The sequence below is a fragment of the Oncorhynchus gorbuscha genome, unplaced genomic scaffold (assembly GCF_021184085.1).
Source record: "Oncorhynchus gorbuscha isolate QuinsamMale2020 ecotype Even-year unplaced genomic scaffold, OgorEven_v1.0 Un_scaffold_2090, whole genome shotgun sequence".
NCBI lineage: Eukaryota > Metazoa > Chordata > Actinopteri > Salmoniformes > Salmonidae > Oncorhynchus > Oncorhynchus gorbuscha.
In genome coordinates, this window is record NW_025746683.1 from 4893 (window position 1) to 76981 (window position 72089).

The following is a 72089-nucleotide window of genomic DNA, read 5'->3' on the forward strand; positions in this document are numbered from 1 at the left end:
TTATCATAACTGGCACTGTCGTGTACACTAAGAGCTGAATATGCTTCCTGCGCTTTACCAGTCAGCACACACTGCAACATTAAAGTGCGGTCAGAATCAGGCCAACTCCTAGCGTTAGCAACCCGCTCAAACAACGAAAAGAATGTCTCGGGGTCCCTTTCATTAAACCGAGGCAATAACCGCAAGTTCCCAACAATATCAAATGTCTCTGGGGCACGACCAAAAGCGGAACTACCCCTAGGTAAATCTGGGTCACCTTCCCAAAACAAACTCTCCCTGAGATCTTTCCTTCCCTAACCAACTCTATACGTTCTTGTTGCAACTTGATTTTAGCACGCTCCATATATTGTTTAAATGCCAATTCCTTTTCATATTTCACACGATCATGCTCTAGCTTCTCACGATCATGCTGCCGATCATGCTCTAGCTTCTCACGATCATGCTCTAGCTGTAACAAAAGCAGTTCTTTCTGCTGTTCAAAAAGAAGGCTACTAGGACTAACCGATGGAATGGCCATTGTAACGTTATGGGGAGACAACAAATCCTCAGCAGAGGCTGGCCCGGTGGTAACTTCAAGAATACCACTCTCCATCAGATTGGCTTTCAATATCAACCTAATAGAATTCTTTAGACGTTTATCACTAATCTCAACCTTGTAGTGTTCCGCGACCTTCAACAGCTGTTCTTTAGTACCTAAATCTAACAATTCCTCTGATGGAGAGCGAATGAACTTATCTACATAAGACGCCATAATCACACAAAAAAAAAAATTCTCGCTCTTCCCTTCTGCTGAGCACACCAGAACACAACCCGAGAATTGACAATCACCCTGAGCACCACAGAAGAGAGATGAGATATGGAGCTTCCCCAAAACCTACAATAACTCAACCCTAGTCTTCGTGCAGATTTGCGGTGGGAATTTACGCACTGTAGCCCGCTGGCAAGGAAATAGAACTCCCCAGCATGCTGGCAAATTCCACCAAGCCACGGATGTGCCCCCGAGACAACTGCTCAGTCCACAGACACCACACAAAAATAACAAACATTAACCATGCCCAACATATTCCAAAAAATGAAACACGTCGCTAAACCTATCAGGGGAAAAAGGCTATAGCTCCGGGTAGCAAGTTCCACTACCCTACACAAATCTCCTACCGAGGTACACAGCCGATTTACTCACCTCCTCAGACTGACTTCCCAACAGAAAGTAGAACAAGAGTTTCCAGGCTAGGCAAGGCCTAGAAACTAACCATTATACTCTCTCCAACGCAGCACACAAACCAAACAACAAAGGCAACCAATACTGGGCCGATCACACTCAAACACCATATTCAAACCAAACACGTACCTCCACGGTCTCCCAAACCAATAGTTCAAAGATCCCGGACGAGCCCCCACTTGTCACGAACCGGCTCAAAGCCCGTAACAAAGGGAGACAACGTGGAGATAAGGAGTAACAAAAGATATATTTATTAACTAAAGCAACTAAGGAAAATATCCAATGGTGTGTGTAATCAGTAGTCCGTAGTGTAAGTGAGTGTTTTGCATGCATGAATGTGATAATGCAGGGTGTTGAAAGGTGCCAAAGCACACAAACAAAAGGCCACCAAGAACCACACCACAATCTACAACAGGTGTCTGCATGGAGAGAGTCTCCTCCATGAATGTTGAAGAGGTCTATTTATCCTGGGAGACACCTGGCCCAGGTGTTTCCCATGTAGCTGACGACCCTCTCAACTCCGCCCACCGGCATCCTAATAAGGAAACAAGAACAAAGACAGAATACGGCAGACAGAGTGGGAGGGTCGTCACATATGTATATACTGTATTTTATACTATCTATTCTATGACGCTCTGTCATAAGATGTGTGTATTTGGTAGTTGGTGGGGAATTGTTAGATTACTTGTTAGATTTGTGTGTATAAGGTAGTTGTTGTGGAATTGTAAGATTACTTGTTAGATTTGTGTGTATTGGGTAGTTGTTGTGGAATTGTAAGATTACTTGTTAGATATTACTGCACTGTCGGAACTAGAAGCACAAGCATTTCGCTGCACCCGCAATAACATCTGCTAACCCTGTGTAGTGGTTAGAGTGTGGGGACGGCAGGGTGGCCTAGTGGTTAGAGTGTGGGGACGGCAGGGTGGCCTAGTGGTTAGAGTGTGGGGACGGCAGGGTGGCCTAGTGGTTAGAGTGTGGGGACGGCAGGGTGGCCTAGTGGTTAGAGTGTAGGGACGGCAGGGTGGCCTACTGGTTAGAGTGTAGGGACGGCAGGGTGGCCTACTGGTTAGAGTGTAGGGACGGCAGGGTGGCCTACTGGTTAGAGTGTAGGGACGGCAGGGTGGCCTCGTGGTTAGAGTGTAGGGACGGCAGGGTGGCCTAGTGGTTAGAGTGTAGGGACGGCAGGGTGGCCTAGTGGTTAGAGTGTAGGGACGGCAGGTAGCCTAGTGGTTAGAGTGTAGGGACGGCAGGGTGGCCTAGTGGTTAGATTGTAGGGGCGGCAGGGTAGCCTAGTGGTTAGAGTGTAGGGACGGCAGGGTAGCCTAGTGGTTAGAGTGTAGGGGCGGCAGGGTGGCCTAGTGGTTAGAGTGTAGGGACGGCAGGGTGGCCTAGTGGTTAAGAGCGTTGGACTAGTAACCGGAAGGCTGCAAGTTCAAACCCCCGAGCTGACAAGGTACAAATCTGTCGTTCTGCCCCTGAACAGGCAGTTAACCCACTGTTCCTAGGCCGTCATTGAAAATAAGAATTTGTTCTTAACTGACTTGCCTAGTTAAATAAAAGGTAAAAAAATAAATACAGCATCAGTTTTTATCCAAAGCGACAACCGTAAATCACAGTCCACAGACGCTGAGAGGTGTTGGTCCCATTGGGACATGGCTACGCAGCTAGGAGACCATCATCCGCGGGACCACGCACCTCCCGAACGTGCACCTCCCCAAAAATCCCAACCAACAACTTTCCGGTACACGTCCTCTATTCAATGGAATGTTTGGAATGTGTTGACAGTTGGAGAAATTGCTTGAGCTGCGCTGAGAACTCAAAAAGTATGAAAGACAACAGTCCAATATTCTAGAACACTGCTGTGTCAATATGGCGTCCAAATGTGGTACTCTGATAGACCCTTTACAGTCCTGCACGCTTACATTTTACCTATGGGTGGCCACAGAGGGAATCGAACCCACAGCCAAGGTGTAAACTGGGTGGTACAGGACCTGCTGTGAGTGTAGGTGATGTCTCCTCGAGGGTTGATGTTGATCTTCCCTGGGATGCAGGAGATCTTCCGCTCTGTGTCCTTGGTCAGCAGTTTCAGGCACAGACCACACCTGGGAAAGACAAGTTGCAGTTCAGTGGTCAGGCGAGGTTAACATGAGGTCGCATTCATTGGGAACCAAACAGACTAAACAGGTAAGGATCTGGACCTACACTTGGCCAGTAAGAAACGCTCATATTTCGTTTTGTGATGCAAAAGGTTTTCTGTTGTGTGTCCAAATGAATAAGACCAATGACAGACAGCCGGACGCGCATCCCAGAGCTGCCACACACCTGTACAGAGTTGCTGCGTTGCCTGGGGAGTCCCGGTTCTTATAGTCAGGATCGAAGAGATTGACACTCCACCTCAATTTTCTTCTGGAATAACTTACTGAGGAAAGGGAGAAAAGAAAGGGTGTTGGCTGAAGCAGAATGATCCGTCTCCCAGGACAACATCACTAGGTCTACCTTTTGAACTTGTCTTTTCTGTCCGTGATGTCGTCTGCCTCGTTGTGGCTGAAGAGCTCAGACATGTCCGCTGCCAGGTTACTGTTGATGCAGTTCATGTTGCAGGGTGTGGCCACGATGGCACTCATGTGCTTGTGACAGTACTGGATGCACTCCTCCACCTATGAGAGGTCAACATGTGACTGAATACTCTCCTCCACCTATGAGAGGTCAACATGTGACTGAATGCACTCCTCCACCTATGAGAGGTCAACATGTGACTGAATACACTCCTCCACCTATGAGAGGTCAACATGTGACTGAATACTCTCCTCCACCTATGAGAGGTCAACATGTGACAGTACAGTATACAACTAAAAGACAGGTTGACATAATTAGGTCATTGAGTTTGTTCAATGCCACAGGAAGTCCTGTGTCACTTGCAATAAAAGTAACATGTTACACTTCTAAAAACAACTGTAACGGTAACCATGCAACAGGAAGTGAAGCGTTCCAAAGACCCTTCATTTTCTGTAACCATGCAACAGGATGTGAAGCGTTCCAAAGAATCTTCATTTTCTGTAACCATGCAACAGGAAGTGAAGCGTTCCAAAGTCCCTTCATTTTCTGTAACCATGCAACAGGAAGTGAAGCGTTCCAAAGGCCATTCATTTTCTGTAACCATGCAACAGGAAGTGGAGCGTTCCAAAGACCCAGTTTTCTGTAACCATGCAACAGGAAGTGAAGCGTTCCAAAGACCCTTCGTTTTCTGTAACCATGCAACAGGAAGTGGAGCGTTCCAAAGGCCCTTCGTTTTCTGTTTCAGACTAAAGTGAAGAGAGAAGCCTATTAGCTGATTGGTTTTCTGTTTTGTTCATGAGTGCTATTTTATTCAATGACCAACAAGAGCTTGCTGGTTCATTTACTGTAGCAGAGAGGAAGAGGCGAAGCGAGAGGTTTCACTCCTCGCCAAAAATCAGTCCAACATATTTTATTTTGTTGTAAAAGGTTCCCAATAGCCTTTTCCCCAACCTCAGTTCAACCACTTTGCGTTCGTTTTTCAACTACAACAGAAAACCAGGGCCCCCGAAACGTACGGTACATTGGAACCGCCATAGCAACCCCAGCTCCCGCCATTACAACACTTACTAACGTGTCCATCTTCAAGAACTCGGAGGAGATGAGGATTGAGATCACATTGCTGGGCTCTGTAACCACACAACCAACAAACACCACGTACACAACCAATGTTAACACACAACCAACAAACACCACGTAAACAACCGATGTTAACGCACAACCAACAAACACCACGTACACAACCAACAAACACCACGTACACAACAACAAACACCACGTACACAACCAACAAACACCACGTACACAACCAACAAACACCACATACACAACCAACAAACACCACGTACACAACCAACAAACACCACATACACAACCAACAAACACCACGTACACAACCAACAAAACCGATACACAACCAACAAACACCACGTTAATGTTCACACAACCAACAAACACCACGTACACAACCAACAAACACCACGTACACAACCAACAAACACCACACACACAACCAACAAACACCACGTACACAACCAACAAACACCACATACACAACCAACAAACACCACATACACACAACCAACAAACACCACGTACACAACCAACAAACACCACGTACACAACCGATGTTAACACACAACCAACAAACACCACGTACACAACCAACAAACACCACGTACACAACCAACAAACACCACGTACACAACCAACAAACATCACGTACACAACCAATGTTAACACACAACCAACAAACACCACATACTGGCCAAACACACTGACAGGCCAACCAACAAACACCACGTACACAACCAACAAACACCACGTACACAACCAACAAACACACAACCGATGTTAACACACAACCAACAAACACCACGTACACAACCGATGTTAACACACAACCAACAAACACCACGTACACAACCGATGTTAACACACAACCAACAAACACCACGTACACAACCAACAAACACCACGTACACAACCAACAAACACCACACACACAACCAACAAACACCACGTACACAACCAACAAACACCACATACACAACCAACAAACACCACATACACACAACCAACAAACACCACGTACACAACCAACAAACACCACGTACACAACCGATGTTAACACACAACCAACAAACACCACGTACACAACCAACAAACACCACGTACACAACCAACAAACACCACGTACACAACCAACAAACATCACGTACACAACCAATGTTAACACACAACCAACAAACACCACATACTGGCCAAACACACTGACAGGGTACACAACCAACAAACACCACGTACACAACCAACAAACACCACGTACACAACCGATGTTAACACACAACCAACAAACAAACACCCGATGTTAACACACAACCAACAAACACCACGTACACAACCAACAAACACCACGTACACAACCGATGTTAACACACAACCAACAAACACCACGTACACAACCGATGTTAACACACAACCAACAAACACCACGTACACACAACCAACAAACACCACGTAACCAACCAACAAACACCACGTACACAACCGATGTTAACACACAACCAACAAACACCACTACACAACCGATGTTAACACACAACCAACAAACACCACGTACACAACCAATGTTAACACACAACCAACAAACACCACATACTGGCCAAACACACTGACAGGCCAACCAACAAACACCACGTACACAACCAACAAACACCACGTACACAACCAACAAACACCACGTACACAACCAACAAACACCATGTACACAACCAACAAACACCACGTACACAACCAACAAACACCACGTACACAACCGATGTTAACACACAACCAACAAGCACACCGCTATTAGTGACCACATCCCTGTCGTCTCCATGGTGATCATTTGCCACGCCCAGGTAAGTGATGGTATGGTACTGTACAGGCATCGGTGTATGTAGCTACAGTACGTCTGATGCGAGAGCAGATATTCAACTCTTTACCGAGCTTGGGTTTGTCATGGTTGCCATCGACGGCCATTTTGTGCCTCTTGACGTAGTTCATGAGCCAGTCGAAGATCTGCACGTCACAGTGCACAGAGATGTCCACCTCCTCCCAGCGCTGGGTGTCAACAGAGAGGTACTCAGCAAAGTAACGCATCTCGTTGATCAGAAGGTCACGGGGACACATGAAGTCCTGCTTCAGGTTCTTAGCCTCGTCACACACGTGGATCACCATATTGGGCCTGCGTGGGGAGAGAGATACAGACAGGCAGACAGGCAGGCAGACAGACAGACAGGCAGACAGACAGGCAGGCAGACAGGCAGACAGGCAGACAGGCAGGCAGACAGGCAGGCAGACAGGCAGGCAGACACACACAGAGACAGAGAGGAATAACTCTTGATTTTTGTATTAGAGTACATTTGAGTATTTGTTAGCAGACTAAGTTCTTGATTTTGCTCTATGAAACTCTTTGATCACCTTGACATGAGCTGGACTGGTTAACAGTGTATTTCTGTTTGACGGTAGTTAGACCAGGCACTCACCCTTTCCCCTCCTGGGGCTTCTCGCCCTCCTCTGCAGACTCCCTGCTCTCCTTCTCCACCGAGCTTCCTCTGGAAGGGTTCACCGCCAGGCCTGGGGAGTGGAGACACCAAACAAGACTGTGGACTAACCCTGACCCTGAACTAAAGCCTCGATATTCAGACATGATGAGTCTTCAGGTCTTACTGCCTGCTACATTGGACGCAGAACTTTAGCATCTGACTGGCTGCATCACCTCTTGGTATGGAAACTGCACCGCCCTCGATCACAAGGACGCTACAGAGGGTGGTGCTGTCATCCAGGACCTATATACCCCAGCCCATAGACTGTTCTCTCTGCTACAGAGGGTGGTGCTGCCATCCAGGACCTATATACCCCAGCCCATAGACTGTTCTGCTCTGACCTATATACCCCAGCCCATAGACTGTTTCTCTGTACAGAGGGGTGCTGCCATCCAGCACCTATATACCCCAGCCCATAGACTGTTCTCTCTGCTACAGAGGGTGGTGCTGCCATCCAGCACCTATATACCCCAGCCCATAGACTGTTCTCTCTGCTACAGAGGGTGGTGCTGCCATCCAGCACCTATATACCCCAGCCCATAGACTGTTCTCTCTGCTACAGAGGGTGGTGCTGCCATCCAGGACCTATACCCCAGCCCATAGACTGTTCTCTCTGCTACAGAGGGTGGTGCTGCCATCCAGGACCTATATACCCCAGCCCATAGACTGTTCTCTCTGCTACAGAGGGTGGTGCTGCCATCCAGGACCTATATACCCCAGCCCATAGACTGTTCTCTCTGCTACAGAGGGTGGTGCTGCCATCCAGGACCTATATACCCCAGCCCATAGACTGCTCTCTGCTACAGAGGGTGGTGCTGCCATCCAGGACCTATATACCCCAGCCCATAGACTGCTCTCTCTGCTACAGAGGGTGGTGCTGCCATCCAGCACCATAGACTGTTCTCTCTGCTACAGATATCCAGCACCAGCCCATAGACTGTTCTCTCTGCTACAGAGGGTGGTGCTGCCATCCAGGACCTATATACCCCAGCCCATAGACTGTTCTCTCTGCTACAGAGGGTGGTGCTGCCATCCAGGACCTATATACCCCAGCCCATAGACTGTTCTCTCTGCTACAGAGGGTGGTGCTGCCATCCAGGACCTATATACCCCAGCCCATAGACTGTTCTCTCTGCTACAGAGGGTGGTGCTGCCATCCAGGACCTATATACCCCAGCCCATAGACTGTTCTCTCTGCTACAGAGGGTGGTGCTGCCATCCAGGACCTATATACCCCAGCCCATAGACTGCTCTCTCTGCTACAGAGGGTGGTGCGCACGGCCCAGTACATCACTGGGGCTGAGCTCCCTGCCATCCAGGACCTATATACCTATATAGTCTCATTATTATAATACTACAGGCAGGCTGACCCTCAGCAGCTCCTATGTTAGACAGGCTGACACCCAGCAGCTCCTACGTTAGGCAGGCTGACCCTCAGCAGCTCCTACGTTAGGCAGGCTGACCCTCAGCAGCTCCTACGTTAGGCAGGCTGACCCCCAGCAGCTCCTACGTTAGGCAGGCTGACCCCCAGCAGCTCCTACGTTAGGCAGGCTGACCCTCAGCAGCTCCTACGTTAGGCAGGCTGACCCTCAGCAGCTCCTACGTTAGGCAGGCTGACCCTCAGCAGCTCCTACGTTAGGCAGGCTGACCCCCAGCAGCTCCTACATTAGGCAGGCTGACCCCCAGCAGTTCCTACGTTAGACAGGCTGACCCCCAGCAGCTCCTACGTTAGACAGGCTGACCCTCAGCAGCTCCTACGTTAGACAGGCTGACCCCCAGCAGCTCCTACGTTAGACAGGCTGACCCCCAGCAGCTCCTACGTTAGACAGGCTGACCCTCAGCAGCTCCTACATTAGGCAGGCTGACCCCCAGCAGCTCCTACATTAGACAGGCTCATCATCACAGACATAGTTCCCCAGACCACTACAGAAGCACTAGCACATCAACACCAGTCAGCCTCACCCGTCCCTGAGATGGAGCTCTGATTGGTCCGCGTCTCCCCCACCTCTCCCGTGGTGTCCAATAGTGTGGATTTGATGTAGTCCACAGGGGAGGAGCCTCCTGCCGTCAGCGCGTTGCATTGGTCGTCCACGTGATGGAACCCTCCGGTGCTCTTTAGCTCCTCGAACCTCTGCGCACACTGAAGGTAGGCACGACAATCACCATGGCAACCATGTCACTGCTATTCCATAATAACAACAACAACCCTCAGACCACATCATCTGGGTTCCGGTAACCCCAGGACAACATTCAACAGCAGTCCAAACTCAACTAAGTTACAGTACAGCTGACAACAGAGATTGGTGGGCGTTTCTATGTATCATGTGACACACGAGTACAAGTGCAATGGAAATGTGTTTCTGGCCATATCCCAACTCCCCCTGGAACAGACGTGGACCGTGGGGTCATATCCCAACTCCCCCTGGAACAGACGTGGACCGTGGGGTCATATCCCAACTCCCCCTGGAACAGACGTGGACCGTGGGGTCATATCCCAACTCCCCTGGAACAGACGTGGACCGTGGGGTCATATCCCAACTCCCCCTGGAACAGACGTGGACCGTGGGGTCATATCCCAACTCCCCCTGGAACAGACGTGGACCGTGGGGTCATATCCCAACTCCCCCTGGAACAGACGTGGACCGTGGGGTCATATCCCAACTCCCCCTGGAACAGACGTGGACCGTGGGGTCATATCCCAACTCCCCTTGGAACAGACGTGGACCGTGGGGTCATATCCCAACTCCCCCTGGAACAGACGTGGACCGTGGGGTCATATCCCAACTCCCCCTGGAACAGACGTGGACCGTGGGGTCAAGTCTAGGGTCACCATTTTCCAGCGTCCCTGGAGCAATTGCGGTTAAAGTGCCTTGCTGAAGAGCACAGCGGCAGATTGTTCACCTTGTCGGCTCTAGGATTCCAAATTTAGATTACAGGCTCAAAACTCTTACCTCGAGGCTACCCGTCACGCCAAACAGAGACCATAGGGAGTTGGTAAGACCACTCAGACAGATCTCAGACCAGGCTAATAGCCTTTTACGATCTCTCCTTAGTGGGAGCAGTGGTTAGCAAGCTTGCCTACAGACTGGGAGACCCGGGTTCGCACTGTAGCCGTTAGCTACTATAGTTTCAATCAATCACTATGTTTATTGCAGTGCATGTAGAGCTTACCTCCTTGGGTGTGAAGCCAGGGACCAGCATGGCCACGTTGTCCCAGTTGATGGGCTGTGGAACGCTCCAGAGAGAGCTCAGCACCATGTCCAGGACCAGGAGGTTGTTTTCATTGGGAAAGTTGTTGTTCAGGGTGCAGTAACGACTCATGTCTGTCAGCAGGTAAGGGTGAGAGATCAAAGTTGACTCAGTGATATGACATTATCATACATTATTACGTCTGAAGGGTGAGAGATCAGAGCATTATTCTGTTAAAGGTAGACTCAGTGATATGACATTATCATACATTATTACGTCTGAAGGGTGAGAGATCAGAGCATTATTCTGTTAAAGGTAGACTCAGTGATATGACATTATCATACATTATTACGTCTGAAGGGTGAGAGATCAGAGCATTATTCTGTTAAAGGTACTCAGTGATATGACATTATCATACATTATTACGTCTGAAGGGTGAGAGATCAGAGCATTATTCTGTTAAAGGTACTCAGTGATATGACATTATCATACATTATTACGTCTGAAGGGTGAGAGATCAGAGCATTATTCTGTTAAAGGTACTCAGTGATATGACATTATCATACATTATTACGTCTGAAGGGTGAGAGATCAGAGCATTATTCTGTTAAAGGTACTCAGTGATATGACATTATCATACATTATTACGTCTGAAGGGTGAGAGATCAGAGCATTATTCTGTTAAAGGTACTCAGTGATATGACATTATCATACATTATTACGTCTGAAGGGTGAGAGATCAGAGCATTATTCTGTTAAAGGTACTCAGTGATATGACATTATCATACATTATTACGTCTGAAGGGTGAGAGATCAGAGCATTATTCTGTTAAAGGTACTCAGTGATATGACACCATCATACATTATTACGTCTGAAGGGTGAGAGATCAGAGCATTATTCTGTTAAAGGTACTCAGTGATATGACATTATCATACATTATTACGTCTGAAGGGTGAGAGATCAGAGCATTATTCTGTTAAAGGTACTCAGTGATATGACATTATCATACATTATTACGTCTGAAGGGTGAGAGATCAGAGCATTATTCTGTTAAAGGTACTCAGTGATATGACATTATCATACATTATTACGTCTGAAGGGTGAGAGATCAGAGCATTATTCTGTTAAAGGTACTCAGTGATATGACATTATCATACATTATTACGTCTGAAGGGTGAGAGATCAGAGCATTATTCTGTTAAAGGTACTCAGTGATATGACATTATCATACATTATTACGTCTGAAGGGTGAGAGATCAGAGCATTATTCTGTTAAAGGTACTCAGTGATATGACATTATCATACATTATTACGTCTGAAGGGTGAGAGATCAGAGCATTATTCTGTTAAAGGTACTCAGTGATATGACATTATCATACATTATTACGTCTGAAGGGTGAGAGATCAGAGCATTATTCTGTTAAAGGTACTCAGTGATATGACATTATCATACATTATTACGTCTGAAGGGTGAGAGATCAGAGCATTATTCTGTTAAAGGTACTCAGTGATATGACATTAGCATACATTATTACGTCTGAAGGGTGAGAGATCAGAGCATTATTCTGTTAAAGGTACTCAGTGATATGACATTATCATACATTATTACGTCTGAAGGGTGAGAGATCAGAGCATTATTCTGTTAAAGGTACTCAGTGATATGACATTATCATACATTATTACGTCTGAAGGGTGAGAGATCAGAGCATTATTCTGTTAAAGGTACTCAGTGATATGACATTATCATACATTATTACGTCTGAAGGGTGAGAGATCAGAGCATTATTCTGTTAAAGGTACTCAGTGATATGACATTATCATACATTATTACGTCTGAAGGGTGAGAGATCAGAGCATTATTCTGTTAAAGGTACTCAGTGATATGACATTATCATACATTATTACATCTGAAGGGTGAGAGATCAGAGCATTATTCTGTTAAAGGTACTCAGTGATATGACATTATCATACATTATTACGTCTGAAGGGTGAGAGATCAGAGCATTATTCTGTTAAAGGTAGACTCAGTGATATGACATTATCATACATTATTACGTCTGAAGGGTGAGAGATCAGAGCATTATTCTGTTAAAGGTACTCAGTGATATGACATTATCATACATTATTACGTCTGAAGGGTGAGAGATCAGAGCATTATTCTGTTAAAGGTACTCAGTGATATGACATTATCATACATTATTACGTCTGAAGGGTGAGAGATCAGAGCATTATTCTGTTAAAGGTACTCAGTGATATGACATTATCATACATTATTACGTCTGAAGGGTGAGAGATCAGAGCATTATTCTGTTAAAGGTAGACTCAGTGATATGACATTATCATACATTATTACGTCTGAAGGGTGAGAGATCAGAGCATTATTCTGTTAAAGGTACTCAGTGATATGACATTATCATACATTATTACGTCTGAAGGGTGAGAGATCAGAGCATTATTCTGTTAAAGGTACTCAGTGATATGACATTATCATACATTATTACGTCTGAAGGGTGAGAGATCAGAGCATTATTCTGTTAAAGGTACTCAGTGATATGACATTATCATACATTATTACGTCTGAAGGGTGAGAGATCAGAGCATTATTCTGTTAAAGGTACTCAGTGATATGACATTATCATACATTATTACGTCTGAAGGGTGAGAGATCAGAGCATTATTCTGTTAAAGGTACTCAGTGATATGACATTATCATACATTATTACGTCTGAAGGGTGAGAGATCAGAGCATTATTCTGTTAAAGGTAGACTCAGTGATATGACATTATCATACATTATTACGTCTGAAGGGTGAGAGATCAGAGCATTATTCTGTTAAAGGTAGACTCAGTGATATGACATTATCATACATTATTACGTCTGAAGGGTGAGAGATCAGAGCATTATTCTGTTAAAGGTACTCAGTGATATGACATTATCATACATTATTACGTCTGAAGGGTGAGAGATCAGAGCATTATTCTGTTAAAGGTACTCAGTGATATGACATTATCATACATTATTACGTCTGAAGGGTGAGAGATCAGAGCATTATTCTGTTAAAGGTACTCAGTGATATGACATTATCATACATTATTACGTCTGAAGGGTGAGAGATCAGAGCATTATTCTGTTAAAGGTACTCAGTGATATGACATTATCATACATTATTACGTCTGAAGGGTGAGAGATCAGAGCATTATTCTGTTAAAGGTAGACTCAGTGATATGACATTATCATACATTATTACGTCTGAGGGGTGAGAGATCAGAGCATTATTCTGTTAAAGGTAGACTCAGTGATATGACACCATCATACATTATTACGTCTGAAGGGTGAGAGATCAGAGCATTATTCTGTTAAAGGTAGACTCAGTGATATGACATTATCATACATTATTACGTCTGAAGGGTGAGAGATCAGAGCATTATTCTGTTAAAGGTTAGACTCAGTGATATGACACCATCATACAAGGGTGGAGGCGACTTTATGCGCACAGGAAGCTGCGGTTTCTTCAATCGACAATAGTAAATGGGACGGTCTATAGATACATAAGAATAGCAAGAGCATGTATAGAAAGCCTTGACAACCCAACAGCATCTCTAAACCAAATTCTGGAATAGGCTTCTCCTACTTTGTCCCACCGTTGTCATTGAACAGCTGACTGTCAATGGCATACGCGGTGAACAGCGCACACACATTATCTTCTTGTAACAAGGATGGATTGTCGTCCCTTGGAAGGCCCCTTTGACTTGGAGTCTAACTTTCCAACCCAAATGTAATGGCATTTGTTTTTTTTTGTCAACAGCTTATTCTAGCAAGCTAGCTACCTATAGTGCACATCACTGTACTAGAAGCTAAATACGATACGTTTGTATTATAGTATCTAGTTGGCTGTACGGTTATCTTGCATCTTACTGATTCAATGATGATAGGACGTTCCGGTGTACCGTAGCCGTCATCCACGGTTAACGCTTAATGCTGCTACCGAGCTAGCGGCACTCTCTCTGCAGTATCATCCCGGGGACGAGTTGACGGACAGACAAGACAGTCAATCAGCATTGCATACGGGATGGAAACACCCTAAAACGCTCGGTAATGACGTTTAGATAACGAACCGCCGGTCGTTGTAACGTCGTCGTCGTCCCCAAACAGAATATTCTGTTGCGTTGATTCCGCTTCTTTTTCCGGTGCCGCAGTGCAGCAGCTGCGCGTCCCGGGTTGCTTAGCGACAGAAGGGCCCTTTTGGGATGAATCAAATGAAGGGAAATGACTTTGTATCCGGCAGGGTGGGTCACCACGTGTTTTTTGTTCCCCCCCAACAACTTTCCACAAATGTATTCAAAGCAAACTGAATAGACATATTGTTAAATTGACATATTGTTAAATTGACATATTGACATATTGTTAAATTGACATATTACACAAGTTGAGATCTATCGAATAGCAGCACTGTAGAAACTATTACACTCAACTGAACGACTTGATTAGTGTAGTGTTAGCTAGCTACATAGTTGTCTTTGCTGTCTACGTATCCAAGATAATTGTGTAGTTTAGAGCGTGTAGTCTTAGAGTGATTATCTTAATTTACCGAGGTTAGCTAGCCAGCTATTTGTCGTCCTTAACGTAGGAGACTCTGCTAGCTAGCCAACAGCTAGCCAACGTCTACTGAATAGAACTTCCGCACTCAACAACCCGGTCGCATTCCGCTTCGCTCCACAGGTAGTATCACATTTTTCATTTCATTTCTTTACAGCACAACGGTTTGATTTGTTTGATCGTAGCTAGCTACATAGCTAGCTACATAGCCGTCTGTGTATCAAAGATAATTGTGTAGTCTAGAGCGATTTTCTAGGTTAGCTAGCCAGCTATTGTCGTTCTTTTAACGCAACGTAACGTAATCAACACTGCTAGCTAGCCAGCTAGCCCCGAATAGCAGCACTGTATAAACTATTACACTCAACGGAACGACTTGATTAGTGTAGTGTCAACAACGCAGCCACTGCCAGCTAGCCTACAAAGTCAACAACGCAGCCACTGCCAGCTAGCCTACTTCAGCAGTATTGTATCATTTTAATCATTTTAGTCAATAAGATTCTTGCTACGTAAGCTTAACTTTCTGAACATTCGAGACGTGTAGTCCACTTGTCATTCCAATCTCCTTGCATTAGCGTAGCCTCTTCTGTAGCCTGTCAACTATGTGTCTGTCTATCCCTGTTCTCTCCTCTCTGCACATACCATACAAACGCTCCACACCGCGTGGCCGCTGCCACCCTAATCTGGTGGTCCCAGCGCGCACGACCCACGTGGAGTTCCAGGTCTCCGGTAGCCTCTGGAACTGCCGATCTGCGGCCAACAAGGCAGAGTTCATCTCAGCCTATGCCTCCCTCCAGTCCCTCGACTTCTTGGCACTGACAGAAACATGGATCACCACAGATAACACTGCTACTCCTACTGCTCTCTCTTCGTCCGCCCACGTGTTCTCGCACACCCCGAGAGCTTCTGGTCAGCGGGGTGGTGGCATCGGGATCCTTATCTCTCCCAAGTGGTCATTCTCTCTTTCTCCCCTTACCCATCTGTCTATCGCCTCCTTTGAATTTCATGCTGTCACAGTTACCAGCCCTTTCAAGCTTAACATCCTTATCATTTATCGCCCTCCAGGTCCCCTCGGAGAGTTCATCAATGAGCTTGATGCATTGATAAGCTCCTTTCCTGAGGACGGCTCACCTCTCACAGTTCTGGGCGACTTTAACCTCCCCACGTCTACCTTTGACTCATTCCTCTCTGCCTCCTTCTTTCCACTCCTCTCCTCTTTTGACCTCACCCTCTCACCTTCCCCCTACTCACAAGGCAGGCAATACGCTCGACCTCATCTTTACTAGATGCTGTTCTTCCACTAACCTCATTGCAACTCCCCTCCAAGTCTCCGACCACTACCTTGTATCCTTTTCCCTCTCGCTCTCATCCAACACTTCCCACACTGCCCCTACTCGGATGGTATCGCGCCGTCCCAACCTTCGCTCTCTCTCCCCCGCTACTCTCTCCTCTTCCATCCTATCATCTCTTCCCTCTGCTCAAACCTTCTCCAACCTATCTCCTGATTCTGCCTCCTCAACGCTCCTCTCCTCCCTTTCTGCATCCTTTGACTCTCTATGTCCCCTATCTTCCAGGCCGGCTCGGTCCTCCCCTCCCGCTCCATGGCTTGACGACTCATTGCGAGCTCACAGAACAGGGCTCCGGGCAGCCGAGCGGAAATGGAGGAAAACTCGCCTCCCTGCGGACCTGGCATCCTTTCGCTCCCTCCTCTCTACATTTTCCTCCTCTGTCTCTGCTGCTAAAACCACTTTCTACCACTCTAAATTTCAAGCATCTGCCTCTAACCCTAGGAAGCTCTTTGCCACCTTCTCCTCCCTCCTGAATCCTCCTCCCCCTCCCCCTCCTCCTCCCTCTCTGCAGATGACTTCGTCAACCATTTTGAAAAGAAGGTCGACGACATCCGATCCTCGTTTGCTAAGTCAAACGACACTGCTGGTTCTGCTCACACTGCCCTACCCTGTGCTCTGACCTCTTTCTCCCCTCTCTCTCCAGATGAAATCTCGCGTCTTGTGACGGCCGGCCGCCCAACAACCTGCCCGCTCGACCCTATCCCCTCCTCTCTTCTCCAGACCATTTCCGGAGACCTTCTCCCTTACCTCACCTCGCTCATCAACTTATCCCTGACCGCTGGCTACGTCCCTTCCGTCTTCAAGAGAGCGAGAGTTGCACCCCTTCTGAAAAAACCTACACTCGATCCCTCCGATGTTAACAACTACAGACCAGTATCCCTTCTTTCTTTTCTCTCCAAAACTCTTGAACGTGCCGTCCTTGGTCAGCTCTCCCGCTATCTCTCTCAGAATGACCTGCTTGATCCAAATCAGTCAGGTTTCAAGACTAGTCATTCAACTGAGACTGCTCTTCTCTGTATCACGGAGGCGCTCCGCACCGCTAAAGCTAACTCTCTCTCCTCTGCTCTCATCCTTCTAGACCTATCGGCTGCCTTCGATACTGTGAACCATCAGATCCTCCTCTCCACCCTCTCCGAGTTGGGCATCTCTGGCGCGGCCCACGCTTGGATTGCGTCCTACCTGACAGGTCGCTCCTACCAGGTGGCGTGGCGAGAATCTGTCTCCTCACCACGCGCTCTCACCACTGGTGTCCCCCAGGGCTCTGTTCTAGGCCCTCTCCTATTCTCGCTATACACCAAGTCACTTGGCTCTGTCATAACCTCACATGGTCTCTCCTATCATTGCTATGCAGACGACACACAATTAATCTTCTCCTTTCCCCCTTCTGATGACCAGGTGGCGAATCGCATCTCTGCATGTCTGGCAGACATATCAGTGTGGATGACGGATCACCACCTCAAGCTGAACTTCGGCAAGACGGAGCTGCTCTTCCTCCCGGGAAGGACTGCCCGTTCCATGATCTCGCCATCACGGTTGACAACTCCATTGTGTCCTCCTCCCAGAGCGCTAAGAACCTTGGTGTGATCCTGGACAACACCCTGTCGTTCTCAACTAACATCAAGACGGTGGCACGTTCCTGTAGGTTCATGCTCTACAACATCCGCAGAGTACGACCCTGCCTCACACAGGAAGCGGCGCAGGTCCTAATCCAGGCACTTGTCATCTCCCGTCTGGATTACTGCAACTCGCTGTTGGCTGGGCTCCCTGCCTGTGCCATTAAACCCCTACAACTCATCCAGAACGCCGCAGCCCGTCTAGTGTTCAACCTTCCCAAGTTCTCTCACGTCACCCCGCTCCTCCGCTCTCTCCACTGGCTTCCAGTTGAAGCTCGCATCCGCTACAAGACCATGGTGCTTGCCTACGGAGCTGTGAGGGGAACGGCACCTCAGTACCTCCAGGCTCTGATCAGGCCCTACACCCAAATAAGGGCACTGCGTTCATCCACCTCTGGCCTGCTCGTCTCCCTACCACTGAGGAAGTACAGTTCCCGCTCAGCCCAGTCAAAACTGTTCGCTGCTCTGGCTCCCCAATGGTGGAACAAACTCCCTCACGACGCCAGGACAGCGGAGTCAATCACCACCTTCCGGAGACACCTGAAACCCCACCTCTTTAAGGAATACTTAGGATAGGATAAAGTAATCCTTCTCACCCCCTCCCCCCTTAAAATATTTAGATGCACTATTGTAAAGTGGCTGTTCCACTGGATGTCATAAGGTGAATGCACCAATTTGTAAGTCGCTCTGGATAAGAGCGTCTGCTAAATGACTTAAATGTAAATGTAAATCTATCTCCCTCTTAGAGACATCATGCATTTCATTAGGCGTCTGTCGAGCTTGTCAACTGATTTATAAGATGTAGAATGTAATAACATATAGATCTTTAGGCTGATTGCAATTGAACTAACGTCTTTGTCCAGATAATGTAGGAAAATGATCATTCCACATCTTAGTTGTCTTCCTCTTCCTCATCACCCTCCTCCACTGCAACAAGCCTTGGTGTGTAACCACGTGTTTAACCTTGTTATAATGGACGCATTATATTTTCAAAACAATTAAGATCCAATGATATAAAACTAAACAGGTTAACAGTTACCAATTAATTTGCCATGTGATGTGTATAATACGTTTTTCATTTCTTAGTAAGAAAAAGCCAAAGGCCACTTTTCAGGTTTTGAAAATGTTTATTTCCAAAATAATTGTATTTACATAATTACAGTTTTTCAGGAGAGTGAGGACTTAAAATGCCACTGAAACACCAAGATGAGGACTGGCTATTTCAGTTCTTACAGATGCATTCAACAAATCTTCTTGATTTAATAGATCTTGATATTGGATAGTTCAATTTTCCAAGTTCAAAACTTCACTTTGAATATTTAGGACATTTTTACAGAACATTCAAGATATAGTTTGGACCATTCCCGAATTTCAAACAACATTTTACAACCATATTAACACCGATTTAAAACCAAGTCAATCCTTCCATTAGAACCAAATCTGAACCTTGATAGTAATTTATCCATAGAAATAGTCTCCTAGTCAATTATATATTATTATATTATAATAGGTGGACTGGTAGACATTGAGTGTACCCATGCCTAGGTTTTAAAATATTCCCTCTTCAACCTAGACCCATGCCAGGAAGTACAAGTAGGAAGTGTACCCTTCAAATTGGGGCTGTGATGTCAACTCAACTGACAATACAGAAACAATTACATGCCATTGTATGAGCCACATCATTTGAATAAATGTTTCACATTACCGTGGCAACCCAGCAGTTGATAGAACATTCCAAAATACCATGGAAACGATTGAGTCACAATCAGGCAGCCATTGTGAGTTGTACCAGTCAAATTACCAGGGTTAGAGCTTCTATTCCTATGAATTTATCTTTAAATATCAAACCATCGACATTAACTTGGAACAAAACGGTGAATTGCAGAAACATAATATTATGGCTTTGTCCCGTCAACATCAAACGATGCAATATTCACATAATCTCTTAGCGTGCTTCATTGGATCTTAATGTACTCATTCACTGTTAATTAAATAAATCTATATCAAAAACATTTAAATATGCATCATTATTGGGCTAAAACGTAGTGTGACCGTACTGACAAGGCTGGTACAGGATAGGTATAGGTTGGTCTAGATAACCACTGACAAGACGGCCAAACCAAGATGGTGTCCTGGAAACACTCATATCCAGATGTCTGACAGACAACCACTTCTCTTTGATCCAGGTACTCAATACCTCATATACCAACCTCACTAGTTGCTTCCAGGCAGATTAAATGTCAAACCAAAGCCACTGAATTGTGAACACGAGTCACCTTCTGGACGTAGATCAAGAGTTTCCCCACTGCTGGACGTGACCGATCTCTACAGAACAACTCCTCAACAAACCACGTACAGCTTCAACAGATGTGTGGGAAAACAAAGTCAGACATCACAGGTCTATCTTCTCTGGTATGGTGAGCACTGTGCTCGAAGCTGTCGTGGTGCTGGGCAATACACCCAGACCCAGGCTGCTGTAACCAGCTGGCGTTTCCCTGTACACGCTCTCCAGCAGCTCCTCTGGGATAGTTACTGGGACGGCTTCAGCTGGGCCGAGGCCTGAAACCAAGCCTGGGGATACAGTTGGCACTGGGCCCGTAGCCAGGTTAGGCTGTGGGGCTTGAAGGGTGGTGCCCAGTGGGTTCCCTTGCTGGGCCTGAACCTGGGCCAGCCTCTCCAGCTCAGCGTGCTTCCTGCCTCTCCTCTTCCCCAGGACCTTGACGTAGTTGGCAGGTATGAGGCCTGTGGTCTGGCCGTCTACACTGGCCAGCAGCCACCCACGCACCCTGGGTTGATGCTCTACACACAGGGGAGAGAGAGGATATAACATGGTCATTTAGCAGACTTAGTTAACAGGAACACATTCAGCATGTAACCCATTCTGAATGGCATTCTGTTGACCTGCCTGATACAGTGCTAGCTTTCTTCCTCCCAAGGCCTCCAGCACTCTTTCCCCCTGATAACATATATTGTGGTAACCGCAGTACTTCATTTCTAGATCAGAAGATGCCGGAACAAAAGTGAGTGCAGAGACAAGGAGGGGGCTCTGAGGTACCAGAGCACATGAGAAAAAGTGGCCAACAATGCAGTAGATAAATCATACTGGTATACGCACAGTAGAAAAATCAAAAACTCATCCATTTAAGATGTCTTTGGTAACTAACTGATCTAGGCCTACTGCAAAATTAAACTCTAGTAAATCGTCTAAGTGTGGACCCTACCTCCTTGTTATCTCATCATTGTGGTTTTACCAAGGCTGCAGTCTACGTCAATCCCCCCCCTTGAGTCAGGACCCTGACAATGTCATTTCTCAAGTTTGCGTTACACGAGATATTTCCACCTGCGGTGACATCAATGGTGACACTAGGAGGGATGGCCTCAGAGAGAATCCAGAGAGTACAATGTTTACTATTCATTTGATTGTTTATTTCACTTTTGTTTATTATCTATTTCACTTGCTTAGCCAATGCAAAACATGTTTCCAAAGCCAATAAAGCCCCTTGAATTGGAAGAGAGAACACAGACAGAGAGCGAGAGAGGCAGAAAGAAAGAAAGCGTGGGCTGATTTGAAACATGATCACTGTGCGTGTGTGTGACACTTTTTGGCTGTCAAAACCGTTAATGCATATGTGTGCGTGTGTGGGGGGGGGGGGCGGGGGGAGACCTATATCCGTGTGTGGATGAGTAGGTCTAAGAGTCTGTGGGTTGTATCTGTGATGTTTCTAACCACCCTAACTAAGCACTACCTGCGTGTGAGGCCGGGGGAACCTCCCACGTGCCCCATGTCAGAGCCCAAACACTCTGCTACTATGGACTACAGAGAAGGTGATGTCAGAGCCCAAACACTCTGCTACTATGGACTACAGAGAAGGTGATGTCAGAGCCCAAACACTCTGCTACTATGGACTACAGAGAAGGTGATGTCAGAGCCCAAACACTCTGCTACTATGGTTACAGAGAAGGTGATGTCAGAGCCCAAACTCTGCTACTATGGACTACAGAGAAGGTGATGTCAGAGCCCAAACACTCTGCTACTATGGACTACAGAGAAGGTGATGTCAGAGCCCAAACACTCTGCTACTATGGTTACAGAGAAGGTGATGTCAGAGCCCAAACACTCTGCTACTATGGTTACAGAGAAGGTGATGTCAGAGCCCAAACACTCTGCTACTATGGACTACAGAGAAGGTGATGTCAGAGCCCAAACACTCTGCTACTATGGTTACAGAGAAGGTGATGTCAGAGCCCAAACTCTGCTACTATGGACTACAGAGAAGGTGATGTCAGAGCCCAAACACTCTGCTACTATGGACTACAGAGAAGGTGATGTCAGAGCCCAAACACTCTGCTACTATGGTTACAGAGAAGGTGATGTCAGAGCCCAAACTCTGCTACTATGGACTACAGAGAAGGTGATGTCAGAGCCCAAACACTCTGCTACTATGGACTACAGAGAAGGTGATGTCAGAGCCCAAACACTCTGCTACTATGGTTACAGAGAAGGTGATGTCAGAGCCCAAACACTCTGCTACTATGGTTACAGAGAAGGTGATGTCAGAGCCCAAACACTCTGCTACTATGGACTACAGAGAAGGTGATGTCAGAGCCCAAACACTCTGCTACTATGGACTACAGAGAAGGTGATGTCAGAGCCCAAACACTCTGCTACTATGGTTACAGAGAAGGTGATGTCAGAGCCCAAACACTGCTACTATGGTTACAGAGAAGGTGTTAAGGGTAGATGTCTTGTAAGATATGCTCCAACACACTACTGCGCGCTATCCCCCCTTCCCCCCAGAAATAAAGGCTTCCTGTCATCTCCAGAACGAAAAATAAATAAGAAGTGTCTGGGACGGTTCAAAACAGACGTTGGGACAGTTACAAACACAGCAATTTGTTCACTCGTCTCACCCATTTACGTCAAATGTTCCAAAATTCTATTACAGGAGAACACCGTTCTCAAACACACGCACCTGATGCCAACGGTTTTTAATAAAGCGACAGAGATGGATATTCAGCCTAATGGTAGAAAAACTAAGAAAGTAGGGAATATCTGAAGGTGCAACAATAGGATTGTGTCTCACTGCCTTTGGACAGTAGAAGAAGAAATGCTGGTTTCACTGACATATCAGGAAATCTTAGATTTTTTTTTTCTATGGACAGATTTTTAATAGCCAACAGAAACAAGGAAGGGCTATGGAAAACATCCAGGTTTCAAACAATGATATGGTTGGCTAGGCATCACAAACAAATTATTTAGGTTATGGAAATAATAGAATATCATTCCAATGTTGGGCAAATAGACCCATTAGAATGAACATTTAAAGATGCTGCATGGTGTGGTGGTTCATTTCCGGATGATCAAATGAGGAGACAAACACATGTCAGAGTTACACAAACTAAATCTTTATTAGTGAGAGCTTTGCAATAGCGATGGCTGGTCGACGAATCACCCTCAGGTGATTCGTTGAGTACCCCCCCGAGAGAAAAGTACAAAGGTCTTCATTAGCTAAGATTACAACCCTTTCGAACAGAAATATATCATGACGAACAGATATATAGAATGGGTCACAAGGTTAAGATTTGTATGAAAGAAACCTATAATTCACAGCAGACAGTATCTGCTGTGAAAACAGTGTATTGTGTAGAGACGAGTGTCTGGAGCCAACTCTTCCTGGTACCATATGGAACATAAACATTAACTCATGCTCTGGAATGCTCTTTAGGTTTTATCACCCAGAAGACATTGTAAATCTCCTGTCAGTGTTATCTCCCAGAGGCCCATCCTCAGTAGAACACACAATAGTTATAAGAATCCTCTATTGTGTGGTATAAAACAACCATTTGATGCAATAAAAAGTATTACAAGATAATCTTGCAATATTCCACCATAATGATCAAACCGTCATCTGCATTGGCCGTGCAGCATTTACGGTGAAATGGCCTCTGCAGAAGTCAGGGCTTTTATACTTCGCTACCTTGGCCGGGGACCTTAACGCAGGCAAACTTTAATCCATTCTACCTCATTTCTACCAGCATGTCAAATGTGCAACCAGACAAAAAAAATAAAAATGATATAATTTTAAAAACTTTAGACCTTTACTCGGGCAAATCTGACCATAATTATATCCTCCCGATTCTGCTTACAAGCCAAAACTACAGCAGGGAGGAACAGTGGCTCGCTCAATATGGAAATGGTCAGATGACGCAGATGCTAAGCTACAGGACTGTTTTGCTAGCACAGACTGGAATATGTTCCCGGGATTCATCCAATGGCATTGAGGAGTATACCACCTCAGTCACCAGCATCACCAATAAGTGCCTCGATGACAGTCTCCACAGTGACCGTACGTATATATCCCAACCAGAAGCCATGGGTTACAGGCAACTTCTGCACCGAGCTAAAGGCTAGAACTGCCGCTCTCAAGGAGCGGGACACTAATTCGGACACTTAAAATAAATTCCGGAACGCCCTCAGATGAACAATCAAACAGGCAAAGCGTCAATACAGGACTGAGATTGAATCCTACTTCACCGGCTCTGACGCGTGTCTGACGTGGCACAGCTTGCCACGGACTACAAAGAAAAACCCAGCCACAAGTAGCCCAGTGACGCGAGCCTACCAGACAGGCTAAATGCCTTTCATGCTCGCTTTGAGACAAGCAACACTGAAGCATGTATGAGAGCACCAGCTGTTCCAGACAACTGTGTGATCAGGCTCTCCGTAGCCAGTGTGTGTAAGACCTTTAGCATGGGTCCTCAGACAGTTCTACAGCTGTACCGTCGAGAGCATGGTTGCAACATTACTACACACAGATCATAAACGTAATGTTAACTGGCGAGCCAACCGTCTAACGCCAGCTAGCTAGCTAACAGTAAGCTTTAACTTGCAATGAAAACTGACAAAATTAGAAACTTATATCTGAAACTGTAGCTGGACTGATACGTATACATGGATGAATGCTTCACGGCAGACTGCAACCAAAAAAAGCTAGCGCGAGGACTGAGTGGGTTTGGACTGCAGCCCTCCACCTCACAGGCACAAACAAGACAAGTCTCATCACCACTGTATTTCCGACTATATCGAGTCGGTGACAGTCAATACCTGCAAAAATTCGCTCAACTACGTTGATGTTAGGTTACGGACAAACATAGCTGATTCAACTCATCTAAGGCTTGATGACTAGCTAACAAGTTGAATGAGGTGTCCGGGGCTACAATAAAGATTTTAAAAAGGTGAACTGTTGGGAGTAGTGGAGGCCTGGAGTTGAGAAACACTAGGTTAGAGCAGGGTGCTGGTTGGATTCCCCCTCTCCTCATAGTTTCTTACCTTTAGGAGCCAGGTTGAGCATGTCTCCAGCATTCAGTGAGAGCTCCTCCTCCGATGCAGCTGTGAAGTCATACTCCGCCCTGGCCACCACATGGTCATCCTCCCCACTAGCCCAGTTGGTGGCTGCATAGGGATTTAATCAATCAAAATGTAATTATATAGTCCTTGTAGGGAATATTAATGAAGTAAAAATGTAAGATGCTGATTAACGTAACAAAAAATGTATGTAGCACACTCATCTTTCTTATGAGCATACACAGAGCCAGATTAACAGTGCATGTTCAGATAAACCCTGACCCATCTGTTTGAGGTCACGAAACTGTGGTTAATAGACAGGCAGTCAGAGAGACATTCAGGAGAGCCCACACACAGACAGTAAGGAGTCTCACCGCTCTCCTTGGGCCCCTGGGCAGAGCTCAGCAGCTTCCAGATGAGATAGGGCCCTCCTAGGACCACGGCCAGAAAAAGGAAGATGGGCCATGACTTGACCGCTCCGGCTCTGGGGTCTTCCATTGCGGCTCCAGCACCTCTGGTCGCCAGAACAGCTCCTTCACTGTCTGCCCACAGGTCCTCCACCTCACCGTCCCGCCTCAGCCCCAGCATCCTCTGTATGCGGCGGTACAGGTAGCGCAGGGTGCGCACCAGGGCAAAGGCCGACAGAACCTTGGTAAAGTGCATCCGTAACCGTGTCAGGTGGTTGGCTACATCCAGCACGGCTCGGAAGCTGTTGTAGACGGCCGAGAAGGTGGCGTCCATCATCATGCTGACCGATGTGAAGGCTTGGACGATGCTCTCAATGGACTGGAAGGCGCCGCGGCTGCTCTCCTCTGCCTGTTGGACAAACCGACTGGGCGCCACGTCTTCACCACCGGTTTGGCCGAAGCGGCTGTAGCCCAGGCTCCCACCGAGCCCCCCTCCCATGCCATAGCCACCACTGTAGGGACTGTAGGGGCTGTATGCTCCACCGTAGAGGCTGGAGCTACCATAGGGGTTGTAGGAGGAGCCAGGGAAGGAGCCGTAGGAGGGACGGTAGGACTGGATGGACTGGACAGGGCGAGGGGGGACCGGGGGCACCATGCGGGTCAAGACGGGAGGACCTGCGGGACCAGAGAGGCCGGGGGTGGAGGGACCTGGTGGGGCAAAGTCAGTCGACCTGGTGGATTGGAAAGAGGGGCATAACTTATAAAACAGCGAACATTCAATTCAATCAAGTGTTCGTGTTGTCAAAACGTTTTTATTTTTTTATATATTTTTTAAACGCCTCAAAACTAGTTTCCTTTGGTTTCGTAGTTAAAGGGAGCAACCTAGGAGTGTTGCAATGGGTTACGTCTCTATTAGCTAACCTTAGCTAGAAAACAAAACAAACGACATGCCAGTCACAGGTAACGACGTTAACTACATTGAAACTCGGTGGGTTATTATCCAATAACAGTCCAATACTAAACTAATGTCAAATATTGACATCTAGCTAGTTGTGTCCGCCAGGCAAACGCAAAACAACAAGCTCCGACCTAGTTAGGGCCCGGGCCTATATTAGAGGCTAACGCTAGCTAGCTAGCTAGCTAACTCACACATAGTTAGTCTATAGACAACAACTCGTCAAGTAAAGCAATAAGTTGTTTACCGATAGTTAACTGGTGCACTCATGGCTGCTCCTGGAATCCGCCTTTCCCACGGTTTAGGAGGAGGCTGCGATGCCATCGTACAGATCGTCTGAAGTTACACCGTTTTTAACCGTTTTCCCTTCACTTCCCCCCCGGTAGTAAACTAGCAAATTGCTACATATCTCGCTCCATGGCTGGCTCCTGTGTGCCAGACCAAAATAATCAATAAGACGATACGGAAAACGTTTGAAACAATACATAATTGGTTTAAAAACATAAAGCCAGAGAGGATTTATTTTATAACGCATTTTATATTGTATTTTCATTCTTACTGGGCAAGTTTAACGTTTTTGAAGTTGTTGTATCTTTTCGGCGTTGATTAGTAGAGCCTAGAGGGCTTCGGCTCCATTGCATTATTCCGTTCCATGTCGTCCCGAGGCTGATGGAGATAAAACTAGTATCAAAGATGAGGTGGGACAGTGTTTTCAACCGAGAGAACTGGGAGCGAAAATACGCAACACCATGGGTGTATTTGACTGACAGAACCAATACTAATAACGTTTACCATTTTTATTGTCCATGTCTGTTTTTTAAAACTTTTTTTTTTTTTTAACAACAAATCAATTCAGAAAGTACACGAGGGAACAAACGTATATATAGATTATAAACAGTGGACAATCGAGCTAGGGGGTACAATATCACATTACAATTACACAAGGACCTTAAGGGACATGCATATACTAACAATTCTAACAGATTTTTTTGTTAGTAGAGTATTTAACTGTCTTAAAATAACGTTCAATTTATTTTTGCAGGGTAAGAAAATGTGTTTTTTTTTGTCCTTAACAAATTCCTCTCTTCACTCAAATCATTTAATGTTCCATGTTGAAGAGATACTGAACTATTATTACCATCGTATAACATTCCAATCACCTTTACACTGTTTTCACCTAAACCTACATATTCCAGTGTTTGTAACATACATGGGTGTTCAATCTTATCAAAAGCTTTATAAAAAATAAATGAAAAAAAACAAACATCATCAATCATATGTCTGTAATCTAATAGGTCAGATTAAGTATCAGTAATAATGTCATGCCCTCTTTCAGTCTGTTATCTATGACGTGGGTAAACATCTTGTCATCTACATCTTGTCATCTACATTAAAGTCACAGGGAGCAGATTGTCTTTATATATCATCTTTACCAGGTTTAGGTATAAGGGTTGTAAACCCTTGTTTCATTGTTGGCATTATACCATAATTTGGTTTGGTTTTAAAGCTAATTTATTACAATTCTACACGTGTTGCCAATGGATGGAGAGAAAATGTAGAAATTTGATTTAAAAATGATCCAGTTTTACTTATTTTGCAATAGGGCAGAGAAAGTTTTTTGCAGTTTTAAAGCCAATTTCCTTCAATTCCACCAATTTTGCAGTGGAGAGAAAGTTTTGCCGTTTTATTGCTAATTTCCTGCAATTTTATACATTTTCCATGACTTGTGCTATGATATCTGAGTGAGAGTATCTAACAAAGTGGGGTCCCCTGGATATTAGGGCCCCTGGGCACGTGCCCTGTGTGCACGGTCCATAACTAGCTAGACTAACGAAAAATTGTCAGTAACTGTCAGTGACTGACGAAACAAGATCAAAACTGCTGATGCACAAACAGATTAAAGAAGGATTTCTTAAGTATTGAGGCAACTGAGACATGGATATGTATGTGTGCCATATCGAGGGTGAGTGGGCAAGACAAAACATTTAAGTGCCGTTGTACCGGTACCAGGCATACCGGTTTGTGTCAAGAACTGCTACTCTGCTGGGTTTTTCACACTCAACAGTTTCCTGTGTGTATCAAGAATGGTCCACCACCCAAAGGACAACCAGCCAACTTGACACAACTGTGGGAAGCACTGAGTCAACATGGGCCAGCAAAATTGTGGAACGCTTTCAACACCAACCAATTTAGGCTGTTCTGGGGGCAAAAGGGGGGTGTTCTTAATGTTTTGTACACTCAGTGTATATATTTTCTGGGGGGGGGCTATGTCGCTTATGCCTGTAGACTGACCTGCATAAAATATTTCACTCACAATAACCTTTTTTACTGCTGCTACTTTTATCTTCTGTGACTTCCTGCATCTGTGCAGTAGGCTATAGTTATTTATCATACAAATGAAACCAACCTTGCTAAAACACAAACTGTCTGGGTCACTCAGTCCTGGCCTACTACTTACTGGTATCCTCTCATGATCCCTCACCCATGTCACGTTCTGCTCTGCTCAAACCCTGGCAACCTCAACCTGTCTCATGGCCTAGGCAGCCAATACCTGTCTCACTCACACAGGACATTTCTGATACCCAGCAAAATTGTCTGCCACCACAATTGCAACAAACTACATTCTCTTCAGAAATTACACACTCATTTGTCCCATGCCCTCTGGCACACTTCTCACATCTAGGAATCTCCCTCCTACACACTGCTGCAACATGAGTGGCCATAACCATTGGCACCTGAAACACAATATGGGGTACGGAACAAACGGTCTCATGAGATAACTAACATCTCCTAGCATGACTTTATTAGGCAAACACTCAATCAAAATTCAAAAGAGTAGACATGGTCTCCTCAGTCTCGTGCTCACCACAGGATCTGCTTCTCACCAAACGGCGTGTATCAGACACCAGGGATCCATCTCCCTACTCAAAGCCATGGAGGGATTCTTTAATAAAGCACTGGTATTGTATTTGTAATCCATCTGAGCAAACTTCACTTCTCTGACATTAACATTGGCTGTAGCATTTTGGTGTCAATAACAATTTTAATTAAATCGCTTCAGGGCGTTTTTCAGATGTATAGTAGTATATTTTCAAAACTGTAAGTACAAAACTCTAAACTGAGAACACTTGTAATGCCCCTTGTCTTATGTTCAGAATCTTTGATTGTGCATTCATGAAGAGTGGAACACATATTTCACCCCTGAGTCATTCATGAAGAGTTGAACACATATTTCACCCCTGAGTCATTCATGAAGAGTTGAACACATATTTCACCCCTGAGTCATTCATGAAGAGTTGAACACATATTTCACCCCTGAGTCATTCATGAAGAGTTGAACACATATTTCACCCCTGAGTCATTCATGAAGAGTTGAACACATATTTCACCCCTGAGTCATTCATGAAGAATTGTCTGTGAAATACCATGAGAGCATCATTTAGTATTTAGCTATAACTTGACACGCAGAATTGGTTTTTACAAACCGTATTTGATGTATCTGATGGCAGATAATGAGGATGTTGTATGTCCGTCTTCCAGTTTCATTATGATGATAACGGACATACATAGAACCGTCAGATGAAGGGGGTTTGTGGGGGTATTGTAAAGCAGGTGGTTAACGTATTGGTGGAGCACGGTGTGTCTATTCCATCGTTCAAGATTCACCTTTTCTATGTGACTTGGCAGCTAATACAGTATCAGCTGTCTCTCTGCTTGGCAACATGAATCAGCTTATAGTGTATCAGCTGTCTCTCTGCTTGGCAACATGAATCAGCTTATAGTGTATCAGCTGTCTCTCTGCTTGGCAACATGAATCAGCTTATACAGTATCAGCTGTCTCTCTGCTTGGCAACATGAATCAGCTTATACAGTATCAGGTGTCTCTCTGCTTGGCAACATGAATCAGCTTATACAGTATCAGCTGTCTCTCTGCTTGGCAACATGAATCAGCTTATACAGTATCACCTGTCTCTCTGCTTGGCAACATGAATCAGCTTATAGTGTATCAGCTGTCTCTCTGCTTGGCAACATGAATCAGCTTATAGTGTATCAGCTGTCTCTCTGCTTGGCAACATGAATCAGCTTATAGTGTATCAGCTGTCTCTCTGCTTGGCAACATGAATCAGCTTATACAGTATCAGCTGTCTCTCTGCTTGGCAACATGAATCAGCTTATAGTGTATCAGCTGTCTCTCTGCTTGGCAACATTAATCAGCTTATACAGTATCAGCTGTCTCTCTGCTTGGCAACATGAATCAGCTTATACAGTATCAGCTGTCTCTCTGCTTGGCAACACTAATCAGCTTATACAGTATCAGCTGTCTCTCTGCTTGGCAACATGAATCAGCTTATACAGTATCAGCTGTCTCTCTGCTTGGCAACATGAATCAGCTTACAGTGTATCAATGACATTCAGATCATGTGTGGAATATATATGATTTAGTTTGAAAACTTCTAACAGAAATTTATATAAATTGTTGCATTTATGATGTAAAAATATTGAACGTTACAGTGTTCAGCAGTTATCAAACTATATACGTTAACGAGGCACTCTCATCCATGAATATGCAGATGATATACTCAGCTGGCCCCTCCCAGGATGTTATGTTAAACGCTCTACAACAAGGCTTTCTATGTGTCCAACAAGCTTTCTCTGCCCTTAACCTTGTGATTATCTGCTTTGTGTGATGTATTGTTGTCTCTTTGTGTTGCCCTTTGTGTTGTTGTCTGTACCCAATAATGTTTGTAACATGTTTTGTGCTGCTACCATGTTGTGTTGCTACCATGTTGTTGTCATGTCATATTGCTACCATGTTGTTGTCATGTCATATTGCTACCATGTTGTTGTCATGTCATATTGCTACCATGTTGTTGTCATGTCATATAGCTAACATGTTGTTGTCATGTCATATTGCTACCATGTTGTTGTCATGTCATATTGCTACCATGTTGTTGTCATGTCATATTGCTACCATGTTGTTGTCATGTCATATTGCTACCATGTTGTTGTCATGTCATATTGCTACCATGTTGTTGTCATGTCATATTGCTACCATGTTGTTGTCATGTCATATTGCTACCATGTTGTTGTCATGTCATATAGCTAACATGTTGTTGTCATGTCATATAGCTAACATGTTGTTGTCATGTCATATAGCTAACATGTTGTTGTCATGTCATATAGCTAACATGTTGTTGTCATGTCATATAGCTAACATGTTGTTGTCATGTCATATAGCTAACATGTTGTTGTCATGTCATATTGCTACCATGTTGTTGTCATGTCATATTGCTACCATGTTGTTGTCATGTCATATAGCTAACATGTTGTTGTCATGTCATATAGCTAACATGTTGTTGTCATGTCATATAGCTAACATGTTGTTGTCATGTCATATAGCTAACATGTTGTTGTCATGTCATATAGCTAACATGTTGTTGTCATGTCATATAGCTAACATGTTGTTGTCATGTCATATTGCTACCATGTTGTTGTCATGTCATATTGCTACCATGTTGTTGTCATGTCATATTGCTACCATGTTGTTGTCATGTCATATTGCTACCATGTTGTTGTCATGTCATATAGCTAACATGTTGTTGTCATGTCATATTGCTACCATGTTGTTGTCATGTCATATTGCTACCATGTTGTTGTCATGTCATATAGCTAACATGTTGTTGTCATGTCATATTGCTACCATGTTGTTGTCATGTCATATTGCTACCATGTTGTTGTCATGTCATATAGCTAACATGTTGTTGTCATGTCATATAGCTAACATGTTGTTGTCATGTCATATTGCTACCATGTTGTTGTCATGTCATATAGCTAACATGTTGTTGTCATGTCATATTGCTACCATGTTGTTGTCATGTCATATAGCTAACATGTTGTTGTCATGTCATATTGCTACCATGTTGTTGTCATGTCATATAGCTAACATGTTGTTGTCATGTCATATTGCTACCATGTTGTTGTCATGTCATATTGCTACCATGTTGTTGTCATGTCATATTGCTACCATGTTGTTGTCATGTCATATTGCTACCATGTTGTTGTCATGTCATATTGCTACCATGTTGTTGTCATGTCATATTGCTACCATGTTGTTGTCATGTCATATTGCTACCATGTTGTTGTCATGTCATATAGCTAACATGTTGTTGTCATGTCATATTGCTACCATGTTGTTGTGTTGTGTTGTGCTGCTACCATGTTGTTGTGTTGTGTTGTGCTGCTACCATGTTGTTGTTGTTGTGTTGTGTTGCTACCATGCTGTTGTTATGTTGTGCTGCTACCATGTTGTTGTCATGTCGTGTTGCTACCATGCTGTGTTGTCATGTGTTACTGCCTTGCTATGTTGTTGTCTTTAGGTCTCTCTTTATGTAGTGTTGTGTTGTCACTCTTGTGGTGATGTGTGTTTTGTCCTATATTTAAATTGTATTTATTTTTTATTTTTAATCTCAGGCCCCCGTCCCCACAGGAGGCCTTTTGGTATGTCGTCATTGTAAATAAAAACTTGTTAACTGACTTGACTAGTTAAATAAAGGTTAAATAAAAGAAATACATAATCCTGGTTCAGTAGCGTCTCCATTTGGAGCCGATCAATTAAGTGATAGTTAAATGTATTATTAACAAATGACAAGAAAATCATATCAAAAGTCTAAATGAATATTGCATTTTGAAAAGTGCAATGTGTATTCAAATTGAAAGAGTGATTTGGTGCAGTGAACAAGTGATATTGTGAATTTGTTTGTTGTTACTCGGTCAATTGAAAATGTGCTTAGAGTTTTGAAATGTGAGCCATTTTGATAATCTATTTAGATTTTTGCCCTTAGAGTTCTGAAAATGTACAACGTACTTGAGAAAATTTCTCTCCCAGTTGAAAAACACTGAAGTGATTCACTTTTTTTTCCCTTGAGGTTGTCAGTTCCATCAATGATGTGGTTCCATTGCATTATTCCATTTCAGCCAGTAGAGGTCGCCCTGGAGCTGATGGAAATTATACTGAAGTATCAACGATGTGGTTCCATTGCATTATTCCATTTCAGCCAGTAGAGGTCGCCCTGGAGCTGATGGAAATTATACTGAAGTATCAACGATGTGGTTCCATTGCATTATTCCATTTCAGCCAGTAGAGGTCGCCCTGGGTCTGATGGAAATTAAACTGAAGTATCAAAATGTGGTTCCATTGCATTATTCCATTTCAGCCAGTAGAGGTCGCCCTGGGTCTGATGGAAATTAAACTGAAGTATCAAAATGTGGTTCCATTGCATTATTCCATTTCAGCCAGTAGAGGTCGCCCTGAGGCTGATGGAAATTATACTGAAGTATCAAAGGTGGAGGAGTTTTTTCAACTGGGAGAGAAAATACACAATTTAGATAGAATAACCATTTGTGTATTTGACTGACAGAATCAATACTAAGATTACCCAATTCAAAACATTTAGCAGATTTAGCGTTCATGTCAAATTATCTCCATAATGTTTCTATAAAACAAGGTCTATTTAAAAATGTTAAAAAACATAGATCATTGTATTATTTATGGTATTCTGAATGTCAGACTGCGATTTGACTTAGTTTGCTGTGAGCAAAATCAAGACAATACTGTCCAGAGAAGTGTTTTAGTAGTTGTGCAGAAGAGCCATGGTGGTGTGTACAGTAGTTCCCCTTTAAAGGGGCCCCTGTAGAAGTAAAAGCAGAAGTGAGCCATGCAGTGTGTGTGTGGTGCATGAGGTGCATGAGGTCTGCTTGACTACTGTGAAGAGGAGTGACTGACGCTGTAAACTCAAAGAAAGAAGCACGGCTCTTCTTCACAGCCTAGTGACACGTATGATGATGTGTCATGTGTGGTTTTAGCAGGTGCCGTTTAATGGCAAAATCAAATAACATTTTATTGGTCACGTACACATATTAGCAGAGGTTATTGCAGGTGCAGCAGGATGTTTGTATTTCTAGCTCCAACAGTGCAGTAATACCTAACTAAATGTTTGTGTTTCTAGCTCCAACAGTGCAGTAATACCTAACTAAATGTTTGTGTTTCTAGCTCCAACAGTGCAGTAATACCTAGCTAAATGTTTGTGTTTCTAGCTCCAACAGTGCAGTAATACCTAGCTAAATGTTTGTGTTTCTAGCTCCAACAGTGCAGTAATACCTAGCTAAATGTTTGTGTTTCTAGCTCCAACAGTGCAGTAATACCTAGCTAAATGTTTGTGTTTCTAGCTCCAACAGTGCAGTAATACCTAGCTAAATGTTTGTGTTTCTAGCTCCAACAGTGCAGTAATACCTAGCTAAATGTTTGTGTTTCTAGCTCCAACAGTGCAGTAATACCTAGCTAAATGTGTGTGTTTCTAGCTCCAACAGTACAGTAATACCTAACTAAATGTTTGTGTTTCTAGCTCCAACAGTGCAGTAATATCTAACTAAATGTGTGTGTTTCTAGCTCCAACAGTGCAGTAATACCTAACTAAATGTTTGTGTTTCTAGCTCCAACAGTGCAGTAATACCTAACTAAATGTTTGTGTTTCTAGCTCCAACAGTGCAGTAATACCTAACTAAATGTTTGTGTTCCTAGCTCCAACAGTGCAGTAATACCTAGCTAAATGTTTGTGTTTCTAGCTCCAACAGTGCAGTAATACCTAACTAAATGTTTGTTTCTAGCTCCAACAGTGCAGTAATACCTAACTAAATGTGTGTGTTTCTAGCTCCAACAGTGCAGTAATACCTAGCTAAATGTTTGTGTTTCTAGCTCCAACAGTGCAGTAATACCTAACTAAATGTTTGTTTCTAGCTCCAACAGTGCAGTAATACCTAGCTAAATGTTTGTGTTTCTAGCTCCAACAGTGCAGTAATACCTAACTAAATGTGTGTGTTTCTAGCTCCAACAGTAATACCTAACTAAATGTTTGTGTTTCTAGCTCCAACAGTGCAGTAATGCCTAACTAAATGTTTGTGTTTCTAGCTCCAACAGTGCAGTAATACCTAACTAAATGTTTGTGTTTCTAGCTCCAACAGTAATACCTAACTAAATGTGTGTTTCTAGCTCCAACAGTAATACCTAACTAAATGTTTGTGTTTCTAGCTCCAACAGTAATACCTAACTAAATGTTTGTGTTTCTAGCTCCAACAGTGCAGTAATGCCTAACTAAATGTTTGTGTTTCTAGCTCCAACAGTGCAGTAATACCTAACTAAATGTTTGTGTTTCTAGCTCCAACAGTAATACCTAACTAAATGTTTGTGTTTCTAGCTCCAACAGTAATGCCTAACTAAATGTTTGTGTTTCTAGCTCCAACAGTGCAGTAATACCTAACTAAATGTTTGTGTTTCTAGCTCCAACAGTAATACCTAACTAAATGTGTGTGTTTCTAGCTCCAACAGTAATACCTAACTAAATGTGTGTGTTTCTAGCTCCAACAAGGCAACAAAAATCCCCAAAATAAAAAGAAAGGAATGAAGAAATATCAGAAAGAGCATCGTCAGAGTCCAGAATGTAAATATATATGTATGATGATGTGTGTGTATAGACAGTATGAATAGAAAAGATGTGTACAGCTGTAGTTGTATAGGATGAACCTTGACTAGAATACAGCATACACATATGAAGTGGGTAAAACCGTATGTAAACATTATTAAAGTGACCAGTGTTTGAAAATATCGGGGACGTCTGGGACGGCTCAAAGACGAGATCGGCAGCCCTCAGATTGTGTCTTTGACCCGCTCACATCATCAGTGACAGCCGCGCGCCCCGAGTAGGCAACGGCATGGGGGATTTTGTCTGATCTCAAAAACTTGTCTGGGACAGCTAAATCCTGGCGAAAGTCCAGTCATGTACACCTGGCTACCTGACTAAGTTCAGGGCAGGGTACTGGGTGGAGGCCGGCTAGTGGTGGTGGCTGTTTAACAGTCTGATGGCCTGGAGATAGAAGCTGTTTCTCAGTCTTTCAGTCCCAGATTTGATGCACCTGTACTGTCTCTGCCTTCTAGATGGTAGTGGGGTGAACAGGCCGTGACTCGGGTGGCAGAGGTCATTGATGATATTCTTGGCTTTCCTGTGACAACGAGTGCTGTAGGTGTCCTGGAGGACAGGCAGTGTGACCTCGGTGATGTGTTGGGCTGACCTCACCACCCTCTGGAGAGCCCTGCGGTTGTAGATGGTGCAATTGCCGTACCAGGCGGTGATACAGCCCGATAGGACGCTCTCAATGGTGCATCTGTCTTAGGGGCCAAGACAAATTTCTTTAGTCTCCTGAGTTTGAAGAGGAGCTGTTGCACATTCTTCACCACATTGTCTGTGTGGATGGACCATTTCAGGTTGTCTGTGATGTGTCCCCCGAGGAACTTGAAGCTTTCCACCTTCTCCACCATCAATGTGGATGGGGCGTGTTTTCTCTGCTGTCTCCTGAAGTCCACGATCAGTTCCTTCATTGTGTTGATGTTGAGGGAGAGGTTATTTTCCTGTCACCACTCCGCCGGTGCCCTCACCTCCTCCCTGTAGGCCGTCTCGTCGTTGTTGGTAATCAGGCCTACTACTGTTGTCTCATCTGCAAACTTGATGATTGAGTTGGAGGCGTGCGAAGCCACGCAGTCATAGGTGAACAGGGAGTACAGGAGGGGCTGAGCACACACCCTTGTGGGGCCCCTGTGTTGAGGGTCAGCATAATGTAAGTGTTGTTGTCTACCTTCACCACCTGGGGTCGGACCCAGTTGCACAGGGCGTGGTGTGCAGAAAGAGACATTTTTGGGGGTTGTTGAGTATTTGATAAAAGGTGTGAATCTTGAAAGTGATTTCTGATGTCACTGTTTATGTGTGTGAAAGGGACGGGACGAGAGAGAGAGAGAGAGAGAGAGAGAGAGAGAGAGAGAGAGAGAGAGAGAGAGAGAGAGAGAGAGAGAGAGAGAGAGAGAGAGAGAGAGAGAGAGAGAGAGAGAGAGAGAGAGAGAGAGAGAGAGAGAGAGAGAGAGAGAGAGAGAGAGAGAGAGAGAGAGAGAGAGAGAGAGAGAGAGAGAGAGAGAGAGAGAGAGAGAGAGAGAGAGAGAGAGAGAGAGAGAGAGAGAGAGAGAGAGAGAGAGAGAGAGAGAGAGAGTGTGTGAGGTTAGATAGGTTGGTGATGTCCCTGGGTTTAACAGGACTGTATCCTCTATGGTGCAGACTGGAGCTGCTGGCCATGCATTTCGGTCTTGTTGGGATCCCAAATGTAAGGCAGGATTCTACTGTGATGTCACTGTGTGGGGGTGTATGAGAATACTGGTGGTGGTCGTGGTGTTCAGGGTTTGGTTCGAAATGTGACCTTTGACCTATTGGCTCGTCACCACCCCTTTCCACCTCCTCCTCTCCACTTCCTCCTCTCCTCCTCCTCCTCTCACCCACAGCCAAGAGGTATAGCTGCACATTCACATTCTGCAAAGTGGTTCAAAGTCCCTTGCTACCGGGCAAAACAAGAGGACCACAATGGAAATGGAAAAGAAAAACTGTTATCTTTGATGATTTAAAATACGTTGCATCTACATGTGTGGTGGAATTGTGTTTTTAAATAATCAAATAAATAAAATAAAATTTAAAGAGTTTTGTTCACACAGTTTCAGCAGGTGAAGACAAAGCCTAACATTACTGCTACACCAAACAATGGGGATTCTAACATTACTGATAGACCAAACAATGGGGATTCTAACATTACTGATAGACCAAACAATGGGGATTCTAACATTACTGTTACACCAAACAATGGGGATCTTAACATTACTGCTAGGCCAAACAATGGGAATCCTAATGTTACTGCTAGACCAAACAATGGGGATCCTAATATTACTGCTACACCAAACAATGGGGACAAGCAGGAAATATAATCTTAGTGTTTCAAGCGTGAGCAGCACCTGAGACAAATTGAGTAGACAGAGAAAGACATTCCCCTTTTATTCACAATCTCTGTCCCCGTGTGGCCATCTCTGTCCCCGTGTGGCCATCTCTGTCCTCGTGTGACCATCTCTGTCCTCGTGTGACCATCTCTGTCCTCGTGTGACCATCTCTGTCCTCGTGTGGCCATCTCTGTCCCCGTGTGGCCATCTCTGTCCCCGTGTGGCCATCTCTGTCCCCGTGTGGCCATCTCTGTCCCCGTGTGACCATCTCTGTCCCCGTGTGGCCATCTCTGTCCCCGTGTGGCCATCTCTGTCCCCGTGTGGCCATCTCTGTCCCAGTGTCACCATCTCTGTCCCAGTGTGACCATCGCTGTCCCAGTGTGACCATCTCTGTCCCAGTGTGACCATCTCTGTCCCCGTGTGGCCATCTCTGTCCCCGTGTGGCCATCTCTGTCCCCGTGTGGCCATCTCTGTCCCCGTGTGGCCATCTCTGTCCCCGTGTGGCCATCTCTGTCCCAGTGTGGCCATCTCTGTCCCCGTGTGGCCATCTCTGTCCCCGTGTGACCATCTCTGTCCCAGTGTGGCCATCTCTGTCCCCGTGTGGCCATCTCTGTCCCCGTGTGGCCATCTCTGTCCCCGTGTGGCCATTGCTCAATGACAGGCCTAGATTCAATATGGAGTGTGGAGGATCTGCACTAACACACAATTTAAATGTAAAGGAAATGTTCCCACATCCAGGAGATATTTCTCCCGTTTTCAAACGTTGTACGGGACTCAGTTCCTATACAGTTCCTGCCCAGAGAAATGATTGTGTTCCTGTGACATTGCGTCACTTATTTGCCGGGCAGCCCATCTGAGCGGCTTGAGGCTTCTAAGGGTACTTTCCATCTCAGTCCCTCAACATGTGCGAGTTAGAGAGAGTGTGGTTTTTGTGTGTGTGTGTGTGTGGTGTGTGAGAGAGAGAGCGAGCTATGTGTGTTTGTTTGTGTGTGTGTATGTGGTGTGAGAGAGAGAGAGCGAGCTATGTGTGTTTGTTTGTGTGTGTGTGTGTGTGTGTGTGTGTGTGTGTGTGTGTGTGTGTGTGTGTGTGTGTGTGTGTGTGTGTGTGTGTGTGTGTGTGTGTGTGAGAGAGAGCTATGTGTGTTTGTTTGTGTGTGTGTATGTGGTGTGAGAGAGAGAGAGCGAGCTATGTGTGTTTGTTTGTGTGTGTGTGTGTGTGTGAGAGAGAGTGTGTGTGTGTGTGTGTGTGTGTGTGTGTGTGTGTGTGTGTGTGTGTGTGTGTGTGTGTGTGTGTGTGTGTGTGTGTGTGTGTGTGTGTGTGTGTGTGTGTGACTCAAGGCGTGTTGTTGACATGGACCTGAATGCCTCTCCGTCAGAAGAGGAAGTGAAATGTTTGACAGCATTGCAAATCACATAATAACTCTCAATGGAAAATCACACCAAGGGCCAGTTCTCTGACTAATTATTATTCTGATTGTCTGGGTGTGTTAATCAAACAGGATTTTCATTATGAATTAAATAGATTTAAAAATATATATATTTGTAGTTTATCCATGTTTTCTAAGACAATACATTTTTATGATGTTATAACTAATGTACCGTTAAAGTTACATCAGGTCAGACCGATAAACAATGGGAGAAAAGTTTCTGGTAAACTACACACATTAAACTACATACTACAATAACTGTTCCCTTGCCACTGTCTCCAGTCCTGGCCTCACAAGCATCTAGAAGATCATAACGGTTATGAATCGTGTCCCAAATGGCACCCTATTCCTTATATAGTGCACTAGATTTGACCAGGGCCCGATGCTCCTATGATCCCTATGCTAAAGGGCTTTGGTCTAAAGTAGTGCACTATACAGGGAATAGGGCCCTGGTCTAAAGTAGTGCACTATAACAGGGAATAGGGCCCTGGTCTAAAGTAGTGCACTATACAGGGAATAGGGCCCTGGTCTAAAGTAGTGCACTATAACAGGGAATAGGGCCCTGGTCTAAAGTAGTGCACTATAACAGGGAATAGGGCCCTGGTCTAAAGTAGTACACTATACAGGGAATAGGGTTCCATTGGGAACGCACACACTGTACCTGGTGCCACATGAATGGGATTTCCCCCATGCTCTGAAAGAGAATTGTTACGTGAGCTATACTTAAAATGTACTGCAAGAAGACTGGGAAGGGCAGGAACACACACATTAGGGGAGGAAGGTATAACAATCACTTTCCATTTCAGATTCACTTTTATTTATTTATTTATTTTCATCTGGTCATATTTTCCAGGCAGTGCTCGTTGAAAATAAATCTATATTATTGTTGACATTGGAATATTTTGGCTTGTTTTCAAGTCATAAGTACTTCAAAAATGTTTCATGCAAATATATGAAAATCGTAACTTTTCTGGATAAAGTTTCTTTCCACTGGTTTAGTGGAGGAATACACCTCCACATCCACCTGAAAATGGGACTGATTGTCTAGAGACTATTGTGTTGGAGAGACACTAGAGGTCAAATCATACAAGTCTTTGCCCTGCTTCTGTTATAATGTTCAGTCAGGAGAGACACTAGAGGTCAAATCATACAAGTCTTTGCCCTGCTTCTGTTATAATGTTCAGTCAGGAGAGACACTAGAGGTCAAATCATACAAGTCTTTGTCCTGCTTCTGTTATAATGTTCAGTCAGGAGAGATGCTAGAGGTAACTTCCTGATCTTACGTGATTGGGATATGTTGGGGGGGGGGATTGGGGGGGGGAAGCAGAGAAGGAGGAGTGTTACTGGAAATAGGTGGCGGAGCAGGTCAGTCTGGTATATCACATCCCCTCTGGCTGTGTTCCAGGAAATGGGGAAGACACTCACTCTCTCTCTCTCTCTCACACACACACACACACACACACACACACACACACACACACACACACACACACACACACACACACACACACACACACACACACACACACACACACACACACACACACACACACACACACACACACACACACACACACACACACACACACACACACACACACGAAAGCGCGCGCACATGCACACACACACATACCAACGCACCTACCAACACACCTACACACACACCTACACCCCTATGAGTGGGCTGGGCCTAATGACATAGTTACATAACAAACGGTGAAATTATTTGCATCAGAATTGTGACGCTACAATTCATGCCTCACGTTCATAATGTTTCCCTGTGTGTACACCCTGACCCTCTCTGTAAGGAGATCGCAGACGGAACAGACTAGAAGCATTCTGTCACGTTGTAGTACAACTTCCTGCTGCCGATGAATGGAGTACGTTGTACTGTGTCAGCCACATACAGTATGTCTGACCTATCCACATCATTGCACTACTTTTGATGACTGATTACATAATGCTCCCCTATCCACATCTTTACACTACTTTTGATGACTGATTACATAATGCTCCCCTATCCACATCTTTACACTATTTTTGATGACTGATTACATAATGCTCCCCTATCCACATCATTACACTACTTTTGATGACTGATCACATAATGCTCCCCTATCCACATCATTACACTACTTTTGATGACTGATTACATAATGCTCCCTATCCACATCATTACACTACTTTTGATGACTGATTACATAATGCTCCCCTATCCACATCATTACACTACTTTTGATGACTGATTACATAATGCTCCCTATCCACATCTTTACACTACTTTTGATGACTGATTACATAATGCTCCCTATCCATATCATTGCGTTGTTATTTCAATTTAATTAAGAGGAAGATAAAACATCCAAACTGAATTCGTGTTAAGTTGATCTCCTGATGTCCACACTGTAGTGTACAGTTGTAACCAACCTGGTTTCAATCCCAGATGTTATCCCACTGAGCTAAAGCCTGATCGTAGCTCTTGAAGCTGCCATGAGTCGTCATGTCTCAGAGGCAGGGTTACATTACCGTGAGTTGTAGTGTACACACGAACCAAAAGCAAAGGCCCTGGAGCAGGATGCTAGTTCAGTCTCCTCTCTGTGAGGTTAGCTAGCTTTAGCCTGCCCTGTCACCTCAGTGCGTAGTGGTGTGTTACAGAGAGACAGGCAGGATGCTAGTTCAGTCTCCTCTCTGTGAGGTTAGCTAGCTTTAGCCTGCCCTGTCACCTCAGTGCGTAGTGGTGTGTTACAGAGAGACAGGCAGGATGCTAGTTCAGTCTCCTCTCTGTGAGGTTAGCTAGCTTTAGCCTGCCCTGTCACCTCAGTGCGTAGTGGTGTGTTACAGAGAGACAGGCAGGATGCTAGTTCAGTCTCCTCTCTGTGAGGTTAGCTAGCTTTAGCCTGCCCTGTCACCTCAGTGCGTAGTGGTGTGTTACAGAGAGACAGGCAGGATGCTAGTTCAGTCTCCTCTCTGTGAGGTTAGCTAGCTTTAGCCTGCCCTGTCACCTCAGTGCGTAGTGGTGTGTTACAGAGAGACAGGCAGGATGCTAGTTCAGTCTCCTCTCTGTGAGGTTAGCTAGCTTTAGCCTGCCCTGTCACCTCAGTGCGTAGTGGTGTGTTACAGAGAGACAGGCAGGATGCTAGTTCAGTCTCCTCTCTGTGAGGTTAGCTAGCTTTAGCCTGCCCTGTCACCTCAGTGCGTAGTGGTGTGTTACAGAGAGACAGGCAGGATGCTAGTTCAGTCTCCTCTCTGTGAGGTTAGCTAGCTTTAGCCTGCCCTGTCACCTCAGTGCGTAGTGGTGTGTTACAGAGAGACAGGCAGGATGCTAGTTCAGTCTCCTCTCTGTGAGGTTAGCTAGCTTTAGCCTGCCCTGTCACCTCAGTGCGTAGTGGTGTGTTACAGAGAGACAGGCAGGATGCTAGTTCAGTCTCCTCTCTGTGAGGTTAGCTAGCTTTAGCCTGCCCTGTCACCTCAGTGCGTAGTGGTGTGTTACATAGAGACAGGCAGGATGCTACGTTTTTCTACAGCATTTCATCTCAGGTGTTGATAAGAAAGAACAACACTCACATCCAGAAAACACGTCCTGTCTTCACAGGTAATGACGCCCCTGTGTTTCTGATAAGGACCAACAGAAAGTACCTTATCCACGCGTTAAAGCCATCCCTTACGTGAAAAGAATCTCAGGTATGGTGTATGTCATTTAGCAGAAACTGTAATTCACGTTAGGATCGGGGCCGAGGGGAGGGAGGATCGGGGGCGAGGGGAGGGAGGATCGGGGCGAGGGGAGGGAGAATCGGGGGCGAGGGGAGGGAGGATCGGGGGCGAGGGGAGGGAGGATCGGGGGGTGAGGGGAGGGAGAATCGGGGGCGAGGGAGAGCTTTGCTGTCATGTCTGCAACACAAACCTCCAAAGAGAGTTCAAATGGAGACTCTTGCCATAACTTCAGGCAACAGAGATTATGAAGTGTGTTGCCCTTTTTAATGATGGAATGTGTTGCCTTTTTAATGATGGAATGTGTTGCCTTTTTAATGATGGAATGTGTTGCCTTTTTAATGATGTAATGTGTTGTCCTTTAACTATGGAATGTGTTGCCCTTTTAATTATGGAATGTGTTGCCTTTTTTAATGATGGAATGTGTTGCCTTTTTTAATGATGGAACGTGTTGCCTTTTTTAATGATGGAATGTGTTGCCTTTTTAATGATGGAATGTGTTGCCCTTTTTAATGATGGAATGTGTTGCCTTTTTAATTATGGAATGTGTTGCCCTTTTTAATGATGGAATGTGTTGCCCTTTAATTATGGAATGTGTTGCCCTTTAATTATGGAATGTGTTGCCCTTTAATGATGGAATGTGTTGCCCTTTAATTATGGAATGTGTTGCCCTTTAATTATGGAATGTGTTGCCCTTTAATTATGGAATGTGTTGCCCTTTAATTATGGAATGTGTTGCCCTTTAATTATGGAATGTGTTGCCCTTTAATGATGGAATGTGTTGCCCTTTAATTATGGAATGTGTTGCCCTTTAATTATGGAATGTGTTGCCCTTTAATTATGGAATGTGTTGCCCTTTAATGATGGAATGTGTTGCCCTTTAATTATGGAATGTGTTGCCCTTTAATTATGGAATGTGTTGCCCTTTAATTATGGAATGTGTTGCCCTTTAATGATGGAATGTGTTGCCCTTTAATGATGGAATGTGTTGCCCTTTAATTATGGAATGTGTTGCCCTTTAATGATGGAATGTGTTGCCCTTTAATGATGGAATGTGTTGCCCTTTTAACTATGGAATGTGTTGCCCTTTAATTATGGAATGTGTTGCCCTTTAATTATGGAATGTGTTGCCCTTTAATTATGGAATGTGTTGCCCTTTAATTATGGAATGTGTTGCCCTTTAATTATGGAATGTGTTGCCCTTTTAATGATGGAATGTGTTGCCCTTTTAATTACAGGGTATTTTGCATCTGTTAGCGTTCAGTCAAACTGTGCAAAAAGGGAAATCGAAACGTACTTTAGGCAGTAATACCGAATGGTTAAGGTCAGGGTTTGGGATAAGGTTAAACTTAAGGTTAGGCAGTAATACCGAATGGTTAAGGTCAGGGTTTGGGATAAGGTTAAACTTAAGGTTAGGCAGTAATACCGAATGGTTAAGGTCAGGGTTTGGGATAAGGTTAAATTTAAGGTTAGGCAGTAATACCGAATGGTTAAGGTCAGGGTTTGGGATAAGGTTAAACTTAAGGTTAGGCAGTAATACCGAATGGTTAAGGTCAGGGTTTGGGATAAGGTTAAATTTAAGGTTAGGCAGTAATACCGAATGGTTAAGGTCAGGGTTTGGGATAAGGTTAAACTTAAGGTTAGGCAGTAATACCGAGTGGTTAAGGTCAGGGTTTGGGATAGGGTTAAACTTAAGGTTAGGCAGTAATACCGAGTGGTTAAGGTCAGGGTTTGGGATAAGGTTAAATTTAAGGTTAGGCAGTAATACCGAGTGGTTAAGGTCAGGGTTTGGGATAAGGTTAAATTTAAGGTTAGGCAGTAATACCGAATGGTTAAGGTCAGGGTTTGGGATAAGGTTAAACTTAAGGTTAGGCAGTAATACCGAGTGGTTAAGGTCAGGGTTTGGGATAAGGTTAAATTTAAGGTTAGGCAGTAATACCGAGTGGTTAAGGTCAGGGTTTGGGATAGGGTTAAATTTAAGGTTAGGCAGTAATACCGAGTGGTTAAGGTCAGGGTTTGGGATAAGGTTAAATTTAAGGTTAGGCAGTAATACCGAGTGGTTAAGGTCAGGGTTTGGGATAAGGTTAAATTTAAGGTTAGGCAGTAATACCGAGTGGTTAAGGTAAGGATTAAGGTTTGCTCAGCGCCGAAGCTAGCAGTTTAAGTCCATCTTCAACAGGTAACAGGCACTCTTGTTGCCCCTAGTGGATGGGTGGAAATTGCCATGAAAAGAAAAGGCCAGATGCCATAACTTCACTATTCCAGAGATGTCTGGACAGTGAATAATCCACTGGTGTTTGGGCTGCATTTACATTCTGTAACAAGCACATTTTCTATGTAGGCTTGTTGCCTTTTGAGAAGGAAAAGTATAATTTTGCAACAAAAGGAACCAGAGAGGAGAGTGTTAACAGGTATTGTGCTTTGCATAGATACAATCTGATTCAATCCTCTCTCTTTCTCTTCCCCTCCCCTCATGCTGTTTATTGACACAGTAGTGTCTCCGCACTGAAGAAGCTGTGACACAGACCTGAGGAGATAGAAGGAGCGGAGACAGACAGACAGACAGACAGACAGACAGACAGACAGACAGACAGACAGACAGACAGACAGACAGACAGACAGACAGACAGACAGACAGACAGACAGACAGACAGACAGACAGACAGACAGACAGACAGACAGACAGACAGACAGACAGACAGACAGACAGACAGACAGACAGACAGACAGACAGACAGACAGACAGACAGACAGACAGACAGACAGACAGACAGCTCTTGATGAAAGCCACAAACTCAGGAAGCATAGCAGAATTTCTCAGCAACTCAGTCATCAAAGAGAAAGCGAAAAAGAATGAAGCAGATGACAGAGTAGGAGTGCCGATCTAGGATCAGGTCCCCCCCCCTGTTCACATCATCTTATTCATTATGATCTAAAGGACACAAATGATCCTAGATCAGTACACAACTTCAATACTTTTTGTGAATATGGGTAAACACATTATAATAGTAATGATTTAAAAGGCAAAACTGATCCCAAATCAGCTACTCTGAACTTTGTGAATACAGGCCCTGACCTTTCTCAACCTCTCCTCAGGGGAAGGGGTGGGCGAGGGAGGTGAATGTGACACAAGGGAAAGAACACAATTTTGTGTTGACATCATCACAATCTCCATGTGTTTGAATCATCACTCTAGGCCCTACAAAACATTTTGTGACATTAGCCAGGTTTTCATACAATTGGCAACAGATATTCTTTCAAATATAAAAAAAAAAATCTGCATAAATATAATATGCGCATTTCCACTAAATGGACTTCTTGCAGATAAAAACCAGTGGGTGATGATGTAAGTAAAACCAGTGCCTGATGATGTAGGTAAAACCAGTGGGTGATGATGTAGGTAAAACCAGTGCCTGATGATGTAGGTAAAACCAGTGCCTGATGATGTAGGTAAAACCAGTGCATGATGATGTAGGTAAAACCAGTGGGTGATGATGTAGGTAAAACCAGTGCCTGATGATGTAGGTAAAACCAGTGCGTGATGATGTAGGTAAAACCAGTGGGTGATGATGTAGGTAAAACCAGTGCCTGATGATGTAGGTAAAACCAGTGCCTGATGATGTAGGTAAAACCAGTGCGTGATGATGTAGGTAAAACCAGTGCCTGATGATGTAGGTAAAACCAGTGTGTGATGATGTAGGTAAAACCAGTGCTTGATGATGTAGGTAAAACCAGTGCGTAGGTAAAACCAGTGCATGATGATGTAGGTAAAACCAGTGCCTGATGATGTAGGTCAAACCAGGGCGTGATGATGTAGGTAAAACCAGTGCGTAGGTAAAACCAGTGCATGATGATGTAGGTAAAACCAGTGCCTGATGATGTAGGTAAAACCAGGGCGTGATGATGTAGGTAAAACCAGTGCGTAGGTAAAACCAGTGCATGATGATGTAGGTAAAACCAGTGCCTGATGATGTAGGTAAAACCAGTGCGTGATGATGTAGGTAAAACCAGTGCGTAGGTAAAACCAGTGCGTGATGATGTAGGTAAAACCAGTGCGTAGGTAAAACCAGTGCCTGATGATGTAGGTAAAACCAGTGCGTGATGATGTAGGTAAAACCAATGCGTGATGATGTAGGTAAAACCAGTGCCTGATGATGTAGGTCCAGTGCCTGATGATGTAGGTAAAACCAGTGGGTGATGATGTAGGTAAAACCAGTGCGTGATGATGTAGGTAAAACCAGTGCATGATGATGTAGGTAAAACCAGTGCATGATGATGTAGGTAAAACCAGTGCGTAGGTAAAACCAGTGCCTGATGATGTAGGTAAAACCAGTGGGTGATGATGTAGGTAAAACCAGTGCATGATGATGTAGGTAAAACCAGTGCATGATGATGTAGGTAAAACCAGTGCGTGATGATGTAGGTAAAACCAGTGGGTGATGATGTAGGTAAAACCAGTGCCTGATGATGTAGGTAAAACCAGTGCGTGATGATGTAGGTAAAACCAGTGGGTGATGATGTAGGTAAAACCAGTGCGTGATGATGTAGGTAAAACCAGTGCCTGATGATGTAGGTAAAACCAGTGCATGATGATGTAGGTAAAACCAGTGCGTAGGTAAAACCAGTGCCTGATGATGTAGGTAAAACCAGTGCATGATGATGTAGGTAAAACCAGTGCATGATGATGTAGGTAAAACCAGTGCCTGATGATGTAGGTAAAACCAGTGCATGATGATGTAGGTAAAACCAGTGCGTAGGTAAAACCAGTGTCTGATGATGTAGGTAAAACCAGTGCCTGATGATGTAGGTAAAACCAGTGTGTGATGATGTAGGTAAAACCAGTGCATGATGATGTAGGTAAAACCAGTGCGTAGGTAAAACCAGTGCCTGATGATGTAGGTAAAACCAGTGCATGATGATGTAGGTAAAACCAGTGCGTGATGATGTAGGTAAAACCAGTGCCTGATGATGTAGGTAAAACCAGTGCCTGATGATGTAGGTAAAACCAGTGTCTGATGATGTAGGTAAAACCAGTGGGTGATGATGTAGGTAAAACCAGTGCCTGATGATGTAGGTAAAACCAGTGCCTGATGATGTAGGTCCAGTGGGTGATGATGTAGGTAAAACCAGTGCCTGATGATGTAGGTAAAACCAGTGCGTGATGATGTAGGTAAAACCAGTGCGTGATGATGTAGGTAAAACCAGTGCCTGATGATGTAGGTCACAAAATTTACTTTTTTCGCTTAAGTTTTTATGTACCGAATAACAATCTAACTTTCAATGTGTTTCCATCACATTTTGTTACAGAAAAACAGCTGTGTAAAATATCAAAGGTGCTTCTGCCTACTCTGTCTGGTATGTGAGTTCTAGCCAGGGTAGGCTCTGTGGGTAGGCTCTGTGGGTAGGCTCTGTGGGTAGGCTCTGTGGGTAGGCTCTGTGGGTCAGCTCTGTGGGTAGGCTCTGTGGGTAGGCTCTGTGGGTCGGCTCTGTGGGTAGGCTCTGTGGGTAGGCTCGTCTACATGAAGACATTATGGATAAGAGAAAGAATGTATTTATTTGTCGAAACGGCAGTCAAGCATTGATCCTCATGCCACCATTGATCCTAATGCCACCATTGATCCTCAAGCCACTATTGATCCTAATGCCAGCATTGATCCTCATGCCACCATTGATCCTCAAGCCACTATTGATCCTCATGCCACCATTGATCCTCAAGCCACCATTGATCCTCATGCCACCATGAACAGTGGGTTAACTGCCTTGTTCAGGGGAACAGTGGGTTAACTGCCTTGTTCAGGGGAACAGTGGGTTAACTGCCTTGTTCAGGGGAACAGTGGGTTAACTGCCTTGTTCAGGGGAACAGTGGGTTAACTGCCTTGTTCAGGGGAACAGTGGGTTAACTGCCTTGGTCAGGGGAACAGTGGGTTAACTGCCTTGTTCAGGGGAAGAGTGGGTTAACTGCCTTGTTCAGGGGAACAGTGGGTTAACTGCCTTGCTCAGGGGAACAGTGGGTTAACTGCCTTGTTCAGGGGAACAGTGGGTTAACTACCTTATTCAGGGGAACAGTGGGTTAACTGCCTTGTTCAGGGGAACAGTGGGTTAACTGCCTTGTTCAGGGGAACAGTGGGTTAACTGCCTTGTTCAGGGGAACAGTGGGTTAACTGCCTTGTTCAGAGGAACAGTGGGTTAACTGCCTTGTTCAGGGGAAGAGTGGGTTAACTGTCTTGTTCAGGGGAACAGTGGGTTAACTGCCTTGTTCAGGGGAAGAGTGGGTTAACTGCCTTGTTCAGGGGAACAGTGGGTTAACTGCCTTGTTCAGGGGAACAGTGGGTTAACTGCCTTGTTCAGGGGAACAGTGGGTTAACTGCCTTGTTCAGGGGAAGAGTGGGTTAACTGCCTTGTTCAGGGGCAGAACGACTGTTAACCCATTGTTCCCCGGAAGTGTTGTGCAGGTGAATGAGGACCCAAAAGCGACTTGGCGAAAACAGAGTTTTAATCCAGTAAAGAAACTTTACAAAACAAAAGGCATAATACTACTCGTAAAGACGAGAACAGACTGGAGACTTGATCAAGAACTGCAGGTTGCCTCGGGAAGGCACTTGAACCTAGCAGACTCAGACACCTGCTCACCACGCAGCATCTGAGGGAAACACGACACGACAGGGCAATACATAGACACAGCACGGTGAATATTAGACAAGGATCCGACAGGGCAGGAACGGAAAACAAGGAGAGAAATAGGGACTCTAATCAGGGAAAAGGATCGGGAACAGGTGTGGGAAGACTAAATGATTGATTAGGGGAATAGGAACAGCTGGGAGCAGGAACGGAACGATAGAGAGAAGAGAGAGCGAGAGAGTGAGAGAGGGAGGGGAGAGAGAGGGATAGAAAGAGGGAAAGAACCTAATAAGACCAGCAGAGGGAAACGAATAGAAGGGGAAGCACAGGGACAAGACATGATAATCAATGACAAAACATGACAGTACCCCCCCACTCACCGAGCGCCTCCTGGCGCACTCGAGGAGGAACCCTGGCGGCAACGGAGGAAATCATCAATAAGCGAACGGTCCAGCACGTCCCGAGACGGAACCCAACTCCTCTCCTCAGGACCGTAACCCTCCCAATCCACTAAGTATTGGTGACCCCGTCCCCGAGAACGCATGTCCATGATCTTACGTACCTTGTAAATAGGTGCGCTCTCGACAAGGACGGGAGGGGGGGGAGGGAAGACGAACGGGGGTGCGAAGAAAAGGCTTGACACAGGAGACATGGAAGACAGGATGGACGCGACGAAGATGTCGCGGAAGAAGCAGTCGCACAGCGACAGGATTGACGACCTGGGAGACACGGAACGGACCAATGAACCGCGGAGTCAACTTACGAGAAGCTGTCGTAAGAGGAAGGTTGCGAGTGGAAAGCCACACTCTCTGGCCGCAACAATACCTTGGACTCTTAATCCTGCGTTTATTGGCGGCTCTCACAGTCTGTGCCCTGTAACGGCAAAGTGCAGACCTCACCCTCCTCCAGGTGCGCTCACAACGTTGGACAAACGCTTGAGCGGAGGGAACGCTGGACTCGGCAAGCTGGGATGAGAACAGAGGAGGCTGGTAACCCAGACTACTCTGAAACGGAGATAACCCGGTAGCAGACGAAGGAAGCGAGTTGTGAGCGTATTCTGCCCAGGGAGCTGTTCTGCCCAAGACGCAGGGTTTCTGAAAGAAAGGCTGCGTAGTATGCGACCAATCGTCTGATTGGCCCTCTCTGCTTGACCGTTAGACTGGGGATGAAACCCGGAAGAGAGACTGACGGACGCACCAATCAAACGACAGAACTCCCTCCAAAACTGTGACGTGAATTGCGGGCCTCTGTCTGAAACGGCGTCTAACGGGAGGCCATGAATTCTGAACACATTCTCGATGATGATTTGTGCCGTCTCCTTAGCGGAAGGAAGTTTAGCGAGGGGAATGAAATGTGCCGCTTTAGAGAACCTATCGACAACCGTAAGAATCACAGTCTTCCCCGCAGACAAAGGCAGACCGGTAATGAAGTCTAGGGCGATGTGAGACCATGGTCGAGAAGGAATGGGGAGCGGTCTGAGACGACCGGCAGGAGGAGAGTTACCCGACTTAGTCTGCGCGCAGTCCGAACAAGCAGCCACGAAACGGCGCGTATCACGCTCCTGAGTCGGCCACCAAAAGCGCTGGCGAATAGACGCAAGAGTGCCTCGAACACCGGGATGACCAGCTAACTTGGCAGAGTGAGCCCACTGAAGAACAGCCAGACGAGTGGAAACAGGAACGAAAAGGAGGTTACTAGGACAAGCGCGCGGCGACGCAGTGTGCGTGAGTGCTTGCTTAACCTGTCTTTCAATTCCCCAGACTGTTAACCCGACAACACGCCCATAAGGAAGAATCCCCTCGGGATCAGTAGAAGCCACAGAAGAACTAAACAGACGGGATAAGGCATCAGGCTTGGTGTTTTTGCTACCCGGACGGTAAGAAATCACAAACTCGAAACGAGCGAAAAACAACGCCCAACGAGCTTGACGGGCATTAAGTCGTTTGGCAGAACGGATGTACTCAAGGTTCTTATGGTCTGTCCAAACGACAAAAGGAACGGTCGCCCCCTCCAACCACTGTCGCCATTCGCCTAGGGCTAAGCGGATGGCGAGCAGTTCACGGTTACCCACATCATAGTTGCGCTCAGATGGCGACAGGCGATGAGAAAAATAAGCGCAAGGATGAACCTTATCGTCAGACTGGAAGCGCTGGGATAGAATGGCTCCCACGCCTACCTCTGAAGCGTCAACCTCGACAATGAATTGTCTAGTGACGTCAGGAGTAACGAGGATAGGAGCGGACGTAAAACGTTCTTTTAGAAGATCAAAAGCTCCTGGGCGGAACCGGACCACTTAAAACACGTCTTGACAGAAGTAAGAGCTGTGAGAGGGGCAGCAACTTGACCGAAATTACGAATGAAACGCCGATAGAAATTAGCGAAACCTAAAAAGCGCTGCAACTCGACACGTGACCTTGGAACGGGCCAATCACTGACAGCTTGGACCTTAGCGGAATCCATCTGAATGCCTTCAGCGGAAATAACGGAACCGAGAAAAGTAACGGAGGAGACATGAAAAGAGCACTTCTCAGCCTTTACGTAGAGACAATTCTCTAAAAGGCGCTGTAGAACACGTCGAACGTGCTGAACATGAATCTCGAGTGACGGTGAAAAAATCAGGATATCGTCAAGATAGACAAAAACAAAGATGTTCAGCATGTCTCTCAGAACATCATTAACTAATGCCTGAAAAACAGCTGGCGCATTGGCGAGACCAAACGGCAGAACCCGGTACTCAAAATGCCCTAACGGAGTGTTAAACGCCGTTTTCCACTCGTCCCCCTCTCTGATGCGCACGAGATGGTAAGCGTTACGAAGGTCCAACTTAGTAAAGCACCTGGCTCCCTGCAGAATCTCGAAGGCTGATGACATAAGGGGAAGCGGATAACGATTCTTAACCGTTATGTCATTCAGCCCTCGATAATCCACGCAGGGGCGCAGAGTACCGTCCTTCTTCTTAACAAAAAGAACCCCGCCCCGGCCGGAGAGGAAGAAGGCACTATGGTACCGGCGTCAAGAGACACAGATAAATAATCCTCGAGAGCCTTACGTTCGGGAGCCGACAGAGAGTATAGTCTACCCCGAGGAGGAGTGGTCCCCGGAAGGAGATCAATACTACAATCATACGACCGGTGAGGAGGAAGGGAGTTGGCTCGGGACCGACTGAAGACCGTGCGCAGATCATGATATTCCTCCGGCACTCCTGTCAAATCGCCAGGTTCCTCCTGAGAAGTGGGGACAGAAGAAATGGGAGGGATGGCAGACATTAAACACTTCACATGACAAGAAACGTTCCAGGATAGGATAGAATTACTAGACCAATTAATAGAAGGATTATGACATACTAGCCAGGGATGACCCAAAACAACAGGTGTAAAAGGTGAACGAAAAATCAAAAAAGAAATAGTCTCACTGTGGTTACCAGATACTGTGAGAGTTAAAGGTAGTGTCTCAAATCTGATACTGGGAAGATGACTACCATCTAAGGCAAACATGGGCGTAGGCTTGTCTAACTGTCTGAAAGGAATGTCATGTTTCCGAGCCCATGCTTCGTCCATGAAACAACCCTCAGCCCCAGAGTCAATCAAGGCACTGCATGTAGCACCCGAACCGGTCCAGCGTAGATGGACCGACATAGTAGTACAGGATCTAGATGAAGAGACCTGAGTAGTAGCGCTCACCAGTAGCCCTCCGCTTACTGATGAGCTCTGGCCTTTACTGGACATGAATTGACAAAATGTCCATCAAATCCCAATAGAGGCACAGGCGGTTGGTGATCCTCCGTTCCCTCTCCTTGGTCGAGATGCGAATACCTCCCAGCTGCATGGGCTCAGTCTCTGAGCCAGAGGAGGGAGATGGTTGCGATGCGGAGCAGGGAAACACCGTTGACACGAGCTCTCTTCCACGAGCTTGGTGACGAAGATCTACCCGTCGTTCTATGCGGATGGCGAGAGCAATCAAAGAGTCCACACTGGAAGGAACCTCCCGAGAGAGAATCTCATCTTTGACCACTGCGTGGAGTCCCTCCAGAAAACGAGCGAGCAGCGCCGGCTCGTTCCAGTCACTAGAGGCAGCAAGAGTGCGAAACTCTATAGAGTAATCCGTTATGGATCGATCACCTTGGCATAGGGAAGCCAGGGCCCTAGAAGCCTCCCCACCAAAAACTGAACGGTCAAAAACCCGAATCATCTCCTCTTTAAAGTTCTGGTAATTGTTAGAACAATCAGCCCTTGCCTCCCAGATAGCTGTGCCCCACTCTCGAGCCCGGCCAGTAAGGAGTGAAATGACGTAAGCAACCCGAGCTCTCTCGCTAGAGTATGTGTTGGGTTGGAGAGAGAACACAATATCACACTGGGTGAGAAAGGAGCGGCACTCCGTGGGCTGCCCGGAGTAGCAAGGTGGGTTATTAACCCTAGGTTCCGGAGGCTCGGCAGGCCAGGAAGTAACAGGTGGCACGAGACGAAGACTCTGGAACTGTCCAGAGAGGTCGGAAACCTGAGCGGCCAGGTTCTGTCATGCAGGTGAACGAGGACCCAAACGCGACTTAACAGAAACAGAGTTTATTAATGTTCAAAACGGAATAACAGAAATCCTCTAGATTGTAGAGGGGAAAACAACTGGAGAAGCGGCCACAGACTGCAGGTCGCTTCGGGTAGGCGCAGGCCGTAGTCGACTGAGACACCTGCTCACACGCAGCGTCTGATGAAGGCACAAAACACGACAGGACAGGGTGATACACAATCACGGCAAAAACACGACAGGACAGGGCGAAACGCAATCACAGCATGGTGAATACAATACAAGGAACTGACGGCACAGGAACGGAACACAAAGGAATAAATAGGGACTCTAATCAGGGGAAAGGATCGGGAACAGGTGTGGGAAGACTAAATGATGATTAGGGGAATAGGAACAGCTGGGAGCAGGAACGGAACGATAGAGAGAAGAGAGAGCGAGAGAGTGAGAGAGGGAGGGGAAGAGAGAGGGCTAGAAGGAGGAAAGAACCAAATAAGACCAGCAGAGGGAAACGAATAGAATGGGAAGCACAGGGACAAGACAAGATAATAAATGACAAACATGACAGTACCCCCCACTCACCGAGCGCCTCCTGGCGCTCTCGAGGAGGAACACTGGCGGCAACGGAGGAAATCATAGATCAAACGGTCCAGCACGTCCCGAGAAAGAACCCAACTCCTCTCCTCAGGACCGTAACGAAAAACGATAAAAAGGGAAACTAGGGTACTACTCTAAAAAAAAAAAAATGAGAACTAGGGACAGACTGAGACACAGCAAGGGCAGGGACAAGAACAGGAGAGATGCGATGGCAGGGAACAGACTGAGACCCAGCAAGACCAGGAGCAGAAGCAGAAAAAAATTACCAGACTTCTTCTGCGCGCAGTCTGAACACGCAGCCACGAAACGGCGCGTGTCACGCTCCTGAGTCGGCCACCAAAAGCGCTGGCGAATAGACGCAAGAGTGCCTCGAACACCGGGATGACCAGCTAACTTGGCAGAGTGAGCCCACTGAAGAACAGCCAGACGAGTGGAAACAGGAACGAAAAGGAGGTTACTAGGACAAGCGCGCGGCGACGCAGTGTGCGTGAGTGCTTGCTTAACCTGTCTTTCAATTCCCCAGACTGTCAACCCGACAACACGCCCATAAGGAAGAATCCCTCGGGATCAGTAGAAGCCACAGAAGAACTAAACAGACGGGATAAGGCATCAGGCTTGGTGTTCTTGCTACCCGGACGGTAAGAAATCACAAACTCGAAACGAGCGAAAAACAACGCCCAACGAGCTTGACGGGCATTAAGTCGTTTGGCAGAACGGATGTACTCAAGGTTCTTATGGTCTGTCCAAACGACAAAAGGAACGGTCGCCCCCTCCAACCACTGTCGCCATTCGCCTAGGGCTAAGCGGATGGCGAGCAGTTCACGGTTACCCACATCATAGTTGCGCTCAGATGGCGACAGGCGATGAGAAAAATAAGCGCACGGATGAACCTTATCGTCAGACTGGAAGCGCTGGGATAGAATGGCTCCCACGCCTACCTCTGAAGCGTCAACCTCGACAATGAATTGTCTAGTGACGTCAGGAGTAACGAGGATAGGAGCGGACGTAAAACGTTCTTTTAGAAGATCAAAAGCTCCCTGGGCGGAACCGGACCACTTAAAACACGTCTTGACAGAAGTAAGAGCTGTGAGAGGGGCAGCAACTTGACCGAAATTACGAATGAAACGCCGATAGAAATTAGCGAAACCTAAAAAGCGCTGCAACTCGACACGTGACCTTGGAACGGGCCAATCACTGACAGCTTGGACCTTAGCGGAATCCATCTGAATGCCTTCAGCGGAAATAACGGAACCGAGAAAAGTAACGGAGGAGACATGAAAAGAGCACTTCTCAGCCTTTACGTAGAGACAATTCTCTAAAAGGCGCTGTAGAACACGTCGAACGTGCTGAACATGAATCTCGAGTGACGGAGAAAAAATCAGGATATCGTCAAGATAGACAAAAACAAAAATGTTCAGCATGTCTCTCAGAACATCATTAACTAATGCCTGAAAAACAGCTGGCGCATTGGCGAGACCGAACGGCAGAACCCGGTACTCAAAATGCCCTAACGGAGTGTTAAACGCCGTTTTCCACTCGTCCCCCTCTCTGATGCGCACGAGATGGTAAGCGTTACGAAGGTCCAACTTAGTAAAGCACCTGGCTCCCTGCAGAATCTCGAAGGCTGATGACATAAGGGGAAGCGGATAACGATTCTTAACCGTTATGTCATTCAGCCCTCGATAATCCACGCAGGGGCGCAGAGTACCGTCCTTCTTCTTAACAAAAAAGAACCCCCCCCGGCCGGAGAAGAAGAAGGCACTATGGTACCGGCGTCAAGAGACACAGACAAATAATCCTCGAGAGCCTTACGTTCGGGAGCCGACAGAGAGTATAGTCTACCTCGAGGAGGCGTGGTCCCTGGAAGGAGATCAATACTACAATCATACGACCGGTGAGGAGGAAGGGAGTTGGCTCGGGACCGACTGAAGACCGTGCGCAGATCATGATATTCCTCCGGCACTCCTGTCAAATCGCCAGGTTCCTCCTGAGAAGTAGGGAGAGAAGAAACGGGAGGGATGGCAGACATTAAACACTTCACATGACAAGAAACGTTCCAGGATAGGATAGAATTACTAGACCAATTAATAGAAGGATTATGACATACTAGCCAGGGATGACCCAAAACAACAGGTGTAAACGGTGAACGGAAAATCAAAAAAGAAATAGTCTCACTGTGGTTACCAGATACTGTGAGAGTTAAAGGTAGTGTCTCAAATTTGATACTGGGAAGATGACTACCATCTAAGGCAAACATGGGCGTAGGCTTGTCTAACGGTCTGAAAGGAATGTTATGTTTCCGAACCCATGCTTCGTCCATGAAACAACCCTCAGCCCCAGAGTCAATCAAGGCACTGCATGTAGCACCCGAACCGGTCCAGCGTAGATGGACCGACATAGTAGTACAAGATCTAGATGAAGGGACCTGAGTAGTAGCGCTCACCAGTAGCCCTCCGCTTACTGATGGGCTCTGGCCTCTTACTGGACATGAATTAACAAAATGTCCAGCAACTCCGCAATAGAGGCACAGGCGGTTGGTGATCCTCCGTTCCCTCTCCTTAGTCGAGATGCGAATCCCTCCCAGCTGCATGGGCTCAGTCTCAAAGCCAGAGGAGGGAGATGGTTGCGATGCGGAGCAGGGAAACACCGTTGATGCGAGCTCTCTTCCACGAGCCCGGTGACGAAGATCTACCCGTCGTTCTATGCGGATGGCGAGAGCAATCAAAGAGTCCACATCTGAAGGAACCTCCCGGGAGAGAATCTCATCCTTAACCACTGCGTGGAGTCCCTCCAGAAAACGAGCGAGCAGCGCCGGCTCGTTCCACTCACTAGAGGCAGCAAGAGTGCGAAACTCAATGGAATAATCCGTTATGGACCGTTCACCTTGGCATAAGGAAGCCAGGGCCCTAGAAGCCTCCCCACCAAAAACTGAACGGTCAAAAACCCGAATCATCTCCTCTTTAAAGTTCTGGAATTTGTTAGAGCAATCAGCCCTTGCCTCCCAGATAGCTGTGCCCCATTCTCGAGCCCGGCCAGTAAGGAGTGAAATGACGTAAGCAACTCGAGCTCTCTCTCTAGAGTATGTGTTGGGTTGGAGAGAGAACACAATCTCACACTGCGTGAGAAAGGAGCGGCACTCAGTGGGCTGCCCGGAGTAGCAAGGTGGGTTATTAACCCTAGGTTCTGGAGGCTCGGCAGGCCAGGAAGTAACAGGTGGCACGAGACGTAGACTCTGGAACTGTCCAGAGAGGTCGGAAACCTGAGCGGCCAGGTTCTCCACGGCATGGCGAGCAGCAGACAATTCCTGCTCGTGTCTGCCGAGCATGGCTCCTTGGATCTTGACGGCAGTGTAAACAGCGTCTGAAGTCGCTGGGTCCATTCCTTGGTCAGTTCCTTCTGTCATGCAGGTGAACGAGGACCCAAACGCGACTTAACAGAAACAGAGTTTATTAATGTTCAAAACGGAATAACAGAAATCCTCTAGATTGTAGAGGGGAAAACAACTGGAGAAGCGGCCACAGACTGCAGGTCGCTTCGGGTAGGCGCAGGCCGTAGTCGACTGAGACACCTGCTCACACGCAGCGTCTGATGAAGGCACAAAACACGACAGGACAGGGTGATACACAATCACGGCAAAAACACGACAGGACAGGGCGAAACGCAATCACAGCATGGTGAATACAATACAAGGAACTGACGGCACAGGAACGGAACACAAAGGAATAAATAGGGACTCTAATCAGGGGAAAGGATCGGGAACAGGTGTGGGAAGACTAAATGATGATTAGGGGAATAGGAACAGCTGGGAGCAGGAACGGAACGATAGAGAGAAGAGAGAGCGAGAGAGTGAGAGAGGGAGGGGAAGAGAGAGGGCTAGAAGGAGGGAAAGAACCAAATAAGACCAGCAGAGGGAAACGAATAGAATGGGAAGCACAGGGACAAGACAAGATAATAAATGACAAACATGACAGGTTCTCCACGGCATGGCGAGCAGCAGACAATTCCTGCTCGTGTCTGCCGAGCATGGCTCCTTGGATCTCGACGGCAGTGTTACGAGCATCTGTAGTCGCTGGGTCCATTCCTTGGTCGGATCCTTCTGTTGTGCAGGTGAATGAGGACCCAAAAGCGACTTGGCGAAAACAGAGTTTTAATCCAGTAAAGAAACTTTACAAAACAAAAGGCATAATACTACTCGTAAAGACGAGAACAGACTGGAGACTTGATCAAGAACTGCAGGTTGCCTCGGGAAGGCACTTGAACCTAGCAGACTCAGACACCTGCTCACCACGCAGCATCTGAGGGAAACACGACACGACAGGGCAATACATAGACACAGCACGGTGAATATTAGACAAGGATCCGACAGGGCAGGAACGGAAAACAAGGAGAGAAATAGGGACTCTAATCAGGGAAAAGGATCGGGAACAGGTGTGGGAAGACTAAATGATTGATTAGGGGAATAGGAACAGCTGGGAGCAGGAACGGAACGATAGAGAGAAGAGAGAGCGAGAGAGTGAGAGAGGGAGGGGGAGAGAGAGGGATAGAAAGAGGGAAAGAACCTAATAAGACCAGCAGAGGGAAACGAATAGAAGGGGAAGCACAGGGACAAGACATGATAATCAATGACAAAACATGACAGGAAGGCCGTCATGATAAATAAGAATTTGTTTCTAACTGACTTATTTACAATGACAGCCTAGGAACAGTGGTTTATTGCCTTGTTCAGGGGCAGAAGGACATATTTTTACCTTGTCAGCTGGAGATTTGATTCAGCAACCGTTCAGTTACTGGCTCAACGCTCTAACCACTAGGTTACCTGCTGGTTACTGGCCCAACGCTCTAACCACTAGGTTACCTGCTGGTTACAGGCCCAATGCTCTAACCACTAGGCTACCTGCTGGTTACTGGCCCAACGCTCTAACCACTAGGCTACCTGCTGGTTACTGGCCCAACACTCTAACCACTAGGCTACCTGCTGGTTACAGGCCCAATGCCATAACCACTAGGCTACCTGCTGGTTACAGGCCCAATGCTCTAACCACTAGGCTACCTGCTGGTTACTGGCCCAATGCTCTAACCACTAGGTTACCTGCTGGTTACTGGCCCAATGCTCTAACCACTAGGTTACCTGATGGTTACAGGCCCAATGCTCTAACCACTAGGTTACCTGCTGGTTACTGGCCCAATGCTCTAACCACTAGGTTACCTGCTGGTTACTGGCCCAACACTCTAACCACTAGGTTACCTGATGGTTACTGGCCCAATGCTCTAACCACTAGGTTACCTGATGGTTACTGGCCCAATGCTCTAACCACTAGGTTACCTGATGGTTACTGGCCCAATGCTCTAACCACTAGGTTACCTGCTGGTTACTGGCCCAATGCTCTAACCACTAGGTTACCTGCTGGTTACTGGCCCAACACTCTAACCACTAGGCTACCTGCTGGTTACTGGCCCAGCGCTCTAACCACTAGGCTACCTGCTGGTTACTGGCCCAATGCTCTAACCACTAGGTTACCTGCTGGTTACTGGCCCAATGCTCTAACCACTAGGTTACCTGCTGGTTACTGGCCCAACACTCTAACCACTAGGCTACCTGCTGGTTACTGGCCCAATGCTCTAACCACTAGGTTACCTGCTGGTTACTGGCCCAACACTCTAACCACTAGGCTACCTGCTGGTTACTGGCCCAATGCTCTAACCACTAGGCTACCTGCTGGTTACTGGCCCAATGCTCTAACCACTAGGTTACCTGCTGGTTACTGGACCAATGCTCTAACCACTAGGTTACCTGCTGGTTACTGGCCCAACACTCTAACCACTAGGCTACCTGCTGGTTACTGGCCCAACACTCTAACCACTAGGCTACCTGCTGGTTACTGGCCCAATGCTCTAACCACTAGGTTACCTGCTGGTTACTGGCCCAATGCTCTAACCACTAGGTTACCTGCTGGTTACTGGCCCAACACTCTAACCACTAGGCTACCTGCTGGTTACTGGCCCAATGCTCTAACCACTAGGCTACCTGCTGGTTACTGGCCCAATGCTCTAACCACTAGGTTACCTGCTGGTTACTGGCCCAACACTCTAACCACTAGGCTACCTGCTGGTTACTGGCCCAATGCTCTAACCACTAGGTTACCTGCTGGTTACTGGCCCAATGCTCTAACCACTAGGTTACCTGCTGGTTACTGGCCCAACACTCTAACCACTAGGCTACCTGCTGGTTACTGGCCCAACACTCTAACCACTAGGCTACCTGCTGGTTACTGGCCCAATGCTCTAACCACTAGGTTACCTGCTGGTTACTGGCCCAATGCTCTAACCACTAGGTTACCTGCTGGTTACTGGCCCAACACTCTAACCACTAGGCTACCTGCTGGTTACTGGCCCAATGCTCTAACCACTAGGCTACCTGCTGGTTACTGGCCCAATGCTCTAACCACTAGGTTACCTGCTGGTTACTGGCCCAACACTCTAACCACTAGGCTACCTGCTGGTTACTGGCCCAATGCTCTAACCACTAGGTTACCTGCTGGTTACTGGCCCAATGCTCTAACCACTAGGTTACCTGCTGGTTACTGGCCCAACACTCTAACCACTAGGTTACCTGCTGGTTACTGGCCCAATGCTCTAACCACTAGGTTACCTGCTGGTTACTGGCCCAACACTCTAACCACTAGGCTACCTGCTGGTTACTGGCCCAATGCTCTAACCACTAGGCTACCTGCTGGTTACTGGCCCAATGCTCTAACCACTAGGTTACCTGCTGGTTACTGGCCCAACACTCTAACCACTAGGCTACCTGCTGGTTACTGGCCCAATGCTCTAACCACTAGGTTACCTGCTGGTTACTGGCCCAATGCTCTAACCACTAGGTTACCTGCTGGTTACTGGCCCAACACTCTAACCACTAGGTTACCTGATGGTTACTGGCCCAACACTCTAACCACTAGGTTACCTGCTGGTTACAGGCCCAATGCTCTAACCACTAGGCTACCTGCCACCGGTCGGTGTACCTTCCAGTAACATTAGTTAGGCAATAATGGATTGGATGTTAAGATATTCCATCTGTTCATCAGCGGGAAATAGCCTCTTATCACATAGACAGAAGTTCTGACCTCTGATCGATTACACTATTTCAGCCTGACAACAAGAACTGTAAAATGATATATTAAATGAATGTCCTGTGTCTTTAAAAGGTACTGTACAGTCACATCTAATGAAAACAAAACACTAAAAACTTCCAGAACTGTTTTGTAATGGTTCTTTAATATTAACTACCAGAATAGAGGAACCTGTCTACGTCTTGAATCAATCATTTTTGGGATATCTGTACTTTACTATTTATATTTTTGACTACTTTTACTTTTACGCCACTACATTCCTAAAGAAAATGATGTACTTTCTATTCCATACCTTTTCCCTGTCACCCAAAAGTACTCGTTATGTTTGAAATGCTCAGCAGAACAGGAAAGTGGTCCAATTCACACACATATCAAGAGAACATCCCTGGTCATCCCTACTGCCTCTGACCACCGAGGTAAAGCTAGTTTCAGATTAGATATTTGACGGATATTCGCCTGTAGTTTTCCTTACGTTCACCAACAGCAGTTAGGGACCGTCAATATAGTGACAAACACATTTTTCACATTTCAATAGCTCTTTCACCATTATTCCTAAAACTTTAAAAACTGGATCTAGCTAACCCAATGGCATAGACACACATTGCGCTCACTTTTTTTTGCCGATTTACATCTCGCATAATTTTACATTATTTATTACAATTTTTTAATTTCAATAGCTCTTTCGTCATTGTCTTCAAACATGGTTCAGAATGTCCACACAATGGGCCTACACACTGTACATCCTTTAGTTTGTCCATTTTCCTCTCACATGTTTCTACATGAATTTGTCAAACTTTCAATTTTCAATAGCTCCTTGGTCATGTAACCTACTGTCTTCAAACACGGTTCAGAATGTTTCACTGACTACCCTTATATAGTCAGTGGACTATAGTTATTCCATGGTTCTGGATCTAATACATATTAGTATTTTACCTACATTTACCTACATTCATAATTGTAATAATTTATCTCACATATTGTGAAAAACTCTCTTGGCTGCTGACTCTGTCACTTTCAGACATGCGCAGAGCAGACTGAAAGGGGAAGGGTAAGCTCTTGACTTGAACCACAGGGGTTCCAAAAGGCACAGACACACCCCTTGACTTTCAATTGGCACCCTTGACCTGTATGTATTCTCTCCTGATTGGTCTCCTTGGTGCTTAGCCAATGGGAACTCCGTTGCCGGCCCCATCATAACGTTTTTACACAGTCTGGAAGTCTGACTAAAGTGCCAGATGTATGAGGAGAGACTAGAGGTCGACCGATGAATTGGCATGACCTATCAACTCACGAGATTAGGCTGGCAATACTAAAGTGCCTATAGGAACATCCAATAGTCAAAGGTACTGTATAGGAAACACAAATGGTACTGAGAGAAGTAGTCGGCGCGTTATAATTCCTATAATAACTACAACCTAAAACTTAACTGGGAATATTGAAGAACTGGGAATATTGAACCTCCAGCCTTCATATGTTCTCGTGTTCTGAGTAAGGAACTTAAACGTTAGCTTTTTTACATGGCACATATTGCACTTTTACCCTCTTCTCCAACACCGTGTTTTTGCATTATTTAAACCAAATTGAACATGTTTCATTATTTATTTGAGACTAAATAGATTTTATTTATGTTTTATATTAAGTTAAAATAAAACTGTTCATTGTTAATTCAGAATTGTTGTACTTGTCATTATTACAAATATCTATATAAAAATCAGCCGATTAATCGGTATCGGGGTTTTTTGGTCATCCAATAATCGGTATCGGTATCGGCGTTGAAAAATCATAATCGGTTGACCTCTCGGAGACACATCCTCCTTTGTATTTATGGGAACAAACATTTCCTGCCACTTTGGATCCTATTCTTGGGCAGTTAGAAGACACAATGCGCCAATACTTTGCCCTTTTCCTTTAAGGTTGATAGTAACGATGAAAGGAGATATTATCTGTCTCTCTCCTATTGTCTACCGCTGTTAAATACTGTGGCAAAATAAAACACTGGGAAAATAAGTACTTAGAACTACCAATTATTATGAATAAATACTAAAGAAAAGGGTTCAACACAACACTGGACTGAACCCCCAAACTGTCAAACTAATATTCATGTACAACAATATAGAAGATACATGACTAGAGGTTATGCAATATGGGTGTATATTATCCACTGCACGCTTCTTAGGTGTGTAATTGACATGACCAAGGAACTTTTGAAATTTAAAACGCTAAAAAAATGGACGTTACACGGCATGATTTTACAGTACACAAACAAGAGTGTGCAATATATAAGGCTAGTCCGTGGACATTCTGAAGTTTGTTTGAGTCCAGTAGGTCACATGACCAAGGAGCTATTGAAGTTTTAAATTCTGAAAAATTTATGTAAAATCGAGTGAGATGAAAATGGACAATCTAAAGTGTGTGCAATGTGTATGGCCCACTGACTGTACATTCTGAACCTTGTTTGAAGTCAAATTCATGTAAAATCGAGTGAGATGAAAATGAACAAACCAAAGGGTGTGGAATATAGAAGGGTAGTCATTGGACATTCTGAACCTTGTTTGGGGCAAGTAGGTCACATGACCAAGGAGCTATCGAAATTCAAATGTAAAAAAAAGTTTGTACTTTGTTTACGCTCCCTAACTAATTCAACTAGGAATACAAAATGCTCCTCACATTTCCACATGTTTATTAGATTTGGAAAGTGAATTAATGTCCAAATCGTGAAAATAAGACCTGTGCAATGTTGTGCACACTTTTTCCAACAGCATGACACTTATTTGGAGTCTGTGGCTCAAGTGGTTTGAAAGCTATTGAGGTTTGAAAGTGCGAATATCTGTTGAATATCCAACTTCAACTGTCTTAACCTCGGTCCTCTGATCTGACTCACTAAACACAAATGCTTTGTTTCTAAATTACGTCTGAGTGTTGGAGTGTGTTCCTGCCTATCTGTAAATGATGTCTGAGTGTTGGAGTGTGTTCCTGCCTATCTGTAAATGATGTCTGAGTGTTGGAGTGTGACCCTGGCTATCTGTAAATGATGTCTGAGTGTTGGAGTGTGTTCCTGCCTATCTGTAAATGATGTCTGAGTGTTGGAGTGTGACCCTGGCTATCTGTAAATGATGTCTGAGTGTTGGAGTGTGTTCCTGCCTATCTGTAAATGATGTCTGAGTTCCTTCCTATCTGTAAATGATGTCTGAGTGTTGAGTGTGCCCCTGCCTATCTGTAAATGATGTCTGAGTGTTGGAGTGTGTTCCTGCCTATCTGTAAGTGTTGTGTGTTCCTGCCTATCTGTAAATGATGTCTGAGTGTTGGAGTGTGTTCCTGCCTATCTGTAAATGATGTCTGAGTGTTGGAGTGTGTTCCTGCCTATCTGTAAATGATGTCTAGTGTTGGAGTGTTGAGTGTGTTCCTGCCTATCTGTAAATGATGTCTGCCTATCTGTAAATGATGTCTGAGTGTTGGAGTGTGTTCCTGCCTATCTGTAAATGATGTCTGAGTGTTGGAGTGTGTTCCTGCCTATCTGTAAATGATGTCTGAGTGTTGGAGTGTGTTCCTGCCTATCTGTAAATGATGTCTGAGTGTTGGAGTGTGTTCCTGCCTATCTGTAAATGATGTCTGAGTGTTGGAGTGTGTTCCTGCCTATCTGTAAATGATGTCTGAGTGTTGGAGTGTGTTCCTGCCTATCTGTAAATGATGTCTGAGTGTTGGAGCCTATCTGTGTTCCTGCCTATCTGTAAATGATGTCTGAGTGTTGGAGTGTGTGTTCTGTAAATGATGTCTGCCTATCTGTAAATGATGTCTGAGTGTTGGAGTGTGTTCCTGCCTATCTGTAAATGATGTCTGAGTGTTGGAGTGTGTTCCTGCCTATCTGTAAATGATGTCTGAGTGTTGGAGTGTGTTCCTGCCTATCTGTAAATGATGTCTGAGTGTTGGAGTGTGTTCCTGCCTATCTGTAAATGATGTCTGAGTGTTGGAGTGTGTTCCTGCCTATCTGTAAATGATGTCTGAGTGTTGTAAATGAGTGTTGGAGTGTGTTCCTGCCTATCTGTAAATGTGGAGTGTGTTCCTGCCTATCTGTAAATGATGTCTGAGTGTTAGTGTGTTCTGTAAATGATGTCTGAGTGTTGGAGTGTGTGCCTATCTGTAAATGATGTCTGAGTGTTGGAGTGTGTTCCTGCCTATCCTATCTGTAAATGATGTCTGAGTGTTGGAGTGTGTTCCTGCCTATCTGTAAATGATGTCTGAGTGTTGGAGTGTGTTCCTGCCTATCTGTAAATGATGTCTGAGTGTTGGAGTGTGTTCCTGCCTATCTGTAAATGATGTCTGAGTGTTGGAGTGTGTTCCTGCCTATCTGTAAATGATGTCCTGCCTATCTGTAAATGATGTCTGAGTGTTGGAGTGTGTTCCTGCCTATCTGTAAATGATGTCTGGAGCCTATCTGTAAATGATGGTGTTCCTGCCTATCTGTAAATGATGTCTGAGTGTTGGAGTGTGTTCCTGCCTATCTGTAAATGATGTCTGAGTGTTGGAGTGTGTTCCTGCCTATCTGTAAATGATGTCTGAGTGTTGGAGTGTGTTCCTGCCTTTCCGTAATGTAAAAAATAAACAAGAAAATGGTGCCGTCTGGTTTGTTCAATATAAGCAAATTGAAATTATTTCTACTTTTACTTTTGACAAGTACATTTGAGCAATTACATATACTTTTGATACTTAAGTATATCTAAAAGCAAATCCGTTTAGACTTTTACTCAAGTAGTATTTTACCGGGTGACTTTCACTTTTACTTGAGTCATTTTCTGTTAAGGATATCTTTATTATTACTCAAGTATGACAACTGGGTACTTTTCCCACCACTGTGCACTACTTTTGAGTCCAACGAGGCTTCAACTCTATAGGGCCCTGGTCAAAAATAGTGCACTACATAGGGAATAGGCTACCATTTGGTATGCATGCCAAGAAAAGAAGAAGAAAAAAAAGTGTTTTGAAAAAGCATGACTGGATATTTGGACAGTGGGGTGGTTAAAAACACTGTATCCATTTACCAGAACACCAGGCATTGCATCACCACAGATAACTATTGCTCCATCCAAAGACTGGAATGGTGAACACTGGTTTACTGTAAATCATGCAATAGGCAACTTAGAAGGTAAACAACTAAAAAAGTGAGCATGAATATAACCACAGTAGAGCTACGGGATTGGCTGTCCAGCCTCCAGAAAGGACCTGTGTCTGACAAGGACAGACTCACGAGAAAAACATCTTGCTATTGGTAAAAGATACTGTCAACGTTGTTACATTAGGGCCGATCTGTAACGATCTTTCATATTTCATATCTTAGATCAAAGGATAAGTTGCACTTTAAATTATTAGGCTCAAATGTCATTGAAAAGGTACAAGAACAAGGGCAAATATATATATGTCGCCTGACACAATTAAGTAACATTTTTGTTTCAGAGATTATGGCAAATATGAAATACTGATTATTTCGTCCACTGGAAATGAGCACTATGTATGTTGTTTCCCATTCCGATACAATCAATTGCAAACTTGTCTGGAATAAAATAAAGATTTTTATTAAGAATTATTTGCATAAAACATTTAGGAAAATACCACAGAAACATCATCAGCTTACAAAATGTTGTTCATCAAAATAATAACAACTTTTTAAGACAAAAACCCATCAACATTTATAAACCATACATACATTATTTATAAACCATACATACAGTATTTGGGTAAATTATGACATGAAAAGTAACTGATGCATTTGATGTGGAACCACGGTCAGCATGCCAAACTGCACCTTATCCCCTATGCCGTGCACTAGTTTTGATCAGAGCCCTAATATAGTGCACTGGGGAATAGGGTGCCATTTGGGATGTTCCATAGTGTTGATTACATCACAATGCTCTGAGAACTCTGGGATAGATAGCACACGTGATTATTAATATGACATAGCCATTACCAGGGAATACCACAGTGCTACCTACCACTGGTCCTGTCGAAGTACTTTAGAAATGCATCCTTCCTTCCTACCTCACCTGAAGTCGTCACGGATCTCATTTTGGTTGGATTGGTGGAAGTAATAAGGTGGTCACCTTGCTTTCAGATATACTATCACTTGTAGCTCAGTGAGTGACACGATAGGTTAAGGAAACAAGGATGCATCTCTGAAGTATTCCAACAGTGACTGACTGGACACTCCCAGAATCTTCCTCTGAGGGAATCTGAGTACCTCGCCACTCTTCAGAGCTATAGCATTTGTAGAGATTGAACATGCTAAACTCTCAACTGGCTTTATTGTAGATGTACAGGACATAGAACACTTTACCCAAAGTGGACTTGTCATAATACCTCTATGATGCTGTTATAACAGCTGACGTAACAGGTCATGACAGTTTTTATGCTCAACCTTTATAAATGTTTTTGGGGTATTTTTACCTCTTTTTCTCCCCAATTGGTAGTTACAGTCTTGTCCCATCGCTGCAACTCCCCTACGGACTCGGGAGAGGCGAAGGTCGAGAGCTGTGCGTCCTGCTAAACAAGACCCAGCCAAGCCGCACTGCTTCTTGACACAATGTCCGCTTAACCCAGAAGACAGCCGCACCAATGTGTTGGAGCAAACACAGTGTCACCTGGCGACCGTGTCGGCGTGCATAGCGCCTGGCTAGAGCGCGATGGGACAAGAGCATCCCAGCCGGCCAAACCCTCCTCTAATCCAAACGACACTGGGCCAATTGTGCACCGCCCCTTGGGTCTCCCGGTCGCGGCCGGCTGCGACAGAGCCTGGACTCAAACCAGGATCTCTAGTGGCACAGCTAGAACAGTGTCTTAGACCACCGGGCCACTCTGGAGGCTCTATGACCAACATTCCACTGCAACATAACACTGTCACGGAACACGGAACAGTAGAATCGGAACATTAGAACTACAAGGTTCTATCTGATAAAAGATCCTCCTGAGATAGTCGGCTTTAAAGTTCCGAACCCTCATTGGTTTGAAAGGTGTGAACCATTTTAACGGTGTGTTCTTTTTAACTTAACAACATGATTTGGGGTCATTTCATGGAAGGTGTAAGGCCATTATAACAGCCCACTTCAAGTAAAGTGTCAACAAAAACATACTATCACGTGTTTATCTTAACCTTTATCCTCCTTTTCCTCAAAAGCATATTCATCATGTTAAAACCACAAAGCATTGATTTCTTCTGTTGGCAGAGAACTCAACCCATCTAACTCTGAGACTGATTGAGTGATATAAAAAAAAAAAGTACATTCATATCATATTCATATAGCCAGTTGAGTTACCTTTGCCCTGAAAATATCTCTATGTCTGTTCACATGTTCTGACCACATTCTTGCACAGACAAGATGACTAAGCATTTGCTCACGGAGACGTCCAGAAGCATTTCCCACGGGCTGAGAATGTGCCAAGTCACTGCGGTGGAGTGAAAAAGGCCCAGGCAGCCAAGGAGTCAAAATGGGTACCTTCTTGCCCCATTCCATTGGCTGGGGTAAAGGGGTTCTGTAAGTTCTTGAGGGCCTGGATGTTGTTGGAGTTGCTATTGGTGCTTTCATGCCTTGCTGTCTCCATGGTGATGCCGTTGCTGTTACTCATAGGCCGGGGAAGGAGGTTGGCGTACGACTGCTGCTGCTGGCCGTCCGAGGCGGAGAAGGAACAAGAGGCGGTCATCTGGCCCTCCTGTCCCCCAGTTAGGGGCTCCTGCTTCAGTTGGAAGGTGGCCTGAGGGCCCCCTCCTCCCACCAGGCCCTGGATGATCTCATCACTCTCCACGCTATCCAGGAGGAAGCCCAACCCCAGGGACCCCACTTCGCCACCGTTGCTCCAGGGTGCCTGGAGGCCCAGGGTCTGGGTCTGACTCCCCTGGATCTGCCCTTCCTGGCTCCCCATGCCCTGGGTAAAGGATGGCCCTTTCCTCTGGTGGAGCTGCTGCTGTCTATGCTGTTGGTGGTGGAAGTGCTGCCGCTGGTGAGGGTGCTGGGGGTGAGGCTGCTGGTGGTGGAGCTGGAGATCAGGCCCACCGGGCAGGGCATGACTGGCCGAAGGACCCTGGAGATTGGGCTCCAGACCCAGACATTGCAGGTCCCCCATGGTGAGTTGGGGCAGGATGTTACCACCACCGTTACCCTGGTTACTACCACTGCTCTCCCCTCCATGAAGGTACCCAGAGGTAACACAGTGGTTCACCTGCTGTTGCTGCATACCGTTACCCTGGTTACTACCGGTGCTCGAGGGGTTAATTCTGATGGTCTCCAGGGACAAAGTCGGGTTGGGTTGGGGCCACATCTGGTTGATGGATGTCATCATTGTGCGCTGCTGAGGGCTATGTTGTTGGTAATGTTGGTTGGCGTGGTTGTACATGGTAGGAGGGGTTTGACGCATCATAGCGGGAGAGGGCTGTTTCATGTACATGTTGTTGATGTCTGGCAAAGAGGAGATTTGGAGATTAGTATTGTTGTGTATATAGAAATACATCTCTACAACAAGGCTTAAATAAAGCCTTGTCACAGAGCAAAACAATACATCTCTACAACAAGGCTTAAATACAGCCTGGTCTCAGAGCAAAAACATCAAATATTTTCCTAAAATCCAAGCCACTCTTTTTAGTGTGATATGTATAACATGAACGTGGAGCTAGCAACTCAAATGTTGTGCGTTCGAATCTCATCATGGACAACTTTCGCGTTTTAGCTAATTAGCAATTTTACAACTACTTACTACTTTTTAGCTACTTTGCAACTACTTAACATGTTGGCTACCCTTCCGCTAACTATAACCTTTACCATTTAACCTAACTCCTAACCCTAACCTTAACGTAATATATCATACTAAACTTGTCAAAGATAATATATCATAATAAACTAGTTGAACGTAATATATCACACTAAACTAGTCGAACCTCAAACTTTAAAAAATAAATATATTATTTAACCTTTATTTAACGAGGCAAGTCAGTGAAGAACAAATTATTATTTACAATGACGGCCTACCTCGGCCAAACCCTCCCCTTACCCGGATGATGCTGTGCCAATTGTGAGCCACACTATGGGACTCCCGATCACGGGCCGGTTGTGATGCAGCCCGGGATCGAACCAGGGTCTGTAGTGATGCCTCGAGCACAGCGATGCAGTGCCTTAGACCAATGCACCACTCGGGAGCCCAAAAACACCAAACTAGTCGAATGTAATACATAATATTAAACGGGTCAAATGCGATCAAGGTGTAGGAAACTATACGTCCTGCAATTCGTATTATATTGTACGACCGCTATTACATTGGTAGGCCAATGTAATGTAACCTAATGTAAAGTAACATATCATGCTAAATAGTGCCATTGATTTCGTAAAATATAATGTGTTTTGCTCTGAGACCAGGTTGTTAAATAAAGTTCCATCAATATCACGACTTTCG

At 45.4% G+C, this 72089-nt stretch overlaps 1 protein-coding gene and 1 pseudogene across 2 annotated transcripts in view; both read right to left on the minus strand.

Annotated features, from left to right (window-relative positions):
* Positions 1-19214: 19214 nt before the first annotated feature.
* Positions 19215-27474, minus strand: LOC124024932 (peroxisomal membrane protein PEX13-like). Its single transcript, XM_046338663.1, has 5 exons — positions 27374-27474; positions 27062-27242; positions 25827-26590; positions 25438-25560; positions 19215-20906 (listed from the first exon to the last, which is right to left on the minus strand). Exons 2-5 carry the CDS (start codon positions 27136-27138, stop codon positions 20500-20502), a joined length of 1371 nt encoding a protein of 456 aa, XP_046194619.1. The 5' UTR covers positions 27139-27242; positions 27374-27474; the 3' UTR covers positions 19215-20499.
* Positions 27475-69912: 42438 nt separating this feature from the next.
* The window catches only part of LOC124024931, a 14510-nt pseudogene continuing 12333 nt past the window's right edge, over positions 69913-72089 (minus strand). Inside the window, exon 7 of the transcript XR_006837109.1 lies at positions 69913-71101. The product of XR_006837109.1 is annotated as a proto-oncogene c-Rel-like (transcript). The remainder of the gene's footprint in view (positions 71102-72089) is intronic.

Excerpts from the sequence above, each read along its gene's own strand:
- LOC124024932 (XM_046338663.1), bottom strand. The coding sequence starts at position 27,138 with ATGGCATCGCAGCCTCCTCCTAAACCGTGGGAAAGGCGGATTCCAGGA. Across the intron at positions 26,591-27,061 it reads AGTGCACCAGTTAACTATCG|GTCGACTGACTTTGCCCCAC; the intron begins GTAAACAACTTA and ends CCAATCCACCAG. Across the intron at positions 25,561-25,826 it reads CCAGGGGCCCAAGGAGAGCG|CCACCAACTGGGCTAGTGGG; the intron begins GTGAGACTCCTT and ends ATCCCTATGCAG.